We start from the raw sequence: 72089 nt of genomic DNA on the forward strand, positions 1-72089 counted from the left end.
CTGTGTTTTAGCTTTCAATAGTATATATTTGATACAATAATATCTTCCTTATAATCAATATAGAAAATAATTCACTCTCGCTTTTCTATATTGATTATTTAGGTATAGAATTCAATGTGAGAAGTTCACTCAAAATTTTGAAGAGTGAATTGAATGCAAATTCTCTTGTCATTTATTTGCTGTCTCTTTGTAAATACTAGTAATATCTCATTATGATACATGATATATCTTCGGGATTTTTACTTTGCTTTTTGTTTTGTAGTTTTTATTCTGTAACACCAATATGATGCATGAGGCAAAAACACTTGGTATCTACAAAATCTATAATTCCCTGCTTTTATAGCAATAATACTATAGCCAGACACCTGAATAGTCCATATTTCCCAGCCTCCCTTGCAGTTAAATGTGACCAAGGGACAAATTTCCCTAGAATGAAACAGCTTCTAAGAAAGTATGTATGTCTTCTTCATGACCTTTCCCATTTCAGTGGCTAGTTATGGATGGCAGCAAGTCTCCCCAAAGGTAGAGCTACAAAATGGTAGGAATAGGGGCCTATAAATTGTTACATGGAAGAAGGATCCTCATAAACCAAGAGCACCTGCTCTGGATGGTTTTCTGAGGAAGAAACAGCTTTTAGAGTCTATTTATAGAACAATTTAATCTACTCTAATAAAATATATTTATAAATTAATTATTTTAGTTATCCTACTCATAATTTAAGGTAATCCTTATTTTAAAAACCCATATTGTTCTTCGATTTTTTAACTTGTAAACCACTATATTTTCAAACACCTCTCCCTCATTCTCTCCCAGTCTTCTCTTCTGTGAGATTTTAGAACATTTTCAAATTCCTCTTTTATTCTCCAGGTCTTCTAACTATTTGCTTTAGTTAGAAACTCTTCAAATGCAGAGTCTGAGACAAAGAGTAAATTGCAACTTGTTTCTTATAGAATGAGTAGGAGTGAGGAGATTGGAGAAGGAAATATTATGGACTAAGCTGTGTTCCCCCACCCCAAATTCATATGTTGAAGTCCTAGTAGTAATTCCATTACCTCAAAATGTATCTGAATTTGGAGATGTGACCTTTAAAGAGGTAATTGAGGTAAAAGGTGGTAATATGGGTAGGCCTAATCTAATATGAGTGACATTCCTGTAAAAAGAGACCATTAGGACAGAAACACTATTATTATTATTATTATTATTATTATTATTATTATTAATTTTTACTAGAGGCCCAGTGCACAAAATTTGTGCACTCGGGGTGGTTCCCTCAGCCCGTCCTGTGCCCTCTTGCAGTCCGGGAGCCCTAGGGAAGATGTCCAACTGACAGCTTAGGCCCTGGGGAGCGGGCCTAAACCAGTAGTTGGGCATCCTTAGCGCTGCTGCAGAGGCAGTAGAGGCTCCTACCACCACCGCTGAGCTCACCAGCCGTGAGCACAGCTTCTGGCTGAGCAGCGCTCCCCCTGTGAGAGTGCACTGACCACCAGGGAATAGCTCCTGCATTGAGCATATGCCCCCTGGTGGTCAGTGTGCGTCATAGCAACCGGGTTCCACCATTCAGTTGATTTGCATATTAGCCTTTTATTATATAGGACTAGGGGCCCGGTGCACGGAATTCATGCACTGGGGGTAGGGGGGTCCCTCAGCCCTACCTGTCCCCTCTCACATACTGGGTGACTTATACATCAGAAGTTTGTTTACTCACAGTTTTGGAGGCTAGAAGTCCAAGATCAAGGTGTTGGTATGTCTTGTCTTACAGATGGCTTCCTTGCTCTGTCCTCACATGATCTTTCCTCTGTGTACACACATCCCTTTTGTGTCCCAATTTCCTCTACTTCTATAGACAAGGAGAGGAAATTTAGATGAAACCAACTCTACCAAATCTTGATCTCAAACTTCCTGCCTTCCTCTCTTTAGTCCGGAATGGCATAGTCAACTGTTGGCTTTGTCTCAGGGCCCCATATTTGTATAGAACCCCCATATGTACATTCATAATCAATTGGTTATTTTCTCCTTTTAGTTTGTCTCATGTAACCTGTTTCACATCAACTACATTGAAGGGCAGAGGAAAATTATTTTCCCTCCCCCCACACCATTAAGGGCATTGACAAATATCTAAGAACTTCCCATACTGTATACAATTCATAAACTATTTATATTAATGTCAATTTACCCATATAAACATAACCAAGGGAGAGCTTAGCATGTCTTTTGATTTCACAACTCCTCTCATACAATGCATCAATAGTAATATATCAAATAAAGCTCATTATTACTAGTACCTCTATTTTTACAAGGTTACAGAAAACTTTGTTATAATTTTTCAGGAACTCTCTGGGATATTTAAAGAACAGTCTTATATAAAAGAGATAATCATTTAAAATTTTATTTGGGGAAGCAAAATATCAAAAGTTGTCATGAGGTTTTAACAATTAATTAATATAGAATCATGGGTTGCTGTGAAATAATATTTTACTACTCATTTATCCGAAGTGACAAAAATTATTAAAATAAAACATGAGGAAACATGACTTTTAAAGAATCATAGTCTTTCCTAAGTGAGAAACCTCTGTTTACTTAAATTATCAAGGATATAATAAATAAATATAAACCATGGGAAGTTATTCTGGTAAGACACAGAATCTTTCTTATCTAGATAGGTTACATAAGGGAAAGGATATATATTTTATAGTCTCTTTTCATTATAGACCAATAGTTCAAAAGTATTTATTCATTTTAAAAGAGAGAAAAAATTCTAGTTTTACATTAGTACAATATTTTATATAAAGCTATTTTTGAAACTTATAGAAATAAACCCCTCAAATTTTAGTTAGTTTTGCATAATAAATAAATTGCCTTTCCATAGCTTTCTAGGTCTATATGTCATACATACATATACATAGATATACTATATAGCCACTGTTCACGAAATAAAAATGAGGCATAACATAGCTGAACTTAAAACTTAAAATTATTCTTAGAAACTAATGTTTTAGTGTCCTATCCTTTATTACTTTTAGATATAAACTGAATCTCCATTAACTACCTTAATTCAGAATCAGTTCAAGTGATTTATTTTTTAAAATATATTTTTATTGATTTCTGAAAGGAAGGGAGAGGGAGAGAGAGAGAATGGAATATCAATGATGAGAGAGAATCATTGACTGGCTGCCTACTGGGGATCAGGCCTGCAACCTGGCTTTGTGATCTTGACTGGAATCCACTGAGCTAAACCAACTAGGGCCTTAGTTGCCTAAAGATCTTCAAAATTATCTTCAAGCTATCTTTTACAAAATTTATCAGCATAATTATTTAATTTTGCTTCAAAAATTTATATTCTTAATAGTCTTAAACATTTGACAGAAGTAATGCTACTTTATTAAATTAGCAAACCTATATAAATTTAGAGACAATAACCCAAAGTAAAACAAAACAAAAACAAGCCTTTGTATATTATACTTAAAATTGACAAATCAGAGATGATAATACTGCTATTACTAAACTGAATATATTAAACTAGTCTGATATGCCAAAAATTTACCTAAACTATGTGACTTGAATTCTTAAAACATTTGTGAGTTATAAGAATAACTTCTACTTTTCACATTTAAGGGTATTAGATGTTTAAATTATTTTCTGGAATGTTTGGTTCTATTGAAATAACATTAATGCTTATTTGCTTCTACACTAATTAGAATAGGGCTCCTTTAAAAGATTACATAATTGAATTTGGGAAAATCTTTAGAAGTAGAAAATATTAACACTCACCTAGTGAGTGGAACAGGCCTTTTTGAGTTACAGACATATAAACATACAGAAGTACAGAGGGAAAAGGACTATAACTTACATTCTAAAATTTAGCCATGGGTCAAGCATAAATATACATATTCAAAGTTACTCATCCAAATATACAATTCCAGTCGGGCATAAAAGTCTTCGTTTATTTGAGCTAAAAAATAAACAAATGGACAAACAGAAAAGGCTAACAAACCAGATTTTTTGTCTTTCTCCCAAAGATATAAGAGCTTTATAAACCATCAATCTATTTTCAGAGATTGCCACATGATCAGACAATGAAGTCAAAAGATACTGGTACCATAAATCAAGGTGGTAATCACAAGGAATCGAAATCAATTCCTTATCATGAAGCAGATGAAGAAAAGTCAGGAACACGGGATAAAGAGCTGGGTACACAGTTAAGTCCCCAGATCACCAGTCAGGGGCAGAGCACAGTGGCTCCATAATACCGCAGTACCTGGGCTGAATAAACAGTGATCTGAAGCCAAAGGCCAAGTCTACCTGAGTCATGACACCAAATCAATGAAAGACAAATTGCAACAGAGAAATAAGGAGATAATTTTATTCAGGCTGTTACAATAGAGAGAATATGCCTTAATGAGATACTCTTCAAAGAAAAGAAAGGGTGTTCTTATGGGAATCAGGAGAGAGAATAGAGATAGGTCTTATCTCTGACCATGTAAGAAAGGGGCAGTCCTTTGCAGTTAGCCATTTCTTAGAAGAAAAAATAAAAGAGGAAGTTTTCCTTCACTGCTGCCCTTTTCTGAGAATATCAGGAAGTTGAAATTCACCATTGTAAGATTTTTCTTTATTTCTTCATGCAACTTTGAATTTTTGATGGTGTGTCTTTCTTTAATAAGGTTATTATTTCAATTTTTTCACCTTATCCTTCTTCTTTCCTCCCCCTATCTTTCTTCTCCCCCTTCTGCTTTGATACCCAGTGCGTAAGATAAATTAATGCAAACTTGTATGCGCTTTTTTGAACCACTTGTGGGGAGCTCTATAGTAGAAGCATTCTACAGATAGTGCTCCCTTTAGCATCAGTTGAAGGGAAAGAAGAATGTAGGATTGGGACGAGGAGGATGCAGACTGGAGGGCTCCTGTAAGGAGTTTTGGAGGTGGGATGATCTGGCAGATGTGTCTTGAGTTGGGTTGAGAAGCCAGGCCTTTATGCCCCTATCCCCAGGTATTACACATGCATTGGCCTAGAAAGGGGGCTTACATTTAGGAAATTCTCTCTCTTCAGTTGAGATTACCCACAGAGGAAGTGAACAGATGAAGGCTATCTGCTGTAGCTGGGAAAATAAACCTACTATTTGTCAGAAGATCTCAATAACCCAGTGCAGAGTCTACAAAGTATTTTCCCAAAACGATGGAGAGAATTTGGAGCCCTGGGATTTATATGCAAGGGATTCAGTTCTAATTTCACCACTCTGTTCAGGTCCAATTTCCTATCCCCTTCCCTCGTCTCAGAGTATTAGAATCCCTATCTGTAATTTTGAAGTCCTATAGTTTATTGTAAATCTTAGGAGTGTCAGCTTCTCCTTGATGCATTTGGCTTGATGTCTCTCCTCAATTTTAGTACATTGGTATTTCTCTTTCTTTAAAGCTCAGCTCTAAATTTTTTTCCTTTCATGGTTATTTTATAGTGTCTTTTGGATAATTTTATTACTTTGTGGGGTGCTAGAACCTTAGCTTGCTGTACAGAATCAGAATAACTGACTGTTCTAGGTATAGGTTGCAGTTGTAACCTATGCCTCATTTCCTGTGCTTTTAGTCAGAGTCCTGTTATCATCAGTTCACTCCACCTAAATGACCAGTTTCCTTAACCCCGTGGTTGGCAAACTGCGGCTCAAGAGCCACATGTGGCTCTTTGGCCCCTTGAGTGTGGCTCTTCCACAAAATACTACGGCCTGGGTGAGTCTATTTTGAAGAAGTGGCGTTAGAAGAAGTTTAAGTTTAAAAAAATTTGTCTCTCAAAAGAAATTTCAATCGTTGTACTGTTGATATTTGGCTCTGTTGAGTAATGAGTTTGCCGACCACTGCCTTAACCTAATCATGTTCGCCTTTGCAATGTGATTATTTTAATTGTGAAATGCTACTCACATTCCCTTTTCTTCAAAGGATTCCCTCAGAAATGACATGCATCTTCGTGTTTAGGAGATACATTTTTTTTAGTCATTTTGCTGGGAAAACCAGAATTAGAAAGGTGTATATTTGACCTTGAGACATGCCATTATTGTTAAACTGAAAATTTCCACAACATCAACATTTTAAGTTTATAAAGAAGGGCACTATTTATCTCAAAACCAAGTTAGCCTCAAGCCATAATCATATATATTATCAGTTATTCTTTGCATATACTGTTACGTGTGACACCTGTCTTGGCCAATTAAATCCACAATCCTGGAGAGCAGATAATGCATTTTCAATTTTCTTTGGCCTCACCCACGTTATTTGGGACAAAGCCGAAAATACATAGGTATTTAGTCCTTACGGAGTCACAGAAGGATGGAGAGAGGAGAAAGGGAGGGTGCCAGAGCGAGAGGTTGCCAGATTCATTGGCAGGCTCCTTGGCAACATCTTACCTGGGGAGGCAGCATGACGCAGTAGATTTTGAATCAGACAAACATGAGTTTTCTTCCCAGCTCTGTTGTGCACTAACTGTGTAACCTTGGGCAAGTATTTCAACTTCCTTAACCTTCTTATTTTTTTTGCCACCTGATAAATGCCGTTAATAATAGCAATACCTAACTCACAGGGTTTTTGTGAGTATTAAATGTAATAATAATACAAACCATTTTTTATCATCCTGACAAAACCAGGCATTGCAAAACAACATGCAAAAACATGTTTCCTGTAGTGTTGTTCCAAGTATGTTTCTAGTTGCTGAATCAAATCAAATGACGTTAAAAATGCAGATTCTCTGACAGCCCACCTTGTGTCAAAATATTTGTGAATTTGGCCTGGGGAACCTGCCACACCCAGACAAATGAGACCCCTGCTGCAACAAAAGCAAGGAGAGCTAGAATAGAAAGTTGTCTTCTTGGTTAAAAAAAAAAAAAAAGAAAAGGAAAGGAAAGAGAGGGATTGGGGAGAATGAGATGTGCAGGAAAACAGCAGCAGAGGTCAATGGGAGGCCCATGGCCAGTGATCATCTCTGCAGGACTGAGAGGGAATGAATGCCCAGCCCCTGCTATTGCTGTGCTCACTTGTGAGACAGCTTTGCCCAAGGCTGCAGCCAGAGCTCCACTACTCCCAGGAACATTTAGAAATTAGTATGATTGGTGTTCCAATAAACCTTAGACAATTGTGTTCCATTCTGTAATTTGGGCTTTTTGAAAAATCTACTTAGTGGAAAAATTCTTTATGGATGGAAGACTGGGATAAATGATAGTCACTGCTGCAGAAAGAAAACCACGTTCTTTTCTGGAATTGAGAGGAGAAACTTTTGTTGTTCTCCTTTGTAAATAATGCGACACTATCCAAATCATTGTGTCTGGAAGCGAAGCTGCCTTGTGTCTCTGACCTTTAAATATTCAGGGCTACATTTTCCATCATGTCGTGTCACCCTTGCTGAGCTCACACCTTCCACAGCTGCTTTTTAACTGTAGGCTACACTATACACAACCTCGTGGCTTCCCTTCAAACCGTAGGGCGTTAGAACAATGCAGTGCACATGTTAGGGTGCTACAGTCAAGCTGAGCCCTAAACCCTGCCTCTATGATAAAGAACAATTACTCCTGGACACCAAAAAGGGAAGAAACAGATTCCCGATTTATAATGTTAATAGCTGGTTCATAGATATTCACAATTCAGTAGCAACGAACCTGATAACTTACTCAACACAAAGCTATATCTAATGTTATCAAAAGCTAGCTGACATTCTTACTCTGCACACGGCTCAAGACAGGTGCAAATGAAGACTAAAAAACAAAGAACCAGTCCCTGTTCCTGAGATCTCCATCTTGCCTGATTAATCTGTGGAGATCTGGCCTTCATTGACAATTGCCAAGAACTCAATAGCTGCACAAATCAGCCCATTGACGTGTACAACAAGCAACAATCATATTTAGGATGCTGTGTGTGTGTGTGTGTGTGTGTGTGTGTGTGTGTGTGTGTGTGTTGTTGTTGTTGTTGTTGTTTTTTCCCTAAGCCAATGGGCAGTGAAAAATAAATATGGTTTTGCTGTGCTGAGAGGCAAAAATCAGTTGCTCACCTCCTACCATACTCTCCAAATGTGTTTAGATCGCTAATGAAAACGAGTCCAGAGGCTTCCCATGGCTCAACATTTTGCACATCAGAAAAACACTATACAATTCAGCTTGAGCAACAAGTCTCAGACACCACACAGGGCTGCCAGAATAGGAGTAGAAGCTTGTAGGTAGATGTATGAATTCTTAATGCCCCAGGAGTCCAAGGACAGAATAGCTGGGTAGTCTCATATTCAATTATTTATCAAGTTCATTTATTAAAATAAACCCAATATCTAGATTAGTTGGTACATCTGAGCGAGTAGTAGCATGTATATCAATAAATAACACGGACATTTCAGTTCTCCACAAAACTTTCCTCCCCATTCTTAAAGGTAAAACCTGACTCATCTAGCATCATACAATACCTGGGGCCATAAAATAATGCCCTAAGACATAAATAACATGGGATATAAACTCACCACTTAGATAGGGAGAAATCTTATTCTAAATTAATGTTTAAGTAACAATTATAACAACTTCAATTTAATGGATGTCTATTCAGTAGTCCCCCTTCATCTTTGGTTTTGATTTCCTTGGTTTTATCCTATGGTTAACTGCAGTCTGAAAATATTAAGTGGAAAATTCACAGTGAAGTCTCCTAAAAACCCACCTCCCCCAATATATTCAAGTTCTGATTGTCTCCACTTAGCACCCAAGCAGTTAGATTTAGAGCTAACAAAACTCCCAGATATGAAGACAAATTCTCAAAGGTAGCTATTCTTATTAATAACATTAATAATACCATTTGATTCTCTTTCTGGGATCATTTTTCTCTATTTCCCTAAATGAATTTTTAAAATACAATCTGATTCTATCAGGCACGATTCTATCAAAACAACCCATTATTTTGTGGAGGTAATGGAAAGCAACAGTTCCAACAGATGAATAGGACAAGTGCAACAAATGGGAATGGACAAGCTGGTTTAAACAAAAATAAGAATTGTCCCAATCTCATTTTTATCCTGGGGAATCTTAATTAGACTTATGGTAAGCTGCATTAGTGTTAATAAGAATTAATGTCATAGTGATAAGCAGAGCATACAAATCAATGAATGCTGCCCTATCAATATATGAACAGAGACACAAATAGCCATTCCAGTTCTTAACAGCAAACTCGTTATGGAGTTCAATATCTGGATGTGGATTTGAAATACCTTGATAAGCAGGAGATGTTGTACTTGCACAAAGAGCAGTGCACTGAAACTGGACAGAAAAATGTAAACCTTAAATAGTTTACAAACTTGCCCATAGGGGTTATTTCACAATTCTGCCCTAGTTTGGAGTCTTGTCCTTAGATAAATGGGAGTGAAATAACAATTAATCAATCAAATTAGATTTTATTGATTACTATAGGCCAGGTGCGTGCACCGGTGGGTCTCTCAGCCTGGCCTGCACCCTCTTGCAATCTGGGACCCCTCAGGGGATGTCAAATAGCTGGTTTTGGCCCGATCCCCACAGGCCAGGCTGAGGAACCCCACCGGTACACAAATCCGTGCACCAGGCCTCTACTATGCATATAAGATCTTTGGTTAAACTCTTCCCGTCCTACCCCCTGCACCCTTCCCTCTGAGATTCATCAGTCTGTTCCATGTTTCCATGCCTGTAGTTTCCCCTCCTGCATTGAGTGTCTGCCCCCTGGTGGTCAGTGTGTGTCATAGATACCTGTCGGTTGACTGGTCAGCCAGTGGGCAGGTCGCTTAGGCATATATATACTTTGGAATTGGGTATGTATTGAGTTTTGTACCCCTCTGAAAGGGTATAATAGTCATTTGAGGAGCTTACAATAATGTTAAGGAGGAAAAATTAAAAAAAACAAAAAAAAAAAAACCTGAAACAAGTATAAAGTAACATGCATCAGTTATAAGTAGTTTTAAATCCAAGGTAAAAAGAGCTAAAAAATATAATGGCTTAAACAAGAGAGATTTTTCTTTTAAAAAGAAATCTGGGGACTCTGATTTCCATGTGGTGAAAGAAAGCCAGGATGTAGCCTCCAGCTCCATGGTCCAGAATGGGTCCTATTGCAGGTAAGACAATGGGGAGGAAGAAGAAGGCTGTGCCTCTAACTCCAAGGAAGCTCTGAAGTCACATCTACCACTTCTACTCAAACACTTTATTACTATAAATTTCAACTTATGATCTTTTTCTCTTATGGATCCTACTTTTGATGTTTTATCTAAATATTCATCACCAAACTTTAGGTCAATACAAGGCTTATTTCTTAATGTGCTATCTTTTACATTTAAAGCTATGAACAATTTTCAGCTAATTTTGTGTAAGTTGAGACATAGTTGTCAATTTTTGTTTGTTTTTTGCTTATGGTCATCTACTTGTATGACTAACATGTTCAGTAGGATGTCTAATTGAGTTGTGACAGAAGACATTCGTAGTTTGTTACTGATATTTGGGAAAGTTAGATGTAGAGTTTTTATTGTTGTTGTTGTTGTAGTTTTTCTTTCCTTTACTAATATTTGTTAGGGTCAGGAAGCCCCATTCTATACTTAGTTTTGTGAGAGGTTATTTTTAAAAAATATATTTTATTGATTATTTTACAGAGAGGAAGAGAGGAGGATAGTGAGTTAGAAACATAGATGAGAGAGAAACATCTGCCTCCTGCACACCTCCTACTGGGGATGTGCCCGCAACCAAGGTACATGCCCTTGACTGGAATTGAACCTCGGACCTTTCAGTCCACAGGCCGATGCTCTTTCCACTGAGCCAAACCAGTTAGAGCAAGAGAGGTTATTTTTTATCATAAATGTATATTGAATTAATTTATATCCTTTTGCTGCATGTAGTAAGATGCTCATTTGGTTTTTCTTATTTAGCCTATTACTCTGGTGAATTTTATTAATTTTTGAATATTGACCCAGTTTTACATTCTGGAATGAGCTTTGATTAGTCATAATCTATTACCTTTCATATATTGCTAGATTTAATTTACTGAAATTTGTTGAGGATATTTGAGTATGTTTCAGTAAGGGGAATTGTTCTGTTTTCTTTTCTGGATTTTGCATCAGGGGAATGCTAGCCTCAAATAATGAGTACCGAGAGCTTCTATCTTCAACTTTCTGGAAGAGATCCCTTCAAATTGGTACTATTTCTTCCTTAAATATTTTCAAGAACTCCTCAGTGAAAACATCAGGATCTTATTTATTTTTGAATATTTTAATTATAAATTTAACTTATTTAATAGATATATAATATCCAGGTTAATTTCCTTCTTTCTGATCTATTGTTTATTTTACTTTCCTTATTGTAGTCTCTTAAAGTGGAAGCATAGGCTACTGACTTTTGATCTTCTTTTCTAATATGAGCATTTAATTTTAACAACAGTTGAAAAATTTTTTAGTTTATTAATTTAAGAGAGAGAGAGAAACATCAATCTATTGCATTCATTGGTTGCTTATTGTGTGTGCCTTGATTTGGATGGAACCTACAACCTTGGTGTAGTGGGACGACACTCTAACCAATTGAGATACCCGGCCAGGGCACAATAGTTTACATTTTTATTACTGGACCTTTAATATTAATATATTTTTCACTGCATTTAGTATTTCATCACTATAATATTTTCTTTCATTGTTTCTTTTGCTAAGTTAGCTTTAAATCTAATGCTGTAACTTTGATGGTTCTATTTTTGTTTTGCTTTTGGATTTTGGCAGTTTTATTATATACATATATTTATTCTCTATTCCTCTTAGGTTTTATGGTACCTTCTTAATTTATGGCTTGAAGTTGTTTTATTTTTGAAAATTCTCAGCTGTTTTTTCTTCAGTTATTGCTGTACTTTCACTCCTGTCCTTCCCATACTGAAATTGAATATATATTAGACCTTTACATTGTCTATATTACACTTTCTTATAGTGTTGTTTTCTTAATCTCTGTACTTTATTTAAATAGTTATAACTGACCTATCTTCCACTTCACCATTTTTTTCTTCTGCTGTATCTAATACCCCACTGACCCCATCAGCATTTAGTGACTACATTTAGTTTTAGTTGTTTGTGTTTTATTTCAGTTCTATATTGTCCATTTTTTATCTTTTCCATGGTATCAATTTTTCTGACAAAATTATTAGTCTAGGCTTTTATTTTCTTGCACATACTAAGCATAATTATCTTAAAACCACATCTAATAATTTCATTATTTAAATAACTGAATTTCTCTTTATTGTCTGTTTTTCTGTTTCTCTCCTGGATTTTGATAATGTTGTTCATCTGCTCTAACACTTGATTACAACCAGGCATTATTGATGAAAAACCTTTTAGACAATTTCAGAGGTAAGATGCCTTTTTCTAGACATCTCCAGAGCATTTACATTTCATTGTTTTTATCATGCAAATAGCTAAGAAATTTTGTAAAGATATTAACTTGAATAAATTCAGAATTATTTTTCTAATCTGCATTTCAATTCCCAGGAGAAATTATTCCTGCTTCATGTTCACTTGTACCACATAGACCCATGCCTCTCACTTCATAACAGAGGCCTTAGATTCTGTTTTTGTCCCTCTGACACTTAACCATTTTGTCCTATTTCTACACATGATTCTTTATCTGCCAAAATGCTTTTTGCCATTTCCAGCATATTGGACAGTCTATACACATGTAAGTATTTAGCTGTCTTGCAACCAGACTGATGAATCTCGGTTGTTCTCCCATGCATAGCTTTATTCATGCTCACAGAGTTCTAAACATATTGCATATAAAATTCTGTACCTTCCTGTTTATTATAATACTAGAGGTCTGATGCACAAAATTTATGCAAAAGTAGGCCTTCCTTCCCCCAGCTGCCAGCACCAGCTTCGCTCTGGCACCTGGGACCCGGGCTTCCCTCACAGCCCCAGCTTCGTCCAGAAGGTCGTCTGGAAGGACGTCTGGTCTAATAAGCATATTATGCTTTTATTATTATAGATTGTCCATTTTATATTTTTAAGTAGTAAATATTTGTAAAATGTCTGCCTGGTATTCAATTTAGGGACTATATCCTAATTAATATTACAAGTTCATAATGAGATTCTCATCTTTCAGAAAGGCAAGGCAATGATAGGGGAACTATGGCTCTAGCCCTAATTATGCATAATAGGGAGAAATAAGTTGATGGAGTGGAAATGATAGAAGCCTTGAGAAAAAGCGATCATGATATATTATAGAGCCTGATAACTGGGAAGGGAATACAGATTTTATCTTAGACTTACAAAGGCAAACTGCAAATTATTCAAGTCAATGGTAGTTTTACATGTCTTCAATATAATAAAAACAAAACCTCCAAATAGTAATGAATTTCTCATGAACAGATTTGTGATTGTTGTATTAAGTAGTTCCGAAGATCCCCTTCTGAAATGATATTCATAGGAAAAAAAATTGGGAGTAGCCTATGAGGACAATAAAGCTCCACTGGCAAAAAGAGCTAAGATTTTTAAAGAATATGCATTCTACATGGCAAGGAATAAAACGATAATTTATAAAAGAGTAGTGCATATCTGTTTGACGGGTGCTGATCTCAATTAGATTTTTTTTTTTTTATCCAGTGTACTAGTATTTATTGTGGGATGACCAATTCACTTGGAGGTAAATATTAATTTATATTTGATTATTCACAATTCGTGTATTTTAAATTTAGTTCTTCTTTTAAAAATTCCTTTTATGGGAAGGCTCAGTGCTGGGAGTTAGTGTGACAACTTACAGAATAGGGTGCTCTATTTGTACTTAATAGTTTTAATCTGATATTTTAAGCTTTGGTATTCATCTGTGGTTCCTTTTAGCACTGCCTCTTCCCTTCCATTTTTACATCCTCCAAACACAATAAATGCTGAGATTTTTAAGGGGCTGTGTCTCTATGACTCCAACAGTTTTTGTGGTATCACAAAATTCTATTTGGTCAAATACTTGAAGAACACTCTTAATACGCGACTGGAGAGAAAAAGATGAATTTGGCTTCTTAATGTATAGAGAAAAAGAAATGTGCAGGAAACTATTTTATAACTTTGGTTGACTGAGCGCTCATTATTTATGATCACTGCAAGGAGACACCTTGCCATTTTTTCAGATAACTGGCCAGAGCTTAGTTGAGATGTCTTTGTGAGTAGAATCTTTATCCACTCTTCTATTACATTTTCAGATATCCTGGGAAAGGCAAACTGAAGGAAAGGTTTAGTTCATCAATGGTTCCTGCTCATAACTGTACAGTAAAGTCTCCTTTCATGTCGTCTTTTACCAACATTATTTTTCTGGAAACTTCCACAATAACAAATTTGAAGAAAGGCAAGTTAGGCGTCATGCATGACAAGATTCTTTCTCTCCTGCCTGATTAAAATAAGAGGAGAGAACCCTGAGGACTATTTTTAATACATTTTCCCCTGACACTGCATAAATCTAGGAACATTGATATGCTAATCAAATCAAAATAGGAATTATTAGTGACTGGAGAGCCCCAACATGGCTGTTATTTTCCCATCAACATATGATAACAGCTCTAACGCTGAATTAAGGAGCTGAATATTATATAAGCCCCAACAGGTTATAGTACATGACAGGTTTAAGCAATATTAAAATCTAGAAACCCTGCCCCACCTATTACATATTTATTTGGTATTACAAATTGTAAATATTTAAAATACACAAAGAAACAGTGTGGGTAAATTCTTTATGTTTAATGAAATTATTCATGATATAGGAAGAGTTGAGGAACTCCACAAACCCCATGAAGGTTAATGCATGCATATGAATCTGAAGAGTCCAGCAATAAGAGTAACATACTGTGTCCTTTTCTAGGATGATCATGAAATGGAATTAAAGTAATCTGATTTTCATGGTTAAGTGATACCGTGGGGATAAAGGAAGCAACTTTTAAAGGAAGACCTACTAGCAACTAATCGAGACCCAATGTCAGGTCTGCATCTCATGGACTGAAACCCACTGATCATTTGTACAGTTCTCATTTTAATATCTTTCAAGATAAAAAAAAAAAAAAAACTTGTCCCTGTAAAAACCTATATAGTTAGATTTTCTTTTGCAGGTTATTTTATCATTCATTAAAAGGTCACTTCATGGTTGGGAAGAGCTATGATATGTAATCTCAGATAAACACGTAATGGGAAATTTAAGGAAAAACCAACAAAAAGATCTGGGGTAATGGGTCTCATGGGGATATTTTGATTTTGATTTTTAGGGTTTCTAGTGTTCTTATTTATCATAGATCATAGTATAGCAGGTCTAAGATTATACTTCCTGGTGTTAACACTGCAATGCCCACACAGGAGAAGCCTTGTCTGCAGTAAATGGGCAAGCAGAAGAATTTCCCTGGTGGACTCAATTTGCATCTACAGCCAAACTGCCATTTTCAAGTTTCTAGCCTCAGCAGCAATAGCAGAATTGCTCTGATATTTACAAAGCCTTAAGGAAGTGACAGATAAAAATATTGTGAATAAGATTTCAGCTAATGCCCTATGAAAAGCCCAATATTTATAACAAGATGAAGATTATTGGAAAATATCTGTTGATAGTAGAATATTAAAACCATTCTTGAGAGGAAACCAAGATGGCGGCATAAGGTAAACACCTGTACATGCTGCCTCTCACAAGCACACCAAAACTACAACTAAAAGACAAAATGACTATCACCCAGAACCTCGGGAAAGCTTGCTGAGTAGAAGTTCTACAACTAGAAGGAAAGAAAAAAGCACATTGAGACCGGGTAGGAGGTTCAGTGGCATGGAAAAACAGAGGTACGGGGGCACACAAATTGGGCTGGCAACTGGGTGCACTGTTTTTTCCAATTGGAAGGGAGATATAAACTCCTGACTGAACTCCAGTTTCCGGTGAGACTCTGGGGACCCAGACTCCTACAGAGGAAGCTGGACTGTCTGGCATCGGGTCAGAAAGTGAGGGTGGCTTTCTCGCAGAGGTGCTCACAGGAATCGTTGTTTACTGCGCTGGGGCGCGGGATGTGGGGACACGGAAACACGGAGTCGTAGAGAAGGTTGACTGGCAGCCATCGCTGTTTGCTACGCTCTGGTGATTTCCTGAGACCCCACCCCATCCAATTTACATAGCCACCCAAGCTATGTGCAGCGGCTTTTGCATATGAATGGCCTGCCCTTTCATAGCTTAACCTAACAAATTGCAGCTAGGTCAGAGAGCTCCAAAACTTCCAAACCCCAAACAAAGAGGAGAAATCTGCAGATCTCACTGTAGCTCCTGCTGGGTGGCCTCAGATAGTAGGTGACTTGCACCTCCTTGGAGATCCAGGAGCTAGTGGTCAGTGTGAGACGACACCAGATTTCAACTCCTCACATACATAAGTGACACACTCAAGAGACAGACTCAGTGAGCACCAAAGCCCCACTGAAGCAAGTCCTGCCCCATAAGGGTGTCTCCAGCACAGCAGCTCTTCCATTATAGACACAGCTGATCCTCACAGACAATTGGCCTGGAGGTCAATTCCTCCCAGTGTACCAACAGCAATCAAGGCTTAACCACAACAAGACTGTGCACCCAGCCCACAAAGGGGTGCACCAAGAGTGTCCACCTCAGGTGATTGGGGAGGCTGAGCCACTGGGCCCTATAGGTCACCTATGACACAAAGCCACTCCATCAACACAGGGAAGCAGCCAAAATGCGGAGACAAAGAAACAAGTCACAAATGAAAGAAATGGAGGAAAGCAAACTACTGGATATAGAGTTCAAAACCACAGTTATAAGGTTACTCAAGAATCATCTAGAAACCGCCGAGAAACTTAGTGAGATCTCCGAGGAACTTAGTGAGACTTTCAAGGATCTTAATGAGAATGCCAAAAAAAAAAAAAATGGAAAAGGACCAGTCAGAAATTAAGCATACACTGTCTGAAATAAAGAATAATATACAGAAATCCAACAGCAGACTAGAGGACACCAAGAATCAAACCAAAGATTTGAAATACGAGGAAGCAAAAAACACCCAAACAGAAGAGCAAAAAGAAAAAAGAATCCAAAAATATGAAGATAGTGTCAGGAGCCTCTAGGACAACTTTAAGCATATCAACATCCGAATCATGGGGGTGCCAGAAGAAGAGAGAGAGCAAGGTATAGAAAACCTATTTGAAGAAATAATGACAGAAAACTTCCCCTACCTGGTGAAAGAAATAGACTCACAAGTCCAGGAAGCACAGAGAACCCCAAACAAAAGGATTCCAAAAAGGCCTACACCAAGACACATCATAATTAAAATGCCAAGAGCAAAGGACAAAGAGAGAATCTTACAAGCAGCAAGAGAAAAACAGTTAGTAACCTACAAAGGAGTTCCCATATGACTGTCAGCTGATTTCTCAACAGAAATGATGCAGGCCAGAAGGGAGTGACAAGAAATATTCAAAGTGATGAACAGCAAGAACCTACAACCAAGATTACTCTACCCAGCAAAGCTATCATTTAGAATTGAAGGTCAGATAAAGAGCATCACAGACAAGAAAAAGCTAAAGGAGTTCATCACCACCAAACCAGGATTATATGAAATGCTGAAGGGTATTTTTTAAGAAGAGGAAGAAGAAGAAAAAAGGTAAAGATAAAAATTATGAACAACAAAGTGACAACAAATACATATCTATCAACAAGTGAATCTAAAAATCAAGTGAATAAAAAATCTGATGAACAGAATAAACCGGTGTATATAATAGAATCAGGGGCATAGAAAGGGAGTGGACTGACAATCCTCAGGGGAAGGGGGCGTGAGGGGTGTGGGAAGAGATTGTAAAAAAATCTTACACCTATGGATGAGGACAGTGGCAGGGGGTAAGGGCATGGGGTCGGGGGGGAATCAGGTGGAGGGAGCTATGGGGGGGGGGGAAAGAGGAACATCTGTAATAATCTGAACAATAAAGATTTATTTAAAAAATTCTTGGATACTTTAATTGCTAGATTTTCATCTTTTCAATATCTATTCATCTACTATCTATCCATCAATTAGTATATTCTAATTGCCAGAATTCTTCTATTTTAATGGAAAAGAAAACTTTTAGATATGTATGCAAAACTTCATTTTCTTTCTAGAATCAATGCATTTATGTTGGATTTGCAACTATAGTTCATGCATTCTATGAAGATATATCTTATAATTCTTCAATTAGGTTTATATAGTTTTTCAGTATAATAAAATCAGTACCTTTGCTCTTAAAATAACCCTTAGCAAAATTTTTTAAAATATATTTTTATTTATTTTTGAGAGGGAGGGAGAGGAAGAGAGAGATAGAAACATCAATGATGACAGAGAAACATTGATCGATTGCCTCCTGCACACAGCACAGTGGGGATCAAGGCTGCAATCCAGGCATGTGCTCTGACCTGGAATCGAACCTCCTGATTCATAGGTCAACCCTCAATAACTGAGCCATGCTGGCTGGGCATTATTGGCAGAATTTTTCACTTAGATAATTAAGTTAATTTTTTATGTTAATCAGACAGGAATTACTTCGATTTCATCAAATGTGTAAGATTTTATGAATCTTCTGAGACACTTTTCTTATTAAAAGGAAGACAGAAATTTGCCTTTATGTAACAAATTGTATTTGTTTGGCAAAAACTATTTGCCATTTACTGAAGAAACAATAAAATATATCACTTAAATTGTACTTAATCTCTATATTTTAGGTGCGTTAATTTATTTAATGATTATTTGATTACTAATTCTTTTTTTAATATATTTTATTGATTTTTTACAGAGAGGAAATGAGAGGGATAGAGAGTTAGAAACATCGATGAGAAAGAAACATCAATCAGCTGCCTCCTGCACACCTCCTACTGGGGATGTGCCTGCAACCAAGGTACATGCCCTTGATTGGAATTGAACCTGGGACCCTTGAGTCTGCAGGCCGGTGCTCTATCCACTGAGCCTTACCGGTTAGGGCGGATTACTAATTCTTGTGTAAATAAATATAAATGGTTAAACCTATTCCCATTCCATTTGATGACATTTCAGTTCCCCATGTTATATATAAACAGACACAAATGTATACATAAAATGTTAAAATTTGATTCTCATATTTAGATAAATTTTGGTTTGAATTTACTTGCAGAAATTTAAATACTACCAAAAAAAATTACCTAACCCCTTAGAACCTTGGGTTTCTGATGTACAAAGTAGAGGTAACAATACTATCTAGCTTACAAGGTTGTATTAACTAAATTACTAACCTGTACCAGGACTGGTTTGGAATACAATAAATGGTGGGCACCTATATGTGCTAATACTGTGGTCTTGGTTAATACTGCTATTGAGCAATGGGTTCTGAAAATTAGTCATACTGCTTACTGACTTAGCAAGAAAAAATTGGTTCCACAAATCCTGTGTAGAATGGGGTAGGCAATCATTTTTTTAAAGCCCCAAACTTTTCCTAAGTTCTGAATATTTAAACTGAAATCATTCTGTACAGTTAGATGAATACTCAGAATAAAGTTTTTTTTAATGCTGCAAAGAATAATCCTGACCTTTCAGAAACCTTGTCCATACTGTCCCCAACCATACTTCATTACCTAGCAGAATCTGAGGTACAAGAGAAAGTACTGAAAAATAATTTAGCATAAATTAATTGAACAGAGAATTTTTATTCAAGGCTTATTCAGCCAAGGATGTGTTCTGTTTGTACTTAATATTCAAAGTATGAATCAGAATGAGATTAAAGTGCAATCTTTTATGGGGCTTATACATAAAAACAAGGAGAATGATTAAAAACTTCCACTGGGGCCAGCAATACTTATTAGATAAATTTTTGAAAACTTAGCCAGCACTCAAAGTTCTTCACAATTTATCTTTTACTAAATTTTTAATCCTTATCACCAACCATTGTACCGAATCCACTGCATACTATTTTATCGGACCAGCATGCATTCCCTCTGTGACTTTTAGCTATATTTTACTTAGTACACAGAGCACCCTTCTTAATTCATGTATATTAAAAAATTGCTCTCATAATTCAAAGTCCAGATAAAATATCTTACATTCATTGAAGACTTTCTAAGTTTCAGCTGAAAATTAATCACTCTCTCCTATTTTATCCCATAGTAATTTTGTTCCTATCTCTAATGTATTTGTTATCACATTTTATTATAAATAGATTTATTTATAATTTTATTGGAACATAGCCATAAACACCTTTAGGGTAGGACCTTTATTGATATGTTCATGTTCATATGGCCTTTAATTAACATATTAGCTGGTATTTAATTATGGTTAATAAAGTTTGTTGATTTATTGAATTAGATTTAGAAAGAGGGGGCAAGCAGAGGAAAACAAAAAATGAGGTGGTAAATTAACATTTCACATTTCTAAGTACTTAAATAAAATTCTGGTTGCTTGCAGGATGATTCAAATTCAATCTTTTTCAATTAAATTGTGAGCATTTTAGTGGGTAAATAACCACTCCATCATCATTTTCAGCAACAATCTGATGGGATTAAAATGTAAATCAGGGCATCCATCACACTTGGGGCTGTTGATGGTGAAATATCCTGCTCCCTGGATTTCTTAGAGTAACAGATATGTCCTTGTCTTTCTTTTTACTGAGGAAAAGTGTGTTTATGCTCTCAAGAATATTCTCAGCAGAAGAATGTCATTAAAATTAAAAATAGCAGTGAAAGAAATGAACAGAAGTGAACAATAAGCGATTTGCACACTAAAAACAGTGACATAAGGTGGAGAATAATGGGAAATGAAAAAATATATAATGATGACTAGGTGACAGATTGCCATTGTTTGATTCTCTGGGGTTTTGTCACAACCTTCAGGAGAGAGATAACATTGAACATCTGGTGGACAACCAGTGTGGAACCTCAATGAAGCTGAGCATGTGTAATAGACGAGGGATGAGCTTGGGGCTGTGGCTCATCTCCTCACACATACCTAAGAAAATGAAATGAGCCAAGAGTACTATTAAACAATAACAGTTGCCTTCTAGGAAAACACTTGAGCCATAATACATGCAGGTCTTTCTCTGGCACCAAATGGTACAAAAGTAACTAAAAAAATTGCTGCTCTTGCTTTTGTTATATACCAGCTATATGACCTTGGGCATGTAGCCTCACTGAGCCATAGTTTCCTCACCTATAAAATATGGAAAATAATAATTCAATATAGTAAGTTCTCCTTTTATAGCAATAAGATGATATTGTTGTCTGTGCTCTACCAACTGGTATATAAAACATACAGTGCAATATAACAATAAGCATCACTTTTTTTGTATAAGTAATTACCAACTGTTTTGTTGGAATTTATTTGTTTATCTATCTTTGGAGAATAATAATCTCTGATATTAAAAGTTCCTCACATTAATTATTGGCCTGGGCTGTCTTTCCATCAGTAGCCTTAATTTTATGTAGGCTTCAATGATTGATATATACCTTCTAGCTGTCATCACCTATCATTAGTTGTGTGCTACTAAATATTTAATAACTGGCTTTCTGTCTTTTGGGATGAAGCAATGATTTGTAGCATTTCTCAATTTCTTTGGTGTAAACACTCCTAGTATATGCGACTTCAACATGACTGTGCATTTCAGAGTCAGAAGAGTTGTGCACATTCATTTCTCACCACCTGGTAAGAATCAGCTCCAGTACAGCTACTGCCTCATATTCAGTATAAACTAATTCCTTCAAATCAACAAAACATGGTGAACACTTCTGAACTTACTGTCTCTGAAACAAACACACTATTTAGGGTTTCACTAGTAAATACTGAAAATGAAAAAGGAAACTGTTGAGAAGAATAATTCAATATATATGCCAAGTTCCAAGAAATGTGAAGACAATTGTGTCTGAATTCCATTAGAATGTAAGTTAAGGATAAAGTTTGCTGAAATACCTGGAGCCAAGTGTCACACTGAGCATGCTGATGGGTAAAGACCCTGACTTCCTTTCTGCTGCCTTGCCATTGTGTGTCTCCAGCATTCCTACTTAGAACAACCTGCCCAGTGTTGTCATTGAGTGGTCTGAAAGGATAGAGTTCTGTTTGGCAGCTCAGAGCCACAGGAGGCAGGACCTACAGAGAGGGGCAGCCTTCCCACAAAGGAACTGCCCTCCTTTCCTAGAGCAGTGATGAGCCTTGCCTTCAAGCTGCTTTCTCCTCTCTGGTTCATTCTGTTTTCCATCCAGTAACTCCCAACACAACTAAATTTGTCTTCATGTGAAGAATAGAGTTTCCTATACAGACTCCAAATATTTCTGCTCCAGGACCTAGGTCATCCTGCCTTTCTCTTTACTTTAAACCTGGAACTCTTCCCCTCATTCCTGTTTGATTTATTTTTGCTCTGTTTTCTTTTGAAATGTGAAGAAACATTTTATCATAAAACTAGAGGACAGGTGCGTGAAATTCGTGCATGGAGGGGGGGGTTTTCTCAACTCAGCCTGCACCCTCTCCAATTGGGGACCCCTTGCGGGATATCCTACTGCCATTTCCCGGGGATCGGGCCTAAACCAGCAGTCAGACATCCCTTTCACAATCTGGGACCACTGGCTCCTAACTGCTCACCTGCCTGCCTGCCTGATTGCCCCTAACTGCCTCTGCCTGTCAGCCTGATCACCCCTAACTGCCCTCCCCTGCTGGCCTGGTTGCCCCCAACTGCCCTCCCCTACTGGCATGATCTCGCCCCAAAACTGCCCTCCTTTGCTGGCCAATTCGGTTCTGATTGGTTGGTTCCTATGCCAGCGTCAAAAGCTCCGCCTCCTAGGCAGCCATTAGCTCCCACAGCATCCAGATTTTGTTTTCATTGGTCGATTTCTATGCCAGTCAGCATCAGAAGCTCCGCCTCCTAGACAGCCATTGGTTCCCCACAGCACCCACCTTTGGTTCTGATTGGTCAGTTTCTATGCCAGTCAGCATCTCCAGGCCTATCTCTGGGCCTGATCAAAGAGGCGGGGATTAACAGCAGCCCCCATGGAGGCCCTGATAGAAAGAAAAGCCTGGCTGCCGGCCAACATCAGAAATAAAGAGGGAGAGAGAGAGAGAGAGGTAAATACACTGATCAACAGCTTCCACTGAGGCTGCAGATCAGACCCTGACTCACTTTCTGGGTCTCAGCCACCTGGGCAGTCAGTGCTTGGTTGCCAGGCTGCAGCTCGGCCACCCAGCACTGACTTCCAGATGGTCAGCATTTGGTCATGAGCAGTCGTTGCAATCCTGGGCTTTTATTATTAAGACTAGAGGCCGTTTGCACAAAGAATCATGCAATAGACCTTCCTTCACCTTCCTTCACCTGGCTACTGGCACCAGTTTTCCTTCAGCCTTCTTTCAGGGTGGGAGCTTGGACCCCAGTAATGGCGGTGGCAGCATGGGGCGGGAGCTGCCGGGCAACATGCCGCCATCCGCGATTGGGGTGCTGCCACCGCCCAGGTCCCTCAGTGATAGGAGGGACCTGGGCGCCACCGCTGCTCCCACCATGCCTCCTGCCAGCCCCATCGATCCCCCCTCGGACCCATCGGTTCCCCCTAAGTGGCGGCCGATCCGGCCATTGAGAGGCTACCCGGAGTCCCGCCTCCCCAGCCTCCCGCCGGCCCAATCATGGGCATAGCGGAGTGATGGTTATTTGCATATTACCCTTTTATTAGGTAGGATAAATTCAAAAGCTTATTATTAAGGTTTGACTCTTAGCCTGGGTATTTTCTCCCCAGTGCCTACATTTACACGACTGTCATTTCTGTGGTCTCTGCATCATATTATTTTTCCAAGGGCATATGCAACAGGTGCCAGTAACTTAAATTCTTAAAAGCACTGATTCTTTTGGAAGCCACCATTATGATTTATTTCCTTTTATTTTCTTTTTCAGGGTAGAAATGACTGATATAACATGCATTTAGGGAGTAGCCAGAACTTCCCTGATCAAACTTTTTAGCTCCTTTGCTTTACAATCTAAGCAATTCCAACTCTTCCCACCACGTTCCTCTGAGAAACTGCTAAGCACCATCACATTAGACACAAAAGAAAACAATGCTAGATGACATTTTCCCCCGCAAAAGCAATTGAAAATGTGCTCTATGCAAATAGTATTTTGTGTTCAGGGCTAATTGGCAAATACATTCCCTAAATAATAATGTTCATTCAGTCTCCCAGAGAGTGGAGCAGAGGAATGGCACACCTTCCCCAGAAACCCCAAGCCTAAATGGCAACAGGCTTTCCTGAGATAATTCCGCTCTGAGAAAGGCCTTCCAGCTCACTTCCCAGAGAACAGCAACTGGAGATGAGTCATGGCCCGGCTCTGCCAAGGAAACAACATACTGCATCCCTTTTATGGTTCAGAGATGAAACAAACAACCTTGGTGCAGGATGCTAAAAGTCATAATGCCTATAACTTTCATAGAAAAGTATAAATATACCATTGGATTTACCTATCTCCCATTGAAAGGTAGAAAAAAAGGTAATGTTTCCTTAGGACAGCCAAGGATAAATGTGACAGTTAAAGCTGCCTACTTGTTTTTAACTCTGTGTCCGCTTCCTAACTTAGATATACTTCAAAAGTTAAAGCAGAAAATTTTATGTCACTTTTCCTTCCAACTTCCTTTCCACAATTTTGCTTTAATCATTTAGTACTTAAACATTAATTATGCCCAATGTATTTTTAAATTCTGGGGCTGCAGCTTTTTGTTCACATTTGTTTTCTCTTTGGATCCTGTGGTAAATAAACCCTGCGAGGAAACTTGGGCAGGCACTAATATGTTCAATCTTTTTACACAAAGGAAGCCTAGAATCAACTTCCTCACTGCTAGCTTCAAGTTCTAAGCATCTTTCTAAACATTCAAACTATAATTTAGTTTTAGGTATTTTTTTTTTTTTAGCTTATTGACTTTGCTGCCCACCCCCATATTGGAAGTTGTTTTTAAGCTATCTATTTATTATTCATTCTACCATATAAAATTCCTATACATTCATTTGACTTTATTATTTTTTTAAATCTTTATTGTTGAAATATTACATATGTTCTTTTTTTCCCCCCATTGACTCCTTCTAGCCCCCAACCCATGCCTTCACCACCCTATTGTCTGTGCCCATGGGTCAAGCATATATACTAGTACATACAAGTTCTTTGGTTAATCACTTCCCAACTACCCATCCACCCCTGCCTTCCCTCCGAGATTCCACAGTCTGTTCCATGCTTCTGTGTCTTTGGATCTAACTTGTTCATCCATTTATTTTTGTTCATTAGATTCCACATATGAATGAGATCATGTGGTATTTGTCTTTCTCTGACTGGTCCATTTCACTTAGCATAATACCCTCCAGGTCTCTCCATGCTGTCGAAAAATTCATTTGACTTTAAATTCGAAGCAATCCTATTCTCCTAGAGCTGGTCAAATCCACAATATACATATCAAATGCAAAGGGCCCAGGGGACAGTGAGCTTTTAGAGAAATGTGAAAAACTTTCAATCAGAGGAGTTGTGAGTCTTAGGGGAGCATGTTTTTCAATCAGTACTAGTGAAAACGTAGAGAAATGGGGAAAAAAAACAAGAAAAGGAGGAGGGCGTGTTTTCTCATCATTATGGTCATAACGTGGAATGGCTGTGCCCTCTATGGGGTGAAATGGAGAATATTGATAAATGCATTTAAATGTTTATCATTTCAATCACCAAGGGAAGGGGAATTTAAACATCAATAAAGTAATATTTGTACCTTTCCAACTGATGTTCTTTAGAATAAAGGATTATGTTCAGTATCCCTCAGGCTGTGAAGAAAGTGTATACTGCTAGGCATCATATATTTATTAATATAGATGAGCATCTGGCCCCCCAAAAAGTTCTATCTAGTAATTTCACTTAGATTTTCAATATATATTTTTGATTAATTTTTGTGTGTTTATATTCATTGGCCATTTAGATATCTCAAAAATATTTATTGCTTGTATATATTTTGGAATATGATGCATACTCAAAACTATAAAAATACTAGTAGATGTGCAAGACAATTAATAATAATGACACTGAAATAATCCTATATAATACAAGGCTAATATGCAAATCAACCAAAGCTGGGTTCACGGCTGGCGAACACAGTGGTGGTGGTGGAAGCAGGCCTAAGCTGTCAGTTGGACATCCCCCAAGGGCTCCAGGACTGTGGACTGAGAGAGGCGCAGGCCAGGCTGAGGGTACCCCCACCCCCCAAGTGCACGAATTTAGTACATTGGACCTCTAGTATAGGTAATAATGTTCTAAGTTTTTAGACAAAAAAAGAATTCCAAAAGGACAAGTGACCAGAACAGGCCTCTCAGAGTGTGTGTGACACTCACTGTGTATTGTATGTGGGTAAAACTTAGAGATACAGGGAGCAACAGGAGGGAATTCCAGGTGTAACACAGCTACTGGGGAAGAAATGTGGGAATATTTTGAGACAGTCATCTTGAGTGAAGAGAGAGTAAGAATATAACAATGGATAAGAGATAAAGAACCTTTTCTTCTAACTTATTCATAAACCATTGCTATGCTACTTCTAATGTGTTTTCTATGAGTTCTTTAAAATTCATAAAAACATGAGCATCTAGAGTTTTGTTTTGTTTTTCAGATGATATAAATCAGGACCTTGAGTAGTTTCATAAATAGAAACCTAATTCATTTATTTTCAGTCATTGAATTTTCTGTTGAAAGTTAACTGTGTACCTTTTCTTAAATTAAAAATACACGTGGCAAGGACTGTGCTAAGAGGATATTTGAATGGTCTTTTTTGTTTTTGGTTTTTATAAAAGAGCCCAATGAGTTCTAAGTGACTATTGCCACAGCCTATATTTGTGTTTAAATTTACTTTTCACACTGCACTTGATTGTGTTTAAATGCTTTTCTTATCTAAAGTATGTTCCTGGCTACTTCCTTCAAATATGCTTTAGGTTATACAATAAAATAAAAAACAGATGCCCAGGAATGAACCATGGTACTAAAGAGACTGTCCCCCAGGAGACTGTGGGCATCAAGACCCAGGCATTCTTCTCTGAAATTCTGTTATCATTAACAATGTGAAGATTTTTGTTTCAAAGATGAAGCATCTGTGAATTAATGTACTTAAATTATCATTAACAATGTGAAGATTTTTGTTTCAAAGATGAAGCATCTGTGAATTAATGTACTTAAATTTGTAGTTTGTTTTATTTCCTTATATTTTCTGAATACTCCAAAGGACATACTCATAAAAAAAGTGGCAGAAGCTATACTGTATATAAAATGTCTATTTTTTAAACTCCCAGGTACAATTTTAAATTATCCTGAGATACAGACCCAATCCACTGTCATTTGTCTTGAATTTCTGAAGCCTCCAGCTTGTTTCCTAGGAGCTTCTATGTAATCTCTACTCTGAGACCATTTCTTATCGTCCGTTGAGAGAAATGGTAATCTTCAAGACAAGAGTGATCTCCTCCACCTACAACCAAAGGCTTTTTGACACCAGAATTGCTTATAATAACTTTTCTTCTTGGAAATTCATTTCCCCCCTTCATTTTGGTAAGGACTGTGTATTCTCATCCAATATTGATAGAATCAATTGTCCTTAGGGACTCAGATATTCAGGGATATATGAGAATAACTTAATGTGGTGGTTTCAACTTTGCCATAGTAATGTCTTTTATCTATAATTAATATTATAAAATTCTAAATCATCTTATATACCTTATATCTTAAATACATGGGTAACTATCATGTAATCTACATTGATAACAATGCCTACTTGTTTCCCTTACTTCCTGAATTGCATTTTTGTGTGGTCTATAAAAGATCTGTCCATTTTTATGATCTTCTTTCTTGTTCTGTCTGCTTATAATCCAAGAGACAGTACATTCATTCTGTCCTCTACCTCATAAAACTGTGTAGGATACTTATTGTTCTATGACAAACTAAATGGCTTAATATTATGCCAATACTTTGTTTTGTTTATGAATCTGCAATTTGGGCAGGGTTCAGTGGGATGGCTCATCTCGGCTTCACATGGCATCAGCTGGGCTGTTTGACAGAGGCTGAAATACCCACTTCCAAATGGTTCATAGATACGCCTGGAAAGTTGGCAATGGCTGTCAGCTAAGAATTAGCCCAGAGGTCTTAGTTCTTTTTAAAATAAGCTTCTCCATGGGGCTGCTGGAGCTTCCTTGCAACATAGTGGCTGCACTCCACTGTTTTGTGAGCCAAAAGAAAAGTTATCTGGCCCTATAAATATATACATATAAACACATAATAAGATATAGAACAGCTGCAGGAGACCCTACCATGGAAAAAGGGGAGAATTAGGATATGCATAAAGGTCATTTGTTCATAGCATATCTGAAACCTATCTAGGCACACACTGTTATCTCATTGATTAGTGTTCACTCTTGCTCCCTGGAAATGATTCGCTATGGCTCTTGGCTCTTCATTCTGGATGATCCTTTACTTTCCATCAGGACTACCACAACCCCCTTGTTAATAGTTGAGTTATTTTATTAACTTTTTTATTGTAATAAATTAGGGGCCCAAAAGTTTCCTTTCGTGTTGTACTGTCTTCTCACTCTTTAGTCTGTGCTAGCTAATTACTTAAAAAAAAAAAAAATGGTAGAGCTTCTGTGGACCAAATCATATTTTACTCTATTATATAAAATCTATTCAATGCTAATCTTTTCAAGATAGGTTCTTCTTTACTTTGAGACCCAACAAAGCTACGGTGGGACAACACCTTTAATATTCTTAGAAATCCTATTGTTTAAGTACAAGGCAGACTATTAAGACTATTACAAGCCCTATTATGCATATCCTTAAATCTTTCTGAGGTATAAAATATTAGATGGTTCAGACATGTTATGAAAACATTTAGTATTAGGCCATCCTATTCTGATAGCCCACAAGGATTTGGTGTTTGCCTTAAAGCCTTTTCTTACTTTAAAAATCTATTTTCTGGCAGAAATCAGAAATAACAAACAATCCTATTGCAAACTCTTAAACTCCTGGTTCCTTTATATTTCCTCTAAATTCTGCTCAATAACTTAACAGCTCCTTCAATTTTCTTCTCATATCTAGAAAAAGTCAGTCAGCAATTTCTACATTGTCCTGTAAATCTATCCAGTGAAATCCATGAGTTCATTAAATCTCTTCTCTATTTCCCATATTGCTACAGGCAATAGTGTTGACAAATGTTTGACCACTTCATAAAGGGGAACCTCTTTTCTCTAGCCCACGTGGTGTAGATTTTTTGCTACACAGGCACTCCATTTGGAGGAACCAATTCTGCTCCAGCTGTCCATTGCTGAGTAAGAAATAATCCCAACACTTAATGACTTCATACTACAGTGATTTTACTTTATGTTGTCATTCTGTGGCTCAGAAGCCAGCTCAGGACTCAATTGACATGTAGCCTATAGCCAGGCAAATCTGATGGATACTAATGGCTTCATTTCCCTACTTAGCACAAGAGCGGAGATGGCTAAAAGGATGGGCTGATCTGAGCCCCTCTCCTGAGATATGATGACATAGAGATTTGTAGTCTCCGGGTCAGTCTCAGTATTTTTTCTGGCAAGGTAGTTGGACTTCTTATTTGGTGGCTCCGGTTTCTAACAGAGTGTTCTCAGAAACAGGAAGCTCCCTGTTTTTTAGGGACTGGACTCAGAAACTGTGACAACAGCATTTCTGCTGTATTCTCTGTGTGAGGCAGTCCTGAGATGGCCCAGATACAGAGGCAGATGTGATGGGAGCAGGTTCAGGACCCCATGGCCATCTTTAATCTATAGGAAATGTGCAAGAACAAACACAATTTCTAGCACAGGTTTTTCATTTTTCATTTCATTTAAATTTGGATTAATTTAGCTTGTACAGTTAGCCTACAAATAAAGGGGGTGGTCTGAGTTATACAATTGCATACATTTTTATTGGAGAAGATTTAGAATATATTTTGGTGCCTCTTTCCCTTTTTAAAAAATGATGTGATTTTTGAGGAGGGAAGCATAACTCCTGGCTCATAACACTTGGAAATTTCTATTTTACTCAATTATTGGACATTTGCCAAAAATGAATCCTTAATGCACCTTTTATTCTTTCTCTCTTTCTCTTTGCAGCTCTCCATTAACTGTAGGAAAACCTTCGCAAGTCTTCCTATTCTGAAGGTCCAGATTCATTTTCTCTGATCATTTCACTTTTTTACGCTTTCACCTCCTATTAGTTTCTAAGGCTGACAAACTTTGTATGCTATTCTTTGCTGTAAGCTAAGAGATATTTCCATCTCTTCCTGGAACTTTTGATCTGCTATCTCTTGCCTTGAAACCACCAAGACTCCTGTTTTTATATCTTAATTGGTTTTCTTAATTTATCCATATTTATCCCCTAAAATATGGCAGGATAATTTTTTTCAATTTCCTCCTACTCTTTCAGACTTTACAACATTTGCATTTATACTATGCTAAAAAAGATATATTTCTTTTCATTTCTAATATCTTCTAATATGACTCCATTAATTTTACTCTCAGCTTCTCTCTCATACTTGAGCTTAATAACTATATAGCTAGAAATGCAGAGCAGAAAATTATATTTTTCCTTGTTAAGAAAAAAAAAACAGTTTGCTTGACTAAAACTTTATTTTCAGACATGTCTTGAACCTTTGCTTATCAAATCTAGAAAATGTGTACAATTCTTGACCCACTATAATCCATATATTTAGACTAGGAAAAATGCTTCAGAAGAAAATAAAACTATGACCTCTGAACTTTGTTCTATTTGTAGAATAAAAGCAAAGAGCAGACACAGAAATGCTGAAATACTGACAGAAAGACTCCAAAATCAACCCCAACTCAAAAAAGGGGGATATGGAAAGTCCCCTTGTGTCACATTGTTTCAAGTCATCTATAGGTTACTCCATTATAATCCAGTATAATGATGTCAAAGACTAGAATAAACTGTTCATAATTATTTCATCGAGGCTGTGAGATTGGGACTACACACACACAGAGAAAAAAAAGGCTAACTTGACTTTAAAAAAAAAATCAATGTCCAATTCCCTTTTAAGGATTGTTTTCATTGCACAATAATAGCAATGGAAAGGAAAAATCATTGTTTCACCAGATTATTTTATGTTATCTCTTTTATCTGATAAAATCACACACATTCTGTCTCTCTCTCACATATACACACCCTACTTGAAATGGTTAATTTTAAAAATAAGTAATATTTTCACCATGGTAATTATAATTAGAAATTCATTAGGGTATGCAAAGTTACATTGTTGAATACTTCAGATATGCTGTTGTCAGGATAGAAATTAAGAGACATTTGTTGAGCATTTGCTAAGTGGCCGAACTTGTGTTAGGCATGATTATTTGTGTTATCCCCATTACAGTGTGGCACTATCAGGCAGTTTGCTGAATAAATAGTATAGATTATAAATGACAAAATGTATAGGAATTCCAATAAGGTCCCCTTGATGAATAACTGCTCATAAAATATGGATTTTATAAGAAGGAAACTAAACTATGTGCTCATTTTACAAAATACCCAACTAAAAAGAATGCTATTTGTTTGGATGTCAAACAAGAACCCTGCTGGAAGTTAAAGGGTGTATCTTATTTTCTGAAGCAAGACCAAGGCCAAGAGCAGTCCTCTTTACATTATGCCACAAAGATTTTCCTTCTTATGGAGCCTAAGAATTACTCTCTTCTCTCTCTGGGGAACTACTAAGACAATAAATGGTCTTTGGAAGAAGTCAGTGTAATCCCTGGATAACTGTATTTGTCTGGAGATGGGAGACTGGTTAAGGTAACTACCTCAGGCCCTCATTATTTTCAGGATTCTAAATCTTCTCTTTATTTCTACTTGAAAAGTTACTTATGTGCATAGGCATATTTCTTCTCTTTTATTATATAATGGGCCCAAATTGACTCTTATTTTTATAGTTGTCATAGAAGCTACAGCAAGAAAAGTGTAATACACTGCAATAGAACGAAGGGCTGGTGAACTGTGGCCCACAAACCAAACCTGCACACCAAGAATGTTTTTTACATTTTTAGGTGGTTGAGAAAAATCAAAAGAAGAATAATGTTTCACAACACCTGGGGATTATGTGAAATTCAAATTTCAGTGCCCTCATAAATAAACATTTTTTGGAACAAGTCCATGCTCATCTATTTGCCTCTGGTCTATGGCTGCCTTTGTATTACTGCAGCTGAGTTATGTGTGATTAGTATTGAGCCATATTATCCACAAAGCCCTATTTGCCCACTTACTATCTGGCCCTTTACCGAAAAGTTTACTGACCCTTGTAATGCATGTACAAGTGACTTTTTTCAGAATTGAAAACTGTCTTAAACTCATTTGCATTGTCAACTTGGACAATGAAAGGCCTGGATAAGTTCTTCATAGCACATGGGTGAAGGGCACTCTCAGTCCCTAGCTAATCCCTGCACTTTGTGGACAGCTTCTGCAGGCAGTGGCTTTGGAATATAGTTGCCAATCAGATGAAAAATATCAGAATGGTTTGAAATATAGAGCTTACTACCATAAAGTTTCCATTTGAATCTATATATACTGACCAAAAGAAAGGGATCAATGAAGCTTATAAATTTAGGGACAGGAGACATTGTCAGTAGTTTTGCAATAAATTTCCCAGAAACATTAATGTTGGTGGAAAACAATAATATTTACTTTTTTAAAAAATGCCTTTCAATATATGCTGATCCTAAGGCCTTGTTCTATCAAGTTATAAGGCTCCTCTGTGTGGGTAGCAGACTTTTATCCAATGGCATAAACAGGATGCTTTCTCTTTGTGCCAAAGTGACTATTTCTATTTCCATGAACGTTGTCCCGTCAAATTGTTCCTAATACATCAATCCTTGATCTTTAGAATTCTCTTAAGTTATTTTCAACAGGACTGAGGTTATAACCCTGGCTTCCTGAGAGAATTTTACCATCGTCAAAGATGTCCACAGGATGCCCAGATAGCAAATAACCATCAAAGTTACTTTGGAATTTTCAACTGACATCAGATCAAACAATTCTGAAGGGGCAGTATGCCAAGACTTCTTGGAAAGTGGCACTGCCAGGGACCCAGATAATATCAAGGTGATATTTGTCAGTACAGAAAAAGTTGTGCAATAAGTTGGTATATTAACCACTTATGAAAAGAATGTTGGGATTTTGTAATTCCAGCCTCATACAAATTCAAGAATAGTAATTTTAGCCTGACTATTGTAAAATAAATCAAACCATTACAATATATTATTACTATATGGAGACAGGGCACTGTAAACATTTTTAACTTGGCTGCTTTTGCTTATACCTCATGTTTCATCTGGAATATTCCCTACCCTCTTCTTGTTTTAGTCTTGATGATTGAGCTGTATAATCCTCCCCTTCCAAGGGTTTTCATAAACTAGTCTACTCTTGAAATTACAGTATTTGATATCTCTTTTACTTTTTTGTTCAATCCTTGTTGACTCTTAGGATTTATAACCATTTTATGGTATTATTTAATTTAAAAATACATAAAAACTCAATTCTCTTCTCAATCATAACTTGACTGAGGGTGAGGATACTGCTTTCTACATGTAAATTTTCCTGTAACATCTAGCCCTGTGGCTTTCTCCTAATGAATGCATTGGAAAAATTTGCTGCTTTAATTTTATGTATGGAATACATGAGTTCAGAATTGGAACATAAAGGGGGAAATCTATAGTTCCACATTTACATTTGTCAGAAAGTAAATTATCACATTATATTTGTTTAATTTTAGCAATAACTATATTTTAAAAAGAAAAATATAGTTATGATCATGATTGTATCATTATAAAATGTTTAGCTGGCAGCTTCTGACATGGCTTCAAATGATTATGACTCTATGGATTCATGTTCTATGCAGTTCTTGGGTATGGGCTAGACACGGTGACTTGCTTCTACTGAATGGACTATGGTAAAATGATGTGATGTCTCCTCTGTGATTCACTTACACTGAGTGGTCAGATTATTATGTTCTCTGAATGCATAATAATCTGTCCACTCAGTGTATACCCTACATAATAAAAGGCTAATATGCAAATTGTCCCCTCAACCAGGAGTTTGACCAGCAGGCAGGCTGGCCAACCGCCCATATCCCCTCCACCTGGCCAGGCTGGCTGGACCCCACCCTTGCACGAATTCATGCACCAGGCCTCTAATATATATATACACACACACACACATACACAGACACACCAAGTGGCCAGATTATTATGCGTTAAGAGATCATAATAATCTGGGCACTCAGTGTATATAAGACTGTGATTTCCATCTTGCTGGTAGATTGCTCTCTGGGTGGCTTTGTTAAAATAAGCTGTCTTGCTGTAGAAGCCATCATAGCAAGGAACTGAGGGCAGACTCTTAGTCCATAGCCAGCAATGAACTGAGGCCCCCCAGTCCAACAGTCTGCAAAGAATCAAATCTTCCCAACAACCTGTTCAGTGAGCCCAGGAGCAGATCCTGCAGGTGATCTGCAGATGAGACTCTAGCCCTTGACCATAGTCTTGTGAGGGACCCCACAACAGAGGGTTCAGCTCATCTCTTCATGAACTCTCGATCCACAGCAACAGAAATGATACATGTGCATTCTGTGAAGCCAAGTATTTTATTCATTAAATAAATTTACTTTTTGATATATATTTATAATTTCATTTCTATAAAATCAGTGACCGAGACATTAAGATCTTGATTTGTTGCAATCTGTCTCTGGCCTGGCAAGAGAAGTCAGTCATGTATCCTGATTCTAAGAGTAAAACTACAAAGGGTTTGTACCTGTTATATCTCATTTCAAAATTACAACAATGCTGTCAGGTAGATTGATAAGGAAGGGAGATATCTATATCATTGCTATATTTAGAAGATACCAACACTAATAAAGAGTTAAGGTGTATGGAAAAGAATGGACGATGTGTCCATTAGCTTGAAGGTGGTGAAATTATATTTTAATGTCCTCACATCATATGAGTAGTTGCCCCCTTCACAAATGTTTATGGTTTTTCCTTCTCTTTAATGAAAAAAAAATGTACAAAAAGAAACTGACTATAATTGTGTTCATGTGTATGCTTGTGTGTGTGTGTGTGTGTGTGTGTGTGTGTGTGTGTCTGAAAGTATATCACTATAATTTTATTTGAGAATACTGCATTCCCCTTAAATGAATGCATCCAGCCTTCCACTTTCAAGGGTTCTAAAAGAATCAAACCATGTGTGGCATGTCCGGCTGGGTGAATTTGAGACACCCACAAATGATTTCTTCTCCTGAGACTAAGTCAGTATCGTGGCAGAAAAGGCTGAAATATCTTCCCCTTAATTGGGAGACTGTATAAAATTACAGAGGACATCTTTGTAACTTTCCCAGAATTTTCTTGAACACTTTTTTGTGCCACTGAGTAAATATTTATCGCAGAGAAAAATAACATTAATTTGTTCCAAGTGGTAAGAGATTCAACATGCCAAATTAGAGTAGCTTTCTGGAAACTAAATATGCTCAGTTAATAATGTGTATGTGTGCTTGAGTGTGCATGCTCTCAAATACTTCATCAATCAAAGAGCATGATCTCAATTTAGGTATGGTCAAGCAATGTCAACAAAAGTTTTAAAACTGAAAGAAATATGTAGCATATATGTATATGTAATGAAAAGTTTTTAATCAATAGTTTATTAATCTAGACATTATTCCTGTGGTTAATTATAATAAAGAAATAATAAAGCTCTCTGCAACTCTCAAGGGCTCTTTAAGTTCTAAATAAAGACAGGTCAGGATCAGAAGGGAGCTGGTTGTAGGAGAAAGGGACAGACATGGAGTGCTTTTTCCCTGGGTCCTTCAATGAAAGGGCTCACACCCACCATTATTATTTCCTTTCAGCATTACTCCTCACGGAATGGTAAAGCAGCACCCTTTGACTTGGGCATATTGTTTCTAAAACAACAACCATGGCCCAGACAACTTGGCTCAGTGGTTGAGCATCGACCTGTGAACCAGGAGGTCCTGGTTCAATTCCCGGTCAAGGCACATGCCCGGGTTGTGGGCTCAATCCCCAGTGTGTGGTGTGCAGGAGGCAACTGATCAATGATTCTTTTTCATCATTTATGTTTCTATCTCTCTCTCCCTCTCCCTGACTCTCTGAAATCAATAAAAATATACTTAAAAAAATAAAACAACCATTACACACACCCCCAAATATATTATGTTGCATTCCAATTTTGTGTTTCTTTTTTTTCTTTTTTTTTTTTTTTTTTTTTTTTTTGTCTTTTTGCATTCTTTGAGGGCAGGACCTATACACCTTTATTTTCTATATTGGATTGTGCCCTAGAAGTACTCATTCAGCAACCATCTTATACCTTCCCCCAGGACTCAGAGAGCCTTTCAGAAAGACACTGGCATCAAATTGGGGAGGGGATTTTTACTTGGAACAGGAGCATCATGCTGAGAATTTTCTACTTTACACTCTACTCTGAAGGTTGTCAAAATAATTCAGTTCTGGATTGGAACTCAGTTCCTTACTCTCTGAATAATGATAACCCCTACAGCTATATCATCAGTTTATGAAGACAGTTCTCTCAAACAATCAATTTTTGTTAATTGTTCTGTGAAGTTTAAGTATTTGGAATAATTTATTTTGAAAATTCTATCTAATGCCCAGCAATGTTGCTCAGTGGTTGAGCATCGACCTATGAACAAGGAGGTCATGGTTCGATTTCTGGTCAGGGCACATACCTGGGTTGTGGGCTCGATCCTCAGTGGGGGCTGTGCAGGAGACTGATCGATGATTCTTTCATCAGTGATGTTTCTATCTCTATCTCCCTCTCCTTTCCTCTCTCTGAAATCAATAAAAACATATTTTTAAAAAGAAAATTCTATCTAATAAACAATGATTTCCAATTTATCTTGTATTTAACTACCAATGCATTAGTTAGGGGGACTTACATGCTATACAAACAACTCCCTAAATAGGCTAGTTAAACACAATAAATATGATCTCTCCTTATTTAGGTGAAAGACTGATGCAGATGTTTCTGGTATGCAGGTGGCTTTCCTATGAGCTGTGTTCTAGGGCTCCAGAATTCTTACATCTCTTGGCTTCACCTTCCCCTTTTGACTTGTGAGTCCTGGGCTAAACGCTTGTCAGTTGGTGTGAGAGATTGGAAAGAAGGCATGACTCCCATTCCACTCTTAGTCACAGAGTCTCCCCTGGATGTAATAGTCTGGGGGATATCCCCATCTGGGTGTCAGCCTCCTGCTACACTCATTGTGAAAGGAAAAACAGGAGTGAGACATATAAATATTTCCAGGTCAGCTAGCTAGCTTTATCTGCCACTCTCTACCACAAATAATTAAAGCTCATGATGTCTTTCTTTTCTAATTCCTTAAAATTTGTCTTATAAAACTATTACTCAATTGCACCCTTTCTTATGTGGAATTCTAATTGATTTTTGGTGACTGATTGTTTCTGCAGGAAATAGCTAGAAGGCAGAGACCATTATTACTGTTAAAAAATCACTCAGGGTACCTAAAACAGTCCTGGGCTTGGTGAAGACACACTTTCCATTCCTGATGGAGGAACCCAATCCTATCAAATCCCCAGTATTCACACCATGCTTCAGGCTTTAATGCCAAAACGGCAGCTCTGAATACATTAAGACTAAGTTATTCTATTCACTGTAGCTAGAGTTACTTGTACTTTCCTCGTGAATCTTGGGTTTACTCACTGCAGGTTTCAAGTATTCTAGTCAATAACTCTATGGTTCCTAAAATTCCAAGACCAAATTTGCCATAAGCATCTGCTCAAGTTTTCAAAAGTACAGAAATGACACAAAAAGTCTTTGCACTTGCTATAGTTGTGGCTTGGTTTGTTTTGCCTTTTAACGAAATGCCTACAAAAATAAAGCAAAGGAAAACTTTCTGGATTATGATCATGTTACTAACAAATATACTTTGCATTTTATAGGTTTGTAGAGTATCTTTTATTTTCAAAGGACTACATGGTATTTGCTATATTTAGTTTTTAACATTATCTGGTGATAAAGGAAGATGGTATTATTACTTCCAATATAGCATGAAGATATTTTAGCCTAGTGCAGATAAATCAGTTTCTCATATTAATACAAATTAGTGCTAAAACTAAAACTAGAATGAATGTTTTGAGGTTCAAAGTCCATTTGTTTTTGACAAAATGCTGTGAATGATAAGCTCTTTGACAGTAGGGAATAGTATGTTTTCATTTTATTGCCTATTTGTACTTTGAAAATAAATTTTATATTAATGAACCTGTGAGAGGACAATAGTTACTATTTAGCATATCTACCACCTATTTTATTTTTCACCTCACCTCTCTATGGGCATACCCCAAAGACATTCCTATAGTATTGCTTTAGCATTATCTCTCATCAGACCATTTCTGCAGTTCCAAGGAAGACATGAATAATGCTACCATGAATGTATCCAGTGTTATTTATAACCCAGAATTTTATTACTGTACTACAGGATGATCCATAGGTTTTTCTTCTTGACCTAAATGCTAAGATCAGGGGCATGTCCTAAATATTTTAGTGCCCTTTAGATCCTTAGTATGAAAGTGTGATCCGCATTTGGAAGTTTTCTTTCTTTTCATATTTCAATGCTTTTTGCTTAATGAGTGCCAGGTGCTTACTCTTCCTTTGTGAAGACTTATCTTTAATGTCTTAAATTTCAATTGTTTGAGTTTCCAGAAAGCCTGGGTTGTTAATTAGTCTTCCAGGATTCAATGGTCAAGGTTGCATGCCCTCAAGCCAGTCACTTCATCATTTTAGAAGCAATAGCTGTATTCCTCCCTGAGCCTTCATTTCCCAGACTGGGAGTCCCTAACTCTCTACTCTGTTCCTCTGAGGATATGCTACAAGAGGTAATTATTATTTGCATTTTGGGCATTTAAAAACTCAAAGCTCAGAGGTGAGGATACTTAATTCTAGCTGCTTCACCAGATTATAAATTTCTCTTGGGAACTCAGCTCCTTCTGTTTATTTTATCTACATCTCTACTCCTTAAGATTCTGGTGATACAACCACACAAATAACCCTGACTCTAGGGCTCTGAATAAGAAATATAACAGGACCCATCAATTTGCTAATCCTAATTCCAGTGTCTAGGTCTCTCTCAGCCAAGGAAAGTACTGGTAGACTTATGCTACTTGTACTACTGTTTCATGAAAATGAGGGGTCTGTTAAATCACTGAGGTGAGAAATGCACTTATATTCCTATATTACAAAAGTATTTCTGTCTCAATTGTATGGATCCAAGCTTAAGTCCCTTGAGTGATGTATGTACAATTCAGGTGTCCTGAGAAAAATCATCTCCCCCAACCTGAATGGTTTGCTATGGTTTAGTTGCTACCAAAGGACAAAGCAGAAGTTCTTTACAAAGTCTTTTTTAAGAGTTTAAACCAAATTTAAACCTTTTTTTTTCTTCTTTGGTCTCAAAGTTACATTTTAATTACAGTGCAATAATTTGAGGAACATTGGTAATAGGGAAAACTTTTAGACCTTTTGTACTTTAGTGCAGTCAAGGGAAACCTCATTAGAGAGGATTTTCTTAGTTAGCAGGGCTCCGAGGTTAATGAGCTGTGAGTGATAATATATAGTAGTAATCCCTCCTGGCAGTTACAGGTTGTATTTTATACATTCCTTAATCTCAATAGGAAAAGAGGTGATGGGAGAGGGTGAAAAGAAAACCAATTTAAGGGGCTTGGGGACGTTCCAAAAATCCCACTCCTGGTATGAATCATAATTGAAGATTTCACATGTTCAAACCTTAGAAGCTGAAACATGGGTAAAAAAAATTTCTCCATAAACTGATTTCAGTGACAAAACAATAACTTGCTGTGAATCCCAAGCTATATTGTATGATGTTCCCCAATATTTGGTGTCACTAGGGGCTAAATTCATTTTACTGTCACTACAAGGAGCCATCTATGTTAGGAGTCATAAATCTTCGATGAATCTAACATAAGGGACAGGAGGAAGATGAAAGTAAATGAGGATGGTGTTTATAAGGGGACATCCTGAGCTGAATGCAGTTTGGGGGGTACAGTTTATATGCTTTAATGCCAGAGGGGGTTATCTCTGAAATGGACTGAGACTTCACCTGATGGCTTTTTGTTGGCATTATAGTGGTCCTTAAGAACCTTTTTTGGCTTAACCCATTTAGTACTTCATTGTTGGGGAACTTCTAGAAATCAACTCAGTTTATGCCATAAGTTTAAAAAGACAGATTTCCTTTCTAAGAAAGGTTCAGAGATCAATTGGCTGAGCCATAATATCATCTTATTTGTGTGACATCAGACACCTTTATGCAAAGAAAGAAAAGAAAGAATAAAGTTTCCTACTTCTTCACTTTTACAGGTTGGCATCCCTGAACTGCCATCAATATTTTCTACTCTTAACAAAATTAAGTTCAGAATCCTTGTCCTGACATTCAAGGTCACCCATGTTTTGGCATTACCTAATTCTTATATTTTGTTTCCCATTTATTTCCTCCACAAACTCTGTTAGAAACAAGCTGGAATACTCATTTCTCCTAAACATTCAATGTCCTTTTCCACCTTCACTCACTAGGACAACGCTGCTGGGAATGTTCTACTTCTAGTTATCATCATCCTATTTTTTAGGATCTAGCTTAAAAACACACAAACATACACACATTCTCCAAAACATCTTCCTCTATTTCGAAGAAAGAGAAAAACATTTTCCACTTCTTTACCTCTTTATATCATACTATTTGTGTGAATATGTGTGGAAGTATTTTAAAAACAATTTTAAAGTGCTTTATAACTCAAGGGTACTTCTTCACTTACAGGCACTGTAGTGCATTTTCATAAAATAAATGGTATCTTAATACTGAAAACCTAGAAACAATATCATCAAAGAATAAAAGAAAATCTTATAAATCCTATAAACTTTACATAGTGTAAAAGCAAACTCATTTTCCTATTTTAAAACAATTACATAAATTCATGAAGATTTAATTACTCATCAGTCCCTAGGGCCATTTGAAAAGCCATTCTTAAAGGGGAAGATTTATGAACCTGCGATATGATTCATTTGGGTTACTAAAAAAAAAAAGGAAAAAAAAGGTCTTTTCTCTGGAAGCTGGATTCCTAAGAACACTCAGCAGTGTTTCCTCCCTTGGCATGTCCTGAAGAAACCTTACAAATGCTTCTTTTAGCATTTGAAGCCCCTTGTTGAGTTTTGACTGACATAAAACTCCCTTTTTGTTTATATCTAAGAATGTGAGAAGGAATCACTCTAACATATTCTTTTTCCAGCTCATGGCCAGGCACCAAAGACACCAAGAACACTGTAGACTGAAATCCAAGCCTAGTCTGTTTTACCCAGAAGCCCAGTGAGCGGCAGGCAATCAGGGCTCTCTAGCTGTGCATCCAACTATTGTTAGTTAGTCCAGTCCCTGGGGTGCAGGGTCTGGCCCTAAATGTGGTGTGCTTCATATCTTTGCAAGGTCTAATGTTCAAAATCAATTATTTGTGTTCTTACATCCATTTGAAGTATCACTTCTCTTTCAACCCACACAGACTGTTTTTGCTCTCTCTTTTATTGGGGTGACATTGGTTCTTTATATCACTCAACAGTTTATATGAACTCTGAGTTCCTGTTTTTGTTTGTCATGTTGATTTGGGACTTCTGGTGATTTCTGAGGCATTTAAGACACCTGTAGTGACCAAATCAGCATAGTTAGGTTGATTACTTAGTGCTTTAATTTTACAACCTCTGATTTTTATTCTCAATAGTTCCTGAATCAAGATTTAATTAGAGCCTACACATTGCTTGTTTTATTGAAAGGAAAATTATAGGTCAATAGAAAATATATATAAACTATTTTTCTAGTTTTTACTAGGATACAGTTTTAGAGAAGAAAATCTTTATGATTGGGGCAACTTCTGTTTCTTTTTTCACAATCATAATGCTGAGCCTTTTGGTGCTAAAATACTGAAATTTCAGTTTTAGTATGCTTAAAATAAATAACATTACCTACATGAATCTTATACTTTTGACTTACAAGTTTAAGTCCTTAAGAGAGGACATATCGGCCAATGGAATAGAATTTTGTTACCATTTTATAGATGTTCTTAAAGAATTGTGTTATTTCTTCAAACTTTCTTAGATAATTACCTAGCATTTTGTAAGCAAAATTCTAAAAATGGGTTCCAGGATTTTTCTTAGTGGTTAATGTTAATATGGTCTTATTTCTTAACTAGACCAATACTAGGATATTTTACTGAGAACTCTGAATTGCTGAGCACAGTAAGGGTGGCTGTACCACACCCCATCAGAGCTCATGGGGCTGGCAAGTATGAAATGAACGAGATAGAGAAAAGATGTATGAAGCTGCCACCTGACCCTAAAAATTGTGTACACTCCACCTGTATAATTCCTTTCTTCAGATTCCTGTATCTGCTGTCATAGTTCTCATCATAAATAAAAACGGGCATATATTGCATCCACAATCTATTATTTACTTTTATTCATTGACTAAGTTCAGACACTCATCCTAATGTCCACCCTAATCTGAAGTATGAGAATAAATATCGTTGGAAAAGGGAAGAATGGAAAGGGTGAGCTCACTGAGCTATTTTCTCTGGGCAAAATGCTTTAAGCACTTGTCCCCCCTCCAATGGGAATAGATTTTTACCAGCGTGGTCTCCTTGGAAGTAGATAAAATGAAACTCTAACATTTTCTGAAATTAATCCTTTTCCAAACTCCATCATATTTATTTTACCCAAATTGCCAGCATTAATGATTAATCTGTTCTCAAATTCCTTGATTTACTTCACTAATTTTGGATTTACTTCACCAAGTTTTCTGAATTAATTCTTATTTAATTTTATTCATTAATATTTGAAAATACTGCAAACACTATGCATAATGAACTGTTAATGTAGAAATGGCTTGAGTCTCATGTGATTAAATCCTTTTATATACTGAGTGTCTTGTACACTATGTTCTAAACCATCTGCCAGGCACTCCAGGGAAATAAAAGAAGTGTGAAATGTACTGATTATCCTTAATGAAATAGGATGTGGTCAAGAGTCTAGGTTTTAGAGATGATTCCTCCCTCCCATGTTCTATTCATACCAATCCTTAATCAATTCTTGTCATCACACTCTCCAGAATATATTTCCATTCTTGCTACTAGTCTATAACTCCACCACTGCCATACTGAGTCAAACCACATCATTCCAAAGAAATAGCCTCCTGAATGTCCTACCTCCCTATAGTGTATTTGTCTTTAGAAATTTCAAATTAGATCTTGGCCTTCTACTGACTTAAATTTCCCAATGATATAAAATAAAATCCAAAATCCCTTTTCGGGCCCCTTCCTGGTTCCTCTGACCTCATATCCGATAGTACTGCCACTCCTCATGAACACTGTCACCTGGGAACAGAATCACTCCAAGTCAGGATCTCTGAGATGGGGCCCAGTTTTCAGTATACTCACAAGCCTCCTCCATCCCCCAGGTGATTATGATGCACACTAGAAGTTAGGATCACTGTCCCACATCCCTTCTTCCCTTACTAGGTTTTCCCCAGTTCTACAGGATTTCTTTCTACTCTTTGCACCAGTGAATCCAATTCTGTTGTCAGGACCTTTAATACTATCTGCCTGGAATGTACTGACCCATGATCTTTGCATAGCCTTCTCTTAATCAATCAAGTTCCTCTAAATACTGTCCCTTCACTGATGTTCCCCTGACCACATCATCTAATGCTGTCCTCCTCATCCCTTTCTTCCACATAGCTTCTCACATTCTTAATAGTAATTATTACTATTTGAACTTACTTCTTTGCTTATGTACATATTATGAAAAAAGATTGGAACTGAGATTCTGAGACCCAAAAAATGGTATATTCTAATTTGGGGTGCAAGGGTATCTACAGGACTTGCAGAAGGATTGATATTTTGTGGAATCATTCAAATGTATAAAATAAAATTGAGAAGCCTAGAAAAGGGCTGTGGAATAGAAAGTTTGAGTGTATGGGTGGCTGATGTGTTCTAAGTCTCATCTCCTTCATTAGTAAGGACAGGCATATTTTCCTCTTAATTTCAAATTACAGGAGAGGGCCCCACAGAATCATCTTCAAGAGTTACTGTGTGTCCCCTACAGTGTGTGGAACACTGGATGGTGTCTGGGAGAATCGCAGGTATGAGTGATGGGAAAGTTACTTGTTCTGATAGTGAAGTAAAAGGAATGAAAAGAAGCTGGCTGCCTTGGATGATCTATGCTCCTGGACTTTGAAGTTGAAAAGGAGGCATGATAAGCAGTTCCCTTAGGCCACATGTTGGCCCTTTAAAACACACCCAAAGTTCTACCAGAAAGGGAAAAAAAAAATCCCAGAAAGGGGTAGGAGGGCCTCATGGATGGCCGCAGGGCTAAAGCCAGCCGTAGGAGAGTGAATCAACAACAGGAAGGGGCTGCTGACAGGTTTTCTAAAACCTTACTTGAGCAAGTCAGTTTCACCAATTCACTCAATCCAGAGAGAATGGACCTATTTCAATTATTCATCATGAAAGGACTTCACGCACCTTTCTACTTCTCTCTTCCTAGCTCTAGCTCTGACCTTGGAAGGGTCAGCATAAGAAAAAGCAAACTGAAAAAGGCATGAGCTATTTGCAAGCCAGTGCCATGCAGATGCCCACTATGCCACTCTTCTCTCATTGCAGAGGACTTGCCTATATAGCCTTCTGAGTTAGGAAAGAGGAGTAACCATAACATTGAATAAAATGTAAGGTTTTGACTCTTACAGTATTTAAATCATTAATTATCTATAAAGGTTTTACTATGTACAAGGTCATATTGCCTGCAAACAGAAAATTTCAATAGTTTCTTTCCAATCTGGATACCTTTTATTTCTTCTTCTTCTTTTTGTTTGTTTGTTTATTTTTTTTGTCTAATTACTCAAGCTAGGAATTTCAATACTGTGTTGAATAGAAGTGGTGAAAATGAGTAACCTGGTCTTCTTGATCTTAAAGGAAAAGCTTTCAGCTTTCCACTATTGAATATAATGTTAGCTATGGGTTTGTCATATATTAACTTTATTATATTGAGGTATAAACCTCTTATACCTAATTTGAGAATTTTTACCATGAAAGGATGTTGAGTTTTGTCAAATGCTATTTCAGCATCTATTGAAATAATCATATTATTTTTATCCTTCATTCTATTAATATAGCATATCACATTTATTGATTTATGTGTGTTGAGGCATCCTTGCATTTCAGGAACAAATCCCATTTGATCAAAGATATAGATATAGATATAGATATAGATATAGATATAGATATAGATATAGATATATGTATAATGGAATATTATTCAGCCATAAAAAATAAGAAAATCATGGAATTTGAAACAGCATAGATGAATCTGTAGGGCATTATTATAATTAAAACAAGCCAGACAGAGAAAGACAAATACTTTATGATATCACTTATAAGTGGAATATTAAGAAAAAATTAAAGCCTATTTCATAGAAGCAGATAATATAATGCTGGTAACCAGGAGCTGTGGGAGGGAGAAATTAGAAGTTATAGGTCAAGGGTTATAAGAAAAATATGTTCTGAGGCTCTAATGTATAGCATGGTGACTATGGTTAAAAAACAGTATTATATATTCGAAATTTGCTGAGAGTAGACCTTAAGCATTCACACCACACACATACACACACACATACACACACACACACACACACAGAGTTAATTATGTGAGGTGATGAATGTATTATCTTGATCTTGTTAATAATTCCATATGTATATGTATATAAAATCATCATGTTGCATATTTTAAACATATAATTATATTTGTCAGTTATTCCTCAAAGTTGGAAAATGTTTATCTATAGGAACCTTTTACTACTTACAATTACCCCCAAACATGGAAATTTACATATATTTCATCAGTATAGGAGAACAAATTTAAAAGTACTCGGCAAAACAAACTATAAAAGTGCTGTCTGCCCTGGCTATTGTGACTCAGTGGTCTGAGCTTTAACATGCACAACAGAGGGTCTCAGGTTCAATTTTTAGTCAAGCTCATGTACCTAGGTTACAGGTTTGATCTCCTGGCCCTAGTCGGGGCTCATGCTTGTGGGATGCAACCGATTAATGTGTCTCACATAGATGTTTCTCTTTCTCTCTCTCCCACTCCCTCCCTTCCTTCCACTCTCTCTAAAAATAAAAGCAATGAAAAAATATCCTCAGGTGAGGATTAAAAACAACAACAATGTGCTTTCTGATTAAATTATGTGAGTAGGACTTGCTTTACATGCAGGTTGCATTTACATTTTGCTAGGCTATTATTGTTGACTAAGATCAAGTCTGGTATAAAGAATGATATTCACTTAATGAATATCAGTGAATGAATGAATGAATGAACAAGTATATGAGCAAAGAAATTAATATAACTGGTGGACGAGTGTTTAAATTATGATTCTGTCCTTTATGTTACTATATTATTATTACTAAACCTCAGCTGACTTTCTTAGTAAAAGTCCTATCTAATAAAAGGGTAATATGCAAATTGACTGTATCTCTGCTACACCCACAAACCATGCCCACCAGCCAATCAGGAGCAACTATGCATATTAACCCAACCAAGATGGCTGCGGCCATGGAGCGAGCAAGAGGCTTGGGTTTCCCCAGCAATGGAGGAAGCCAAGCTTCCCACACACCCTGGCTGGCCGTGGACTCCACTCAAGGCTACAAAGTTTCAATTATAGAAGATAAATAAACCCCAGATACCAGGGCCTCAGCTTGGGTCGCCAGGGGCGTGGCCGGCCTGCAAACCACCACAGGCCCCTCGCCCAGGCCACCCCATGCCCCAAGGGAACCCCCACCCTGATCTGGGACACCCTTCAGGGCAAACCAGCTGGCCCCCACCCGTGCACTAGGCCTCTATCTCATCTAATAAAAGAGTAATATGCAAACTAACTATCACTCCAACACACAAGATGGCTGCATCCATGTGGTCAAAGATGGCTGCCCCCATGTAGACACAAGATGGCCACCACAAGATGGCCAGCAGGGGAGGGAAGTCTGGAGGGACCAGGTCTGCAAGGGAGGGCAGTTGTGGGCAATCAGACCAGCAGGGGAGGGCAGTTGAAAGAGACCAGGCCTGCAAGGGAGGGCAGTTGGGGGCAATCAAGCCTTCAGGGGAGGGCAATTAGGGGTGACCAGGCCAGCAGAGGAGGGAAGTTGGGGGCAACCGGCCTGCAGGGAAGGGCAGTTGGGGGACCCAGGCCTGCAAGGGAGAGCAGTTGGGGGTGACCAGGCCTATAGGGGAGAGCAGTTAGGGACAAACAGGCTGGCAGGGGAGTGGTTAGGGGGTGATCAGGCTGGCAGGCAGAAGCAGTTAGGGGCAATCAGGAAGGCAGGCAAGCGAGCAGTTGGGAGCCAGCAGTCCTGGATTGTGAGAGGAATGTCCGACTGCCCGTTTAGGCCTGATCCTGGGATCGGGCCTAAACGGGCAGTTGGACATCCCTTGAGGGGTCCCAGATTGGAGAGGGTGCAGGCTGGGCTGAGGGACACACACCCCCGTGCATGAATTTCGTGCACAGGGCCTCTAGTAATAAAATAAAAACACCTATTCTGAGACAACTGTAAAAAGAAAAGAAAATAATACTTATGAAATACTTAATTCTGGGCTTGATCCATAACCATTATTATAATTATAATACTTCATTTTAGGAAACAAGACATATACATGTGTATTATCACATTAAAATAAAAAATAACAAATCTCTTTGTGATTAAAAAGTGATGCAGAATTCAAGTTCCAAACCTTTAAAAGTGGGTAGTAGCTGAGTATGGGTAAAGTTGGGTAGTAGCTGAGTATATGTAGAGTTAGGTAGTAGCTGAGTACGGATAGAGTTGGGTAGTAGCTGAGTATGTGTAGATTTGGAACAGAGAAGAGATGAGATGAGGGATCTGCCTGCAGTGTCAGGAAGGAGACACGATGTGTCTAGAAACTGCTGGGTAAGTGTTATCAGTGTTTATACCTTTATCATCTCATAATCTAAGTTAACTCATCAGCTTGTACCCTTTTATTCACCTCAGAATACTGCTTTAATAATGCCATTTCAATAACAACAACAACAACAAAAAAGCCAATTAAAAATGCCCCACAGAATCTCTCTGCACAGTGTAAAATAGAAAGACCTTGTATGGGTATTCTAGGCCCATTTTTACATGGTGGCAGAATGTCCATTTCAAGTCTTACTATTCCTCACCAAGAACCTGAGAGCCATATTTATCTCTATAATGCTTGACTATATAACAAACATTTAACACAAGAAGTGTCTTCATTTTGCATTCTCTTTAGGAAAAGTGTTTCTCTCCATTCTAAACTGTCCCCATTGCCTCCTTCTGTAATTCAAGTCACTCCTCCTGGGTTCACTCCCTCTGGAAAGCTATTCTTCTAATTGGTTATAAAACATTTTTGTCCATTTATTACATTCCTTGGGATCTCCTGTTCACTGTACTCTCATATAATTATTTCATTCCTATACTTACTTATACATAGATTATTGTTATTAATTTTTAATATTTTCTTAATATCTACTATTCAGGAACATAGAAATGCTTTGATGATAGACAGCATCCTACCCAGTAACTAGTAGAATATTGTGCATATGATCTATTTCATAGAGTTCTGCTGTGTTGTGGATGTTGTGGATACTGGTGGCTTAGCGTAGTGTGAGTGCTAAAGTTGTCCCTATGTTTTGTCAAGGAGACAGATTCAGCCCTCTTCTTGAAACTTTGGATCACCTTGAAGAAAACCAGAGGAGATGTATGCTCCATAATAACCCCAAACACAGTCAGTGGTATCACCTTGAACTATTAAAGACAGTATGCTTAGTCAATATTGAGAATATCTATTTATGGCTAATTAAAAAGGAGTCAGGTACTATTCGAAATTTTCTTTTCATGAATTTGACTTGCTGGCATATGGAATAATAGGAGTTGGAAGAGAAAAGAAAAATTTGTATTGGTCACATAGGCTCTAAGATAGGATAGGTAAGGATGGGTTCGGGTCAGTGGTATTATTTAGAATGAATGATTTAAACATCTCTGATGGAACCACTTGAAGTAAATTTGGAAATAAAGTATAATAATACCATAGAGTCATATTGTTGGTGACAAGAGAGCTAAAAAAAAATAGGAAAAAAATAACTGGCTGGTAATATTTTAAAGGGTAACCAATGCTTGCTAGCAGCTGCAGTAACACATTAGGTAATAGAGCACAGTAATGTTAACTGCTCTCCTGGTAAGGGTGGTAAATGAAATAAACCCCAGCACCCGGGGTATCATTAATCTATAGTGAATAATGGCAGTGGTGGTGTAAGGAGATTAAAAAGGGCATTGTAAACATTTGTGGCTGTATAATATACAAATTAAAAATGTGAGGACGCATGCAGCTGCATAATCTACAAATTAAAAAGTGTAATAGCATGGCATTAATTACTGGCTGATCAATTCCCCCATAATTGCTGGCATGTAGATGAACAATTATGGGTCCGAAATGTTATTTGAGAAAGAGACATTGACCTTGGAACTGTAAGGAATGATACTCTGTTATACGGTAATACAGGATCCTATCAAATTCAGTTCCAGTATTTGTAGCAACCGCCAGCTCCGTGCAGGGCTGTAATCACCACACTATTTCTTTCGATTATGGTGCCAGAGGGGTTACACATTGTTTTCTCTTTTTGCACAGAAACACCCAGTGACCTTCAGCCTTCTGAAAATGGGACCATCAGGCCTCATTTCTAAGTTCAAACAGTTTTAATAAAAATGAAATAGCAGGAGATAATGCACTTTACCCTTCTAGGCCAGCGGAACAGTTTGGAAAGTTGGAAAGACAAACTTCATTCAGATGTGAACATTCCAACTGAGACTGTGGCTAAATGTTTCCAGGCCAACCATTTTCAAGTTGACAGCTGATAGTTAAGTAACCAGAGACTCAAATTGCTGATCCATATTAGAAGTCAAAACACTCACCTCCATTCTCCAGCCTCCTTAATAACAGACAATGCAGCAAAGCTATGCTCTTGCTGACAATTTGATCTTATGATGGCCAATAAGATAAGTGAGCTGAGATTCAGCACGGCAGTTGCTACATCATACATGTTGCTTTGGCCAAAGTGAGCTCTGTAATTGCCATTCTTGACACTGAATTATAACTTTAGGTCCAGGAGTTACCAACATTCTCAGTCCTCTTCATTCACTTATTAAATGTGTCAATCTGAACTTTGCTCACTGCCCTTCTATAGAAACTATCTTCATCAAGGTCACACTAACCACCAGTCCAATGAACACTGCACACCTGATCAAATCTCGCCTGACCTTCCTATGGAATTGGACTCTGCTCACTACTCTCTTCACCTAGAAACTATTTTTCAGCCTTTGTTGACCCTCATGAGAGGCTGCCTCCGTTTACTTTTCATTACTGGCTTCAGTGACAAAAACAGTATCAATTTCATTTATTTTCATTGTCTTCCATTCTGTCCCAGTGCAGTTCTGGTATCTCGCAGAGCTAATCTCTGGTGCAGACTTTTTCTCAGGGCTTCAGTCTATATACAAAACCCCACTGAGCATAAAAAATGGAAGGGCTTAGCCTCGCAGATCCTGTGTGTGTACCTCACCCCTCCTCCTATTGCCTTGATAACAGCTGACAGCCAAAGTGTCCATTCCATTTTTTAAGCTCTCAAACCCCTCATGCCAAGTCAGTCCTTATGTGACCAATACAAATTTTTCTTTTCTCTTCCAACTCCTATTATTCCATATGCCAGCAAGTCAAATTCATGAAAAGAAAATTTCGAATAGTACCTGACTCCTTTTTAATTAGCCATAAATAGGACTTGTTTATATGGCTTGTTTATATTTTCCTCTAATTGTTTCTTGATTCTCTCTCATCGCACTGTTATTCTCTTCTTCATCTTTTTCCAGGATTTTTGTTATAGTCTTGTAAGTTTTGTCCCCCTTCACTTATACTACCGCCCCCTCGACCCAATGCACATTTTTCAGCTCATTCTCTGTAGGGCTATCCACAGTAATCACTGTCCCACATGTAGTTTTTCAATTGCTTTGTATTTTTTGCTGAGTAAAGCTAATCCTTTCATCATAACATTTGATTTTTTTCATAACCTGGTCCCTGCTTACTTCTCCCAGTGCCTGTGCTACTGCTTTGTGAACTTGCATGTTTTCTCCAACAATAATTAACGAGAATAATAAATGCTTTAAACAAGTCCAGTTTTATAAAACCTCCTGTGTTTGCATGTACTGTTGCCCTGCCTGGATTCCTGCTCCCTCCCAAGTCCTCAGCATTATCTTTTGAGGATCAAGTTAGATGTCATTTTCCTTCAGAATTCTTTCTTGTCACCCTCAACAGAGCCATCCCTCTCCCATCTCCTTATCTCCATAGGTATTTCCATTAACACACTTGTCAAAATGGGCTCTTGGTTTCCACAGTTGGTCCCCCTCTCCTGTGCCTTTGTAAATGATGTTTCTATCAGAAAGCCTGGCATCTGGTGGGGACCTGGTACGTTTTATTTTATGAATTGTACTGAAGCTGATAAAACCAAAAAAAGAGCTTAAAAATTAGAAATTAAAAAAGTAGGCAGAGTACTGCTCCATTGTATTAAAGCCATTTCAGTGAAGATATTGATAATTATATAAAATGCTAACCCTAGTAATAGTGTAACTAGTAATAGTAATGCAAATGCTAAACATTTCCTATGTACTAAATATTATGCAAATTTTGGGGGTGGCATGAATCATCCCATTTGATCTTCACAGCAGATAAGATAACTGAAACTTTAAGATTTCAAGAAAAATAAAAGCCTGCTCAGAATCACATAGTTAGAAAGTGGAGAGGCTGGGATTTAGTCCATGCCTATTTAATACCAGGCCATTTTATTAAGCATTAATTACCCCCAACTCCCGGATTCTCCCATCCCAGTTCTACTTATATTTTCATTGAACAGATAATTTTTATTGAAAATATACAATTATCAAGTTATTTTAGATTTGTTTAGACCCAGAACATTTATCTCTGCATAGACAGACTCTTAGCCTGAAGATTTTCTTTAAAAAACAATCCTACGCACTATGAAAAGAGATTGACCTCAATGAAGCTTTCATTTGAAGCATTCTAAACAATCACATCTCAGACATACATACCAAACAAATTTTCAAATAATAGCAGCTCCTTTTCCCAAAGTAATATTCATCAATTTCTTTATTTAATTGTTCCATCTATTTAATACAATTATGGAGATTTAAAATACACAATAGATATTGATTCAGTCTCTCACATAGAAACCATTTAAAAATAAGAACTTGAGAGAAAATTTTGAATAAAACCATTTACATGAAAAATAAAATCTTGGCATAAAGCTTGAATTTGGTTTTAGAAGAGGCCATAAGACACATAAAATTAAAAAGCAACTATTTTCAGAAATTTTTAATAGAGTCTCCCCTTTGTGCTAATTAAAATAATTAGCATTTCTATTATTTCTTCAGAATCTCACTATAGAAATCTACATAAAGGGAATCACTGTTTTAAAAAAGTGATTAGCATTTATATTTATATAACACACTGGAACATCATTTTCCATAAATTAGAATTCAGCGTTATGAAGGCTAGCATTTCTAACAAAATGCTAGAAATTTGTGTAAGCTTACTCACCATGAAAAGGAATTCACTATGGAGCTCATGAAACTGGACCTACAGAAAAAGAGAAAACAAAGAAAAAAAAGAAAAAAAAAATGAAATGAGAGTTTCCTTTTTTTTTTAAATGTCCAACAATGAGATTTATTTGACTGACATTGGATTGGTTAAAAGGATTATATAGGTTTCAAGTATAGATTTCTATGATACATGATCTGTATATTGCATTGTGTGTTTTTCAAGTATCAAAATGAGCTTGCTCTAAGGTGGTCCTACTCACACATTAGACAGTCAGTGGCCCCTCAGAATGAGCCCAGAGCCTAGTTCCATAGGACGAGTTTCATGCTCTTATTTCTGCCCTAGATAAACTTCGATGATTAGCAAATCTAAAAGAGTAGGAGGAAGAATATCTGTCTTCCTATTCTTTATTGATTTGTGCATGGGAAATATTTTATTGAGAAATAAAAAGGCTTCTAACTTAGAAAAGTAATGGGTTGTTTAAAAAACTGTTAGATAATCTGGTAATTATTGCAATTAAATAGTTTTCACAAAAATCTCTGAATAGATTAACTCAGTTTTAATAATACTATATAGACACAACTTCCACCAAGAAAATGGCAGTTATTTATTTCCATGGCATCATCGTTTTGTTTTTTAATGTATTCAAAACATTTACAAATCTGTCTATAAAGTTCCTCAATAGCTTTCTATGTTTCCTTACACTATTCAGGTCACTGGGAAAAGCTCCAATCTGTTACTCTTCCTCTGACTTTAACCAACTCAGATGTAAAGAGGAGCCTCATGGACAAGAATGGATCAGGGTCAAGGTCATTAACTGAAACATGGTGTGGAGTCATAGTCTATCTTTTTTTCGGGGTTCCATTTTCTGAGTTCTTCTTTCAAGTCCCCAACACAAGAGCAATGTTCAATGAGTCTTGACCTCCTTTGGTAAGGGGCGTTAGTCCCACCTGCAGAAGAGCTGGGTGAGGCAACTTAGAGCTGCTCATGCTAGACTCACAATAAACTCTTTTTATTCCCCCAGCTCATCCTCTGTCTCTCTTCCACACTTAGAACGGATCACTTTTTATTTTGGAATAATTTTAGACTCATAAGGTGTTGCCAAAGTATTAAAGTTCCCATGTATTCTATTCCCAACTTCCCCCAATGACAACATCCCAAATAACTAGAGTAAACTATTAAAATTAGGAAATTGACTTCGGTACAATACTATTAAATAAACCAAAGCTCTCATTTGGAGTTCACCATGATGTACATGTACATATTTTATCACATGACAGATTTGTATTATCACCACTACTATCAGAATACTTAAGTGTTCCATTCCCATCATGTAACATCCTCTAGTTGTCCCTTATTAGCCAAATCATCCTATAATCCTAACCTTACTAACACTGATGTGACATAGTTTTCCCTTCTTTTCTCTCTTCATTTTTTTCCTTTATTCCTTAAATGATTTCCTATAATAAAGAAACACTCTCAATAAAGATTAACTTGTCAACTTGCAGGTGAAATGGCACCACATATGTGCCAGGTTGGAATAAAATGAATCCCACCCATCCTTTAATTTGTAAAACCAGTCCTCACCCTCAATGTGAGTCAATAAAGTTAGAAAGCTTTGCAGAATACAAAACGCCCCACTGAACATTTCATATTCCATATCGCTAGACTCACTTATTAGAGATGCTTATACCATGTGCTGTTGCTTTGTGACACTGGCAAATGCTTTTAAATCTTCTAAATGTTTTTTAAAATGTGTGAAATGTGTGGTTTTTCAAGGACGTGAAAGTGAACTGAGGCCAAGTGGCAATGAGCGTGTTGGCTATAAATCTACTCAATACATAAATATATGCATATTGAGTTTTTCTTCACTAGGCCAACTATAAAATATCTACCTTGTTGAATGTATTATTTGTACTGTGCAAAGTTCACAGTGCTAAGAGAACCATAACTTCTGCATTCATATTTTGTTCTCTGACATGCAAAAGTGAGTTTATTTTTCCCAAAGCATAAAACTAGACTTTTGTGAATATAATACTGCATCAGATTAAGAGCTGAATGTATAAAACATTTTGACGCTTAAAGAATAGGTTTTAGCATGTTATTTTATGTTAATTGTAAAGATTATTTTTGTTTCCCAACATACTTATTGTATGCCAAATTTTATTATTTCTTTATTCTTCTAAAAGAAGGTAATAGATATGAAATGTTTCAAAATTTTAATGTAAAATGTATCTATTTGCACATTATACTTTATGTATGCACTGACCATTATTCATATATGTATAGAATGTTGAAATTGGTAATATTTAGGCTTTTAGTAGATAATCAGGTCTACCATGGTTATTTGACACTTGACTCCTTATAAAAAGAAAAAAAATAAGGTGCTTATTTCAGTTAAGCAGGTCTCAAAGAAGCTCTCTCCTCTTAAATAAGTAAAAGGATAAAATATCAGTGAGGACAGCACTGTCTTTTGGAGAATGGACCTTGCCTTTAGGTTCCTGTAATCTATACCTGATTTAATAAGATTTATTCTTTTTATGATTTATGAAACACTACATGTAGCTGAGAAATAATTCAGCATTATTCTGGACAGGATATGAAGAATGAATCCTTTCAGCCTTTAAAAGGAGCTCATTCTGCTCTTCTTTTAGGCAAAGAAATAAGACTGCTAATCTTAGGCACCATTCCCCTGCAGATGGTACTGGTCAGATCTAGTTCTATGGGATGAAAATGTGAATTTTATACCTTTATTACAGTAAAAGGATTGAGCTGCCACTTAAAAAGCGAGTACATGTTCCTAGGTAAATGGCAAACTGTTTGACTTCACTTTGGACCACAGTACTTAATGGAAGCCTTTTTTCATAGTTGCCTATGACAAATAAAGACTCAAAATGCATAAATCATAGCAGATGCTTCCTTAACATACCCTAGTGAAATAATTTTGATGGGTGGTTATGAATTTGTAAGTAATGTTTATTTTGAAATTCCATAATTGCTTTTGGAACTATTTAAGGCATTTTGAATGGTATCTGTTTTTATTGTAATATGGAATTGTATTGCCATTTTACAAAGTGGCATCTTTTTGATGCATGGAAGTTGTGGATACATTTGTTATCCATCATGAGGAAACCAGATAAGTAAATATTACAACTATAACTGAAATGGTTCCTTTTTACATGAATAAATGAAAACTATTTTGAATGTGAAGGCAGAAACACTCTATCTGCAGACTGACAAATTGCATATTTGTTTGGTTTCAAAACACTGGTGTCTGGCTTCTACACTGCGACTAAGGGAAACGTCTGTCTCCTGTGGTGGAACCTCTGAGATGGAGGGGCTCTCTTCTTGGTGGAGGTAGAAGAGGCCAGCAGAATAAACCTTAAAGAAAAGAGCCCATGTCTATATATTTACTATTGAATGGGATAAGCCACACAATCTCTCCATCTGAAATGCTGTGACTTACCTATATTGCTACATCCCAAAATCCCTCTCAGTCTTCTAATTCTTTCCATAAATAGTTACTGAGCACATACCATTGTGCAAAACATTATTAAGAATGAGTTTGCTGTTGATATCCTTCCAGCACTTAACTATGTATTAATCTGCCTTTAACATAATCCCTAAATATTGACCATAATGAGTAGTATTTTTTTTCATATGTGTTTTAACCTAAAAATATATAACCTGAATTTCTAAATGGGTAATGAGATACAATTAGTCTCTGAAGAAAGAACCACCTCATGGAAAACTAATCAAGCAATTAAAAAAACAACAAAACTAAGTATTTATCTTCTGACATCTACTCAATATTAAAAGAGGTTCTTTAGGCTCTAGCTGGTTTGGCTCAATGGATAGAGTGCCGGCCTGCAGACTGAGGAGTCCCAGGTTCGATTCCAGTCAAGGGCACATGCCCGGGTTATGGGCTCAATCCCCAGTAGGGGGCGTGCAGGAGGCAGCCAATCAATGATTCTCTCACCATTGGTGTTTCTACCTCTTCTCCCTTCCTCTCTCTGAAATCAATAAATATATATATATATATATATATTTTTTTTTTAAAAGTGCTTCTTTAGGAGGCAAATATCAAAATAATATGGAATAAAGATTGTATCCTGAAGTACGACTTGCTCTTGTTGAGGGTTGTTTGTATAATATAAGAAACACATTTATACAATGCAAACACTTTTGTTGGTCACAGAAGGCATGGATCAGGTAGGTGATTGGCTGCAGGGATATTTAGAGGGAAAGTAATAAGTTTGAGGACAAACAAAGGAACCATCTATACCAGTTAACATACATATGAACTAATATACATATGAATCTCCTAGGGATCTAAATAAAATTCAAACTCTAATTCAGGATTTCTAGGGTGGACTCAAATGTCTGCATTTCTAGCAAGCTCCCAGGTAATGTCAGTGATACTGGCCCACTGACCACACACTTAAAAAAGGTAAGATCATGTTACAAAGAACTTATGATCCATGTCATCCCCAACCTAGTGAGCAGGGCAAAATAATGACTTCATAAGTAAATTTGACAAAGTAGAAACTATCACATTTTCTTTGCTGAATCCCAAAGTCTGTCCATAGTCAGAGTTCATCTCTGTGTACCAATGGCAATATTAGTTCCCCATTCTAAAAGTGTGATGGCATTATTGTTTTACTTTCACTGAGGTATGGCTTTATTCATTCGTATAAAAACAGGAGATGACAAAAAAAAAAAAAAGCCACTGTTTCCAAAAGAGGGATCAAAGATATGATTACATATATAGACCAGTAAGAAATCTACCTTCCAAATAGAATTCTAACGTGATTATTAAAAGGCTGGCTTGTAAGTACCTAAGATAAGCCAGACCCAAATGCTGGACCTTCTTCAAAGCCTGTACTACACACGAGTCATGTTCCAATAGCCTATAGTTTCTTTGGCAGTAGACATAGCAAATCTAGATTTCCTCAAGACAGGTGACATCTCCCTCATTGATTTTAAAAACAAAATGCAAAAATATAAATTAAATGGAAATAAATTTGTTTTACTGATTATTTTAAAAACCATATCAAAATGAGGCTGGTTAATTAATGTACATTGTGTAGAACTTTCTAGAATTAGACTCATGGGTTTTGTCTGCTCCTTTTTATTTAACATTTTATTAATGTATTCAATAAAAATTATAATAAAGAAGACATTGGCATCTACATTTTATATAATATTAAGCTGTGGAAGATAGCAAAGATATCAACAGTCTAACATAACAAGTCATATATTGAACGTATGTATCATTAACACCAATAAATGCTTTTGTCTAACAGTCTACATTAAAGTTTCAAAATATGAACTCATAAAACCAAATGAATAATTTTATGAGAAAAAAATATCAGAATCTCAAAGGGGTCTTTGTCTTCTAGAAATTAACAATCATTTTTTATGTAGTGAGAGATAGAGAGAGAGAGGAGAGAGTCAAGAAGTATTTCATCAAAGAGGTGGGCTGGAATTCATCTATATGCAGTACTGGTGGACAGATGGACAAGATGGACAAATGACAGTGCTTGCTAGAAAGAAATATTATAAGAAAAAAATGTAAAATCAAAATGTGCACCACCTATAGAAACATGCAAGAAACTATTCATGAAGAGGAGCAAGGGTTATTTATGTTGATTGAGACAAGCAGGGCAACTTTAAGAAGTATAATATTGCCACATGTTTAATTTCTCCTACTAGATCCCTACTTCTTTCTTGTTCATTGACTGTTTTCAAATGCAGTTAATAAACTTTTGAAAACTCAAAATACAAAACTTTAATAAAATAATGAGAATTGAGGTGAATCTATAATGCAGGATAACTTTTTTCTTCTTGAAGAGGTACTGGTTACACAGTGGAAGGGATTCTTGTGTACTTCAATCCAAGCATCAAGAGCAAGAATGTGGAGTCCAGAAACCTCTTGTCCCACAGTCCTGCAGACCTGGAGACCTTCAACCCTCCTGTCACATTTTCCCAAGCTTTTTGACTTACAGTTTACATATTCTCATCGGCTCCACCTTGGCTTTCCTTGGCTGAATATTTTAGTTAATATAACATAAACTGGATTAGGAGGACTATGTATGTGTGTGTCTATGTGTGCCTTCTGAGTGAAGTACAGCCTTGAAGTCACAGATGGCACATTAGAAAAAAGAAATACAGTAAAATATATTCTCATTCACAATTTCCTAGAGGTCCCTTGGTTGTTAATTGAAACTTTTGTCTACTTTATTGAACAATAAAAGTGGCAGCAACTACTCCCAGATGTCCTTCAGTATTAAAAAGAGGATAAAGGGTTCCTAGCAAAGGTGACAGAAATTAATGCAGTGAGCCCAGCTATCAAACATTCTGATATGTGAATTGCCTGATATTTCTCTAATGCTGTCTTATGATTAGAAATGTTATCGCTTCTATTGAATCAATAGAAAATGTTAAAGCTCCACAGAACCGCAATTACAAACTAAGCTGGAAGGTTAACATCTGGGAGCAGCAGAGATAGAAACAATCTCTACTGTCATACCTTCCTGACAAGTAGATGTCAGAAACATAACGCCTTTGCCTGGTCTCAGCACGGGGCACATGTAGAAGAGTGATTGTAAGGCTGCCTCAAGTCAAATCGCCTGTCACCTCAGCTTTGACATAGAATTACTTTTGTTTTATGCATCTATTAACCTTGAACTATCAGCATTTGTTTTAATGTTCCAGGCTGAAGTGACCTAAAATTCTTCTCTCATGCAGAGGAAATCGGCAAGAGGAGAGAGCATGTGGCCTTAGCCAGGCTGGTCTTTATGGAAAGACAGAGTGATTGAGTTCAGAAGGACCACCGTTCTCCTGAATGGCAATGTTTTGCTTGGAAGTCTACCGTTTGAAGGACATTCTTTTGTATTTTAACCAGTTGCTATTTCCCTAAGAGTCTCCTGAGTAAGCATAAAAACCACACATCTTGGAGAGGATCCCATATGACCATCCATAATATAATTATCTCATAATTGTTTAGAAGTCCTTTGCACAGTCAGTAGGGAAGGGGAAGAGAGAAAAGGTGACTTCTGTATCTTACTATAGAAGCTGAGCAAAGAAATTAAGTAACTTGACATTGACCTAAATCTCGATGTCTTCCCATTTCACATCACTTTTCAATCTTAACTAGACCTTGCATATTAAATGTCCTACATCTTCCACAGTACCTTGGCTATCAACCTTTAAAGAATATCCATCTCAGATTGCTTTCAACATTATACTAGATAAGAAAAATTTGTACTGTTTCATGACTGATTCCAGACCTTCTGTTCTATTCTGTTCTAGTGCTTTGTGTGTGTGTGTGTGTGTGTGTGTGTGTGTGTGTGTGTGTGTGTGTGTGTTGTGGGGGGGGTGGGGAGGTTGGGGAGTCTTATCAGTTTTATCAGACTTATTGTACCAAATTATGAGGTAATTATTTTCCTTGTATTCTTTATTCAGCATGGTGTATTTAAGTCTGGGCTCTGGAAATTTTATTTTGCCCTTTATCCAATATTCCATGTATCCAAAAGTATATTTTATGCATATTTTGCTCAAAGCTTATTGTCAGGCATAAGCTTGTTCCCTTTTGAGTTCCTACTTCTTCCCTTGGATTTCCAGGCTGGATGCAGCCCAGTACTCCTGGCAGAGAGTATCTCAGTAGAAGGTTTTATCTGAAGAGGAACCTATTTTCAACACATCAATTTTTTACCACAATCAGAAAACTTCGGATTCTTCCTGTTTGCACTCCCATTGACTTTTCATTAAGTCCAATTGTCTGCCTTTGAAAAATCTTGAATTCTCAACTCATTAGTAAAAATAGCTAATTGGCATCTTTGCTTTTACTGGTTCTGGAGCCCCTCTGCATTCAGTTCAGGAAGTTCTCCTTCCTCCTTGACTCACAGTGGCACTTGCCTAAGGAGGCTCGCCTGTCCTATAAACCACAAACTCAGAGCACTGGGTCCCAGCGCACAGGATCATTCTCTTTAGTAGCAAGCATTTCTATGGCATGTACTATGTTCCACTCACTGCTATCAGCATTTAATACCCATTATCTCATAGGCTTTCAATAAGAATCTTAGAAGATAGAAAGTCTGTTGCCCATTCTATGGATGAAAAACTGAAGCAAAGAGATATGAAGCCCACAGTTTTAGAGTTAATAACAAGTAGAAGCTAGAATTAAACCCAGTACTTTCCAGAACCTATAATTTTAAGGCTCTTCTACACAATCACCCCACTAGACTCCTAAAGAGGTACAGGTTAAAAGAGAGGATAAAGCATGTATTCAACATCTATCATAAACTAGATACTGCAAGGATCTTATATAAATATTTTATTTAATGCTCAGAGAAATCCTATTTTACAAAGACCATGGCAGAGAGCTACAAAACTCTGATTTTAAAGTCCAAGTCTTTTTAATCTAGATGAAAAGTGAGCATATTAATATAGATAAAAAAATAAAGATTGATGTATACTCATTGGCAATACTGTGTCATAGAAATTATATGCAGAAGCAATTTAGGGTTTTTATTCTAAAAACTAGAGAAGTAAGCAAAGCCATACAACCTTTCTCAGTGAGTCCTATTCCTGGAACCAAGACGCAGGTCCCTGCTGATGCTGTAGGAAATTTTCCTGTAACACTTCCCTTTTCCAGAATCATTTCATCACTTCACTTTAATAAGCCTCTATGTTGACATGTTGTACTATGTTCAGGCAAGTGGTTAGGGGAGATCAGGCAGGCATGGATATACTACTATGTACTATTTCTGACTCATCTTATAGCAGGAATGATCATTGCATGGACAGATAAAGGCGTTTTTAAGACAATAGCTTTGAAAAATATAGCATCTCAAAGTCAAATTAGATATGTGTTTAGTAAGCTTATCTTTATAAAAACAGGTTCCAGGATTCATGGTTGACTGTATTGTTCAGAGTCTTGATAGCCCTATAACCAGACCCCATATTTATACTTTTCTTTTCTTTGGGAGAATACCAGCTTTTGTGAACTGTTGCAGTTTAGTTCAATTCTAAAAGCGAGGTGGCTGACACCAACCTTTATCGAACCACAGCAACATAAAAATCAAATTGTAGTAAGTGATTTTATTTTTCTATGAGCAACTATAAAAATACTGTCCATCAGTCTGGAAAAGTACTTTCTTGGTGAAATAATGCCTGCGGCCTAGAAATGAGTAATTACTGTACCATTCATTCTGCAAAATTCTCTTTGAAGTTAGTGAAAGTTTACATGGAAGGAAACTAGAAAAGTAGACCTGATCATAACAATATTTCTCTGTTTGGGGCCAGGAGGTATTTAGGAAGATGTGTACTGCAAGAGTGATTGGATGAGTGCATCACCAGATAAGGTGATTTTAGCACATGATCTTGGAGATAAATGTAAAAAGACACAGTGTTACTCATACCGCAAAGCCCTCATTCACATTTATGTCAGCAATTCTGTGCACCAGATTGCTTATTTTATTTGTTATATTTGTGGGTATTAGAATCAAAGAACTCTAAGACTTGCAGGCAAGTTTATGAAAACCCAAAATTCCAGTTTGTGGAGAATTATTTCCCATGGAGGTCACACTGAAAAAAGAGCATAGCTCATATACTTTCTCTTTTAATTCAAAAGAAACACTGATGATTATGAGAAACTGTTAAATGATTCAGGTAAAATCCATAATATTTGTGTTAAAGTTGTGTAAAATACAAATATATTGTGTAAAATATATACAAATATAAACATATATATGTATCTATGTACATATGCATGTGTGTATACATGTGTGTATGTAATATACACATAGAAAGAAAAAAAGACAGACAGAGACAGGGACACAGATGGAGAGACAGAGAAACACAGAGAGAGAGATTCAATCAATGAATCTATTGCCATATATCTAGCATTGATCAAGGCTCGGTATGGTAAGAGATAAAGAACAGTTTATCACTTAGACTCAACCCAGAAAACTTGCTTTTTAATTAGGAGACAATTGCATGCACATGAAAATGTCCATTTTAGAAATTTATAAAAAGTGGCTGATACTAAACCTTGGAAAGTAAGAAAGTTACCGTATTTTCCGGTGTATAAGACGACTGGGCATATAGAAGATTTTCCTGGGTTAAAAAGTCATCTTCTACACCGGAAAATATGGTATGTGTGACATATAAAATAATTACATAAAAATTGCCCTAGTTGGTTTAGCTCAGTGGAAAGAGAGTCAGCCTGTGGACTGAAGAGTCCCAGGTTCGATTTCAGTCAAGGGCACATGCCTGGGTTGCAGGCTTGATCTCCAGTAGGGGATGTGCAGGAGGCAGCCAATCAATGATTCTCTCTCATCATTGATGTTTCTATCTCTCTCTCCCTCTCCCTTCCTCTCTGAAATCAATAAAGATATATATTTAAAAAAAATAAAAATAAAATAATTACATAAAATATTGATTAGTAAATGCTTCAAATGGTAATAAACATAAAAAATGAATACAGCATATTTTCCCTCAAAGAGCTTACAGTTCAGTGAGATAGACAAAAAACAACCAGTGTCCAATACATTTCCTTGTCATAAGCAAAGATTGATGCATGTATCATTCAATTTATGATATACCAGCTATATATGATCTCTATGTCAACATCTTCTATATATACTAGAGGCCTGGTGCACGCAATTCATTCATGGGGGCAGGGGTCTCTCCGCCCGGGCTGCACCCTCTCGCAATCCAGGACCACTGGGTCCTAACCGCTGGCCTGCCTGCCTGTCTGATCACCCCTAACCACTCTGCCTGCCTGCCTGATACCCCTAACTGCTTGCCTGCCTGCCTGATTGCCCCTAACCACTCTGCCTGACTTCCTGATTACCCCTAACCGCTGGCCTGCCTGCCTGATTGCCCCTAGACACTTGCCTATCTGCCTGATCACCCTAACTGCTCGCCTGCCTGCCTGATCATCCCTAACCACTCGCCTGCCTGCCTGATTGCCCCTAACCGTCTCTGCCTCGGCCCCCGCCATGCTTTGTCCGAAAAGATGTCCGGAAGGTCGTTCGGTCTAATTAGCATATTATGCTTTTATTTTTATAGATAAAAGGCTAAGCGACCATCCGACTGTCCAACTGGTAGCTATGATGTGCACTGACCACCAGGAGGCAGATGCTCAATGCAGTAGCTGCTGAGCTGCGGTGGCTTACAGCGGTGATTCTTGGGTGACACACCCCAGAACCAGAGAGAAAGGAGCCCGATTCCAGGGTGCATCACCCAAGAACTGCCCCCTCGCAATCCAGGACCCCTCGGGGATGTTGGAGAGCCAGTTTTGGCCCAATTCCTGCAGGCCAGGCCAAAGAACCCAACCTGAGAGAGGGACCCCACTCACTCTGCAGATGCCCTTCGAGCTGTGGCCTGGCCAGGTAGGGACCATGGGAGGTTGACTCCAGGGCATGTCCGGCCCATCTAGCCCAGTCCTGCCCCGCCAGCCACCTTCTAATGTGCACAAATCCGTGCACCGGGGCACTAGTTATATTTATAAGAAAGAAGCAACAACAATGAAAGAATACAGTAAATAAAGACCCAGGAGACTAGGAACTTTGCAGTGTCATTTATATAAGATTTCTAGCCTTATGAAATATCCTCATGCAAAACACTTAGGGAAGAATGAGCTTCTGTATTACAAGCAACATATACAACAACAAAAATAATCCTTTAAGTAATGCCTTGTTCATCTTGATATGACAAGCTAGGTACAACAATATACGGTAATACCTAAAAAAATCAGTGATTAGATAAATGAATGAATTATGTTCCTCTCCTTAAAGACACAGCCTCATCAGTTTATGTTACATTGGTTCTTTTCTTAATAAGTCATTCATTGCTTTTGCTTTCTTTTAATTTTTTTCTGTCCTTTGCTTTCCTGTCTCTCAAACTATAATTTAAACAGTCTACCTATTTATTCTTTTTTTCCTCTAGGTAAGCACTTGGAGAAATAGTTGAGTTTTATATAATTTGGAATAGTATTCAGTCTATAAAATAATTTTATGCATATAATAATTGCAACCCATGTACTTGAAAGTCACACTGAAAAACACCCTAAGATATCAAGGATTAAGGTAGATCTATGTATGATTCCCATTTTCACCAACCACAAAACTATGACTATGTCTAAGAAGAGATTATTAAATCTCAGTTTTCTCAACTGTTAAATGAGGAATGTAGTATATACCCAATAAGGATTTTGTAAAAGTTATGTAGAATTACATCTGTAAAAAGTCCAGAGAAATGCTTTTCCCAAGAAATGACAGACTTTTTTCTTTGATATCCCACACACTTATACACACATAATAAAGGAGATGTTGTAGTCAGGGTCACCAACTACTGACATGCATGGTGTGCAGAGCTCAATCCAGGGATATAGTACAACTGGAACACAGTGAGAAATGCCTTCTGGAACTGTGGAAAGCATTAGCTCTGAATAGGGTCTATTGTATTCTAAATCAGAAAAATCAACAATGGTCACTATTCTATTTAAACACAAAACTGGGACTTGGGACAGTGATATAAATAACCATCAATCTATTGATCTGGCACATTTTCATTTACATATGCCCTGGCCTATTGATGGTAAATCATGTATAATATTAATGCTATGTACTATTGTATTTTGGGACAAAATGTCCATTTTAATGAGGTAGCTCTAAATATGGTCAGTTTTTGTAATAAATTCCTTTATCTTCTATCCCTTTAGTAATAATACAAGAAAAAACATTTTGTGCTTTACACTTTACTATCTTCTCATTATTCCTAAACATGTGTTATATACATTCTTTTCTCTATACTTCTATTTGTGCCGTTTCTCTGACTGGTGTATTCTTTTTTAAAAATATATATTTTATTGATTTTTTACAGAGAGGAAGGGAGAGGGATAGAGAGTTAGAAACATCGACGAGAGAGAAACATCGATCAGCTGCCTCCTCCATACCTCCGACTGGGGATGTCCCCACAACCAAGGTACATGCCCTTGACCGAATCAAACCCGGGACCCTTCAGTCGGCAGGCCGATACTCTATCCACTGAGCCAAACCGGTTAGGGATGACTGGTGTATTCTTTCACATCTTCTCTGCTTTGCTGAACTCTTCAGACTTTCAAAGATCAGCTCATTTCCAAACTCCAGTTTCATCAGGGTGCCTCCTTTCTGCCCGCACATAGCTGATCTCTCCTTGGGCAGTTTCTGAACTCAACATACATATCATATTCAGTTCTTAAACAATAATTCCAGGAAGCCCATTTATTCTGTTTTTATATAATAGGTTATACAGTTTTATAACTACTATGACCTGCTTTACAACATGAGGCACAAATACTGGTAGGGCACTTTAATAGTTCTAATTAATATTTTATTTCCCTCAAGAGTTCCTAACAGAACATTTTTCCTATTTTTGAGACTCAGCCACCCTGCCTCCTTGGAACCTAAGCCTGAAGGTAAAAGCGGGAATGAGTCTAATAGGATTATCTCCAACATTGCATTTTGCTGTCATCTGATGTGACTGATAATGACTCTTTAGAGCTGGGTCTTACATTATGTTAAATTCATGGATCAAAGAACTCTAAGTCTTGCAGGCACCCTGACTAGTTTAGATTTCTGTGTAGGCAATAGAATTTGTTCAGATAAAAAGACTGCCTTTCTTCAAGACTAAGTTTCATCAACTATGTATCATGGTTGGACTCCCTGTATATCGCAAGCTGTTGTGCACCCATATTCTGTTATGTTACAAGGTGACCACAAAACAGATCATTCTGAATTATCCTACTTGACTACATATATTGGAGGGCTTAGTATACCAAAAGGACTGGCTCAGAAATAGCTGTCAGTCTCAATCTCTCTTCCCTGACTAGAATCAGCTTTCCTCCCAGTACCTCCTATAGCTTTATCTTAAACCTAGATCTGGGATTCACTTCTCTGCTTTCATGGCAACTTACATCAGTTTCATTGTCTTTTCCTTCTAGTGGGCTTTGGGGGAGGTTATTTTGCCCACTGGCTAGGTCTACTTCAAACCATGGGTAGGAGCCAACATCCTTCATTTCTAGAAGACCTTTAGGAGAATGAAACTCTAGGCAACATGATCCCACCTCCTCTGCAGGGGTCAGCTTCATTTACCATAAATCTCAGAGAGTGGCAACCTTGATGGAGGCACAATGTTTTCTATTAAAACATGATTATTAAACAGTGAAAGCCACTTATCCTACAGTAAAAAATCTGATTACTCACACAATCCTTCCTGGAAAAAAATGTCAGCTTCTCTACATTAAAATAAAAGCAAAAAGAGAACTGGAACATAAAAACAACAACAAAACAAAAACCACACATATATCCTGCCTATCTGACTAAAGGCAAGTATCTTAAGTATCTCCTATTTATCTCCAGAAACTAATAATAATAATAATAATAATAATAATAATACTCTATTATTAGAATACTATAGGCCTGGTGCATGAAATTTGTGCACTGGGGGGGGGGGGGGATGGGGAGGATTCCTCAGCCTGGTCTTTACCTCCCACAGTCCAGGAGTCTTTGGGAGATGTCTGAATGACAGCTTAGGACCGATCCCCATGGGGAGCGGCCTGAGCTGACAGTTGGACATCCTTAGTGCTGCTGCGGAGGCAGGAGAGGCTCTCACCACCACCGCTGCACCCAGCCAGGGGGCAGCTCCTGTGTTGAGCATCTGCCTCCTGGTGGTCAGTGTGCATCATAGCGACCAGTCATTCCAAAGTTCAGTCGATTTGCATATTAGCCTTTTGTTACATAGGATAAAAGCATGTATCATCAAAATTAGGTATGGAAGGAAATTTAGACACAGAAAACTTGAAATCAGACTTGAGTCATGAAGCCTGAGGCCATCACACTAGTTTGGGTCAGTGCAGCGAATATGTTTGATTACAATAATATTGAGCTTATTTGCTGTTTTGCTAAACCATGAAAACCTCAAGGATGAGAGTCTTGACATCAACTCTCTTAACTTTCCCATAGTAGTTTGTCCAAGTATGTACACAGTGGACATAAAATAGTTATTTCATAAATTTATGTTGAAAGAATAATGAAAGTAATGTGATCTTATATGTTGTTCTATGCCTTCTCATGTAATTTCTGCATATCATCCTGAAGATATGGACTGAGCTTAATCTAAAACATTACCCTTGATTATAGGAATCAGGCACTGCTAAAGTATTTTTTACTCTTTGAATATTTAGATCAAGTAAAAATGCTAGTGGCAGGAAGAAAAATCATGATATCTAAAATTCATTTTCTCTTTATTGTTGTCATATTTATAGTCATTTTCAATGAATATAATTATTTTTAAATAGCTTATGCCATTTTCATTTGCATCATTGTTGAATTGTAGGAAAAACAGCTAGCATCATTCAAAGATGGCCCCGAGTATAAATGAAGTAGAATAAGTATGTCATTGGCCATCTTTCAATCTTCTCTTTTCATGTGCCTGTAATTCTTCCAGAAACTTGATTTTATTTACACCTAGTGCCTGTTCACTGCTTATTGGTTCCCTGCAAACCAGTTCAGCACTCAGTACTGCTGTTCTCCTGAACATCATTTCTTTACCATGGGGCAACTGAGGCAGGTTCCACAGCAGGCTGTGAGCGAGCCTCCAGACAAAACAGCTACCTATCCCACTGTCCTGTCAAACCTAAAACTGGGACACTCAGAAGTTTTCCCCACTAAAAACTCATATTATAAATATTCAAAGTTATATCAAGATGGTTAAGAAGAGTCTTTGGTAGACAGAAGGCAACTGAAAATACTGGAGATTCTATAACCATTTGAAAAAAAAGAATTTTTTTTTATTATAGGGATAACTGCATCTATATCCCAGTGATTTTAAACTTTAACAATTACTAAAACTGTGCTCAGTCTTAAAATATGAATAATATTCCTATGATTGAAAGCAACCAAGGTTTATAGTAACTTTAAGGGCTATTAAGCAACTTCCTATATGAATTCAGAGAGTGAATTGTATAAGCATTTAGAATGTGCTGATGATAAAGGGATTCATAAAAGTTGTTATGCTGATTTTATGTTGATGGATGTTTGAATATAAGGTGAGTTATTAACCAGAAGCAAGTGAAACTAATGTTTAAGTGTTTTGATATATGTGTAATTGAAAGTGAATTTTCTTGGCAAAATGGGGAGTACAATGAAAGAGAAAGAATGAGTTCAAATCAAGATAATAATACAGATAAATCCATTTGCAATGTCAGTACAAGTAGCCAAGTTTCACATAAAGCAAAGAATTTTAACCCCTAAAGGAATCTAGTCTCAAAATATTAGCACTGTGCAGATTGATAGTATGTTCAATAGATGAGACTCAATTCTGCTTCTTATTTAGATCTGTGCAATCTTCCTTCCTCCTCCTCTTCACCAGATGCCTTTTTCTCTTTGCAGACTTGCCTCTTTTTCTGGCTGCAAATTAGTAAAACTGTTGGGTGAATAGTTTTCCTTCTGTTTGTATGCAGTTCTAATCATTAAAATAACAGAGGTCTGCATCTATACCATAGCAATTTGTTTAAAGTTTGGACCCTAAAGGCTTGGTCTGATGGACCCACAATATAACCTTGGGCCTAATAATGATTGGAAGGTAGAGGCACAATGACCCATGGTCACATTTTGTATTTTTCTCTTCTGTGTCTTTTTTCCACAGTCCTGCTTCCTTTTCTGTAAAACTCTCACTTCATCACTATACCAGGACAGAAAGTAGGCAGGAAATGTCCACCTGAGAATAGAAATTCCATCCAGACCTTTCTTTTTTCTTTTTTAATAATTTTTATTGATTTCAGAAAGGAAGGGAGAGGGAAAAGAGAGATAGAAACATCAATGATGAGGGAGAATCATGGCCAGCTGCCTCCTGCCTGCCCGCAACTGGGGATGGAGCCCACAACCTGGGCATGTACCCTAACCGGGAATCAAACTTTGACCTCCTGGTTCGTATGTCAGTGCTCAACCACTGAACTACATGGTCAGGCTCAATGAGACCTTTCATTTGAACTTTCTCTTTAACACTATTCATAGTGGTGCTGTTCACACTCATCATTTGCGTTTTCTAACCACTTTTATATTATTATCCTATTCACCTAATCTGTGCAAGTAGACCTACATAATTTTGCTCTTTCACTCCCAACCTTGCCTTTGTGGAGAGAAAAATAAACATTAAAGCGGCAGAGGAAATTTTTTACCCTGTTTCATATTCCATGCTCAAATAATCAGATATGAAACAAAGATTATCAAAAGGAGATTAAGGAACTTATTTTTAAAAAAAAACATTTTGAGCAAGGCATGATAAAATAAGTGTGAAAATCAATAAGCTCAAAAACAAAATTGGTTAGTTGGTTAATGCCAAATAAGCTTAGAGGAAGGAAAATAAAACCTTGAAGACAATTGCTAATACTCAAAGAAGACAAGGCAACTTCCAAACACATTAAAGGGAAAGCAGCATCACATAGATCCTCCCCACCCCCCAGGGTTTTCTTCACATTTTACAATGTAGGAAAAATTGACAGCAGAATATGGAAAGTCTTTCAGCATCTGATCAGTTTAAACTCTCCAAATTAAAAATTAAAAATACTGTTGAAAATATGATGCCATAGAATCATTGACCAAAATTGTTTCAAATCTTGAAGAAAAAATATAATTTTCTTTAAAATAAATTAACAAAAAAAATTGTTAACCAATGACACACAGAAAATATCAAAGAACAGAATTATATAACTTTCAACTTGCACTACTCTATTCGCTGCCAAAATAAAATATAAAGAACCAAAAAAGTGGGTATTGAAAATCATAGGAGCAATTTTATTGTTTTATTATATTAAAATTCTATAATATATTTTAAATCAATAATTAATGAAGCAGTTTGGATTTGTCATGCCAAGACTACCACTGCAAACAAATCACAGGGTAGTTTGTTAGAACAAGTGAATTCTTTAGATCTAGGTTATGTTGTTTTGTGTAATTTCTCTCAAAATCTCATGTAACCTCATTATTAAATGGAAAAATATGGTTTATATGATGGTGCCAAAATGTGGATTCATAATTATTGAAAAAATTACCTGGCTTATGTCATGTAAAAAGATCTGGGATTTTTAACTCATTGCCAATTATTAGGAAGCCATAATGTAATGCAAATAAACTTAGATATCATTAAAGTATGGATTTTGTTGACACAATGAGAAGTCATTGTTCTAGTGCATTTTTCATAGATTATACCACATCTGAAGCTCATGACTCACTAATAGTTGTCATGTTTAGGGAAGGATTGGAAAATGAGGAGTGGGATTCAGTGGAAGTTGCTCAATACTGCAAAGTGTCTAGAAATTATGTTCTCCTAAGAGTCATCAAAGAAACTAGCCTGAAGGCAAAACTATGGGTTATTAATATCAAAAACATGGACAAATCAAAGGCAACAGATTTTATTTACTCTCCTCCAAACCACTAAACTTAAACCATTCAAAGAAAGTGACAAAGATTTTAGTTTTGACTCAAATGAGACTTTTCAGCAATTGAAGCATTTGTCCTTGTCTTATGCAACACAGACTCCTCTTCCTGAGATATTCAAACAAATTTAGATATTTACAAAGGAAAAATGTGATGGGGGGTTGAATGTTGTTCTGGATGAGGGGGGTTGTATAAGACTTCCATGGTCCTTTTTTATTATTATTAAGATTTTATTGTTTTTAGAGCATTTTGAGATTCAGAAAAAAATTGAGGACAAGGTATAGATATTTATTTCTTTAATTTTTAAAAATGTAACTTTATTGATTTCAGAAAGGAAGGGAGAAAGAGAGATAGAAACATCAGTGATGAGAGAGAATCAATGATCAGCTGCCTCCTGCACGATTGGGAATTTAACCCACAACCCCGGGCATATGCCCTGACCAGGAATGAAACTGTGACCGCCTGGTATATAGGTTGAAGCTCAACCACTGAGCCACTGCGACTGGGCTAGATATTTCTTGTATTCTCACTGTCCCCACACAATTATAGCCTCCCCATTATGGTCCTTCTTAATACAAAAGTATAAGATTCTACCCATGCACTGAACATAAATACAGTGCATGCCTATTGTGAACAGCTGCTGAGGAAGTACCCCAGATACAAGGAAAATGGAAAATTGCCCTCTGCCCTCAATGTTTTTATTCTACCACTTATGTATTCTTTTTACAACACTGTAGTAATTTAAAAAAAAAAACTGCCTATATTTAATGACAATTTTAGATAAGTATTCATCTGCTAAACCATTTTTACATTTACAAGTATTGTATTGAAAGAGTTAATAAACTTTTTTAAATTAAATTCTATCTTTATTTATTAAACAAATA

Source organism: Eptesicus fuscus, chromosome 12 (assembly GCF_027574615.1).
Source record: "Eptesicus fuscus isolate TK198812 chromosome 12, DD_ASM_mEF_20220401, whole genome shotgun sequence".
In the NCBI taxonomy this organism is placed as follows: Eukaryota; Metazoa; Chordata; class Mammalia; order Chiroptera; family Vespertilionidae; genus Eptesicus; species Eptesicus fuscus.